We start from the raw sequence: 72,089 nt of genomic DNA on the forward strand, positions 1-72,089 counted from the left end.
GATAAACACGAGATTTCAGGAAAGAAGGAAGACAAATTATTTGTATACACAATCACAAGTTTAGAGTTACAATGCTTACAGACTGGTTGAAGCCACTGACCTTTCATTGAAGGTCTTATGTACATAACAGGGAGCATCCAAAAATATTCATGGTTTCAATCCAAATTTGAAGTCATGATCCATTCAAAATTGAGGAAGTCACATTGCAGGTATTGACTAGTTAAATTCATAATTAACACCACATGTTTATGCTGCAGACATACAAATCCACACTGAAGACCCGTTTTGAATCCATAGACTTTATAAGAGAAGGATGTAGTCGCACTGACCCATTGGTTGCTGAAACAGCATTTTAATGCCAAACGAAGGAGGTCGCCATGTTGGAAATGCTGACTCAATGAAACTTTTGTTCAACCTAGAAATAGACAAAGAGATGAAGATGAGGCAGGTCTTGAGTGTCCTGGCAACTAAACACCTACCTGTCAGTCAATCAGCCAACCTCCAAATGATGCAAACCAATGCATGACTCTTACTTGGATTATCTAAAAAAATGTAAAAGTTATAAAAAATTCACCCCCATACAGTGTATTAGCGTAAATACATGATATAACATTTATAAAGTTATGGCACATTTAAAACAACTGCATTTGGAACCTGATGCAAGTTGTAAGCACATCTACTTGGCTTTACTTTTAAAACTAGAGACAACATCAACCTATTCTGTGCAGTCTATGGTCTAAATCTAATTTACATTACATTTACATTTCCCAAGTGTCTTTGGTTAAGGGTTAGTTTGTGTAAACTTCACAGATAAGATTTTTGAAGTGGGCATGATAAGGCTTGGCATTCACTGCAAAATTATCCAATGTATTCTCATAACCAATCATATGACATTAACATGCAGCTATCTGGTTGTTTCCAGTGTTAGTTTGGTGTATTGATAAGTATTATTATTATTATTATTATTAATAATAATAATAATAATAATAATAATAATAATAATAATAATAATAATAACTTGATTTATATAGCACCTTTAAAAACAAATGTTTACAAAGTGCTTTGACAATCAAAACGGCGTTAAATAGCAGAGTGAACAATTTGACAGACAGGGAGGAGAAAATTTGATCAATGCAAAACAAAATGCAACGCAAGAGGTTAAAAGGAATACACGTCAATTAAACAGTATGGAGTGGTGTGACAATGGACCAGTAAATCATTGTTGAGAGGTTTTTCAGGGTAATAGATAAAAATAAATAAATGAATAAATAAATAAATAAAATGGAGAAGTAAATAAAAGCATTAAATGACAATAAAAGAGTTTTCAGAGTAAAGGGAGTATTAGCAGTTGTGGCTATATGGTGTGTTTGGTTTTCCAGAGTTTAGTCCCTGTAGTTGGTTTTCTAATTTGAGTTATTGAGTGCTGCAAAAAAAAGTTAAGTTTTGTAATTATTTAACATTACTGAGCCAGATAAATACAGTATTTAAAATTGAAACTAAATCTATAAGAACAAGAACCTGAAATGAAATGGCTGTGTGCTAAATGCTATAATATGGACAATAAATCGTTTTTTAAACTCACTATTCGATGACCCATTGAAACTGAAATTTTCAGATGTCAAAGCCTCTGCTTCCTCCTCTGATTCTGACTCAAACAACTCAAACATATCAATCTGCACTACACTGAGTCTCACAGACATTATGTGCAGAGACCGTGGATGTCAGTTAAGGGTGATGCGTTGTGCTCAAAGGTTCATACAAACCTGCCAGAACATGTTTGTGTCTGGGTTTTTCTTGTTACGAATGTTTATCACTCACTTTTTCATGGATGCTTCATGACATACACAACTTTGATGTCAAATGTGCATTTTAAGATTTGAAAGCAAATTGAGTCTATTTCTTCAAAGTATAGAGTTAAACATGACGCAATGTTTGAAGTAATTGAAAGTTTTCATTAATGGCACATCTGCCGGTGTGAATGACACCCTGCTTCACACTTTAGTGACACCTTTTACACCTGGGAGCTGCCTCCGTGCTTTGTTCAAGGGCGCCTCGATGGCGTTGATGTTGTTCATTTTCTCCACTTGGTCGCTGTGAGCTGAGGCAGGTAGTAAATCTCCAGTACTGTGGCAGATATATTCTTTTAACTCTCATTTTTGGGCTTCTTCCAAGGAGAGGCCTAATGATTTGTTTGGAGATGCTGACTAAAAGGTTGGTTCGGGCACTTCCTCCTAAATTCTTCATTTAACTGTAAGGCCTTTTTATTAACCTGCTCGTGTTATGAGGAGATAAGTTAATGAATTACTGTACAGTCGGATTAAGGATTCTGATTTCAGACAGGCCAATGATTATTTTACAGTTTAATATAAAAGAAAACACAGTGAGATAACAAACAGAGAAATGAACTGTGCTGCAATAAATGAGTGTTAAATTTTCTTTCATCATGTTTTCTGTCAGCCTGCTGAAACTGAACACTCCTCATAACTGAAATAAAATGGAAAAAGGGTTAAGTATCTTCTATTTATATTTCTCATGTGTGCAACATTAAAGGCATTTCCCATGAGCACCGTCACCCGCTGTGGTAGAGATATGGCTCTTGCTAAAGTATGCATTTGTGGTTGAATACAGATCATCTTTTTAACACTTTGTTCAAGACAGGTTTTATCAGGATGCAGAGTGAGGAGGTAATGGATCGATTTGTAGCTACGTTAAATTATTAACCGTAATTTAATGGCAACTAAACTTTAAAAACTCAGATTTATCGCTGTTAGTTAGCTTACAAAAGCAGACCTGCGCCTTTTTACAACTTCAAATAGTCATCTTGGATTGAGTGTTTCCCTTCTTTAGAGCTATAGGTCTTAACAAATAAAAAGAAAGACAAAGGAAGAAAGAAAAACTTTTGGAAATACAAATCTGAGAAATGTCTCTATTTCCTTTTCATTGAATGACTTTAAAAAAAAACGTGAGAAAGGCCCACAAGAAGCCTGATTACTACACAAGGGCTGCCACAGAGTAATCAACTTATGACAAACAATAAACACTGCACAGCGGCTGTGGCCCACTGACGGTCTATCAATCAGAAGGTTGGCGGTTCGATCCCAGCTCTTGCAGTCACATGCCGAAGTGGCCTTGAGCAAGACACTGAACACCAAATTGCTCCCGCTGTTGTTCAGCGGTGTGTTCATGTGTACGTATGAGATCAGCTAATACTGATGGACGTTGTCAGCCTCTTCCATCAGTGAGTGAATGGGTATGAATGGGTGAATGCGACAAGCAAAGTGTAAAAGTGCTTTGAGTAGTCAGACAGACTAGAAAGCGCTCTATAAGTCCATCCATTTACCACAGACAGTGCAACTTAGCAACAACAACACATTGTTAGAATAATGCTTGTATTTTGTCGACCTGAGAGACGTTGGAGCACAGGCTTCTTAGATGGTCATGGTCCGTTAGCATCAATAACCCAACTAACATCATATAATTGATCTGATATTTGCCTGAAATATTATCACCAACAACACAACAACACATGGCTGAGGGCTTCAGTTTAGTGAATAAATTAGTTGATATGACGTCGCGCAGGTAGCACCCAGTTGTTGTCGATAAGGGAGGCCAGGCTGCTTCAATGTGCATGACTCTAAATGGTGGTTGACTCACTTTTGGACACAGGAGGAACTGCAGGTTTACTTCATTTTGGACAGTACCACTTGATTTTCTCAGGCTGAGTAGAGTTCCCCTTTAAAAGAAGACTAAACTATCTGGAGTGTCTCTTCAAGTTTTCCTGTAAAACTGTAAAATAACTTGTAAAGCTGCCTTTTTGTTTCTGTGCCCTGCTGAGGTTTTACTGTAGAGCACTTTTTGGAGATAGTTTATGTTTAATAGAAGTGGTAAAAGTATACTTCTGCTGCTGTGACAGCTACAACTGCCAGAATTATATATCCAGATACTTTTGCTTACTTTTTGCAACTCTAATAGTTCAGTATCTGTTAAGAATTTATCCTGATATTAACAAAGGATATTAAACTATATTAAAAATAAAAGTTATACGGGCCACCTACAAATTAAGTTAGTTAAATGAAATAACTACCAAATTAATCTACATTTAATTGCATGCATTGATCCTATAGTATATATTTTAATTGTTGTAGTATCTTAATTTTGGAAGCCTAACCAGGGACAGGGGTTAAAAATTAGCCATGGCTGGACACCTGTATAGCATCTATTCTACACACTTTATGAAGCAAAGTTGCATGTATTTGTCCCTACCACATAAACATGTAAATAATAAATAATCAAATTGAAAAGTAATAATCTTACCTTTGCATATCAGTCTCATTTAGTCTTTTCCTCTTATCATGATTATTTATGTCATCATTATTATTTTAACATGTGCTTTACCACTAAGAAATTACTAATAGGCTACTACCTTGTTAGAAGTAGCTATGCTGATTGTTATAAAAAAAACCAGATAAATGTACTCGAATAAATAACAATATAAAACATTAAAACAACAATAAACACTTAACAATAAAAACTGCTTAACCATCCTTTTATGTTGTGGGTCAAATTGACCATTTTAAAGTCTATTTTAGGCAATATATGCCTTCCAAACCAGCTAAATACAGCATAAAAATCTAGGCAGCATGTGACAGGAGAGGTGTCGTGTTAATTTATCAACATCACTTCATAGAAAATAAAACATTGAAAATAAAATAAACAAAAATCTATCTCATGTAAAACTATTGTATTTATATTAAGGGCTTTCCAATGTACATTAAAAAAAGTTTTAATATGAATTTTAATGAAAAACGAATGGGTTATCCTTATTGAACCATTATCTGTGAGAATTAAAGAAAACCAGAAGGACCTAATCTTGATTTAAATGGTTAGAAATGGAGTTAAGAATTAGATGAAAAATGTGTATTGGGATTTTTTGGGGTTCTGACACTTTTGGATAATTGAGTATGCTCCGGGTCAAATTGGCCCAGGAATATTATTGTTGTTCAAGAGAAACGAACATAACAGGAGGGTTAAGAAGAGTACAAACTGAATAGCCAAGTTGAAAAATGATATTATTATTATTATTATTAATATTATTGTAATTATTGTAATAATAATAATAATAATAAGAAGAAGAAGAAGAAGAAGAAGAAGAAGAAGAAGAAGAAGAAGAAAAAGAATAATAATAATAAGTATTACTATTATTATTATTATTACTATTATTATTATTGTTGTTATTATTATTATTATTATTATTATTATTATTATTATTATTATTATTATTACTGTTGTTATTATTATTATTATTATTTTTTTTTTTATTGTTATTTGTATTGTTATTGTTATTATAATTATCCTAATTATTATTATTGTTAAAGGTAGTGTTTGTGCGTGTGGAAGAGCAGCAGAGTGGAGGCTTGTTCCTTTAAGGGTGGTGTCACTGGCGGGCAGGCGGGCGGAGTAGGAGGAGTGTGGCTGTCTCCGCTCACTTCTCCACAGCGAGGGGACTCTGAGAATAAACAATTCCCTCAGACTGCACGCTACACACCTCTGCTCGCGTACAGTCGCAGCACAATAAAAGACGAGGCATTTTTTTGGACTAAAAATTGAGATTTTGAAAGCCTGCCTCGCCTTCCCTGCGTCCTGCTGAGAGTGTCAGGAAGACAGATGAGACCGTTTTCAGTGGATTTGCCTCCTCCTGTCGAATAATAACGATGCGCCTCTCCGGCTGACTGTGGGGTGGACAACGCAGGTAGGGGCTCCAGATAAACGCACTGTCATATCAAGGGGGTTATTATTACCACTGGGGGTGAAAATTACACTCACAGGTTGCGATGTCGAGGATTGTTGTAGATGATAGCGTGTTTTTTTCGAGGATAGGAAGGGCTGTTTGTGTGTCGAAAGGCGAACAGAGGCGCATATGGATATAGCGCTGAAAACGCTGCATAAAGAAGTGAATAGACCTGGCTGTGCGCGGTGCTGTACGCTTCTGTTACAGCCTACAAGGCGTTAAGTAATAACGGCCACTGTCTGTATTCACAGACTATTATACGACTGGTAAATTGGGCCCTGGATTATTGAGGTATTCTGGTGTCAAAATCAGCTGAAATGATTTCTAGCTTTGTATGAACCGAGCGCAGCGAAATCTAATGTAACCGGAGTGTAATTTAGGCTACTGTCACATCCCCACCGTGTAAAAACTGAATGAATAATGACACCATATGGGCTAATTCAATAAGAACACACACTGTAGAGATGTCTATGTCACTGTGTTGTAATGTAACATTAGCACTATTAATCTAGCTCATCACATTGGGTCAAAACAGTAGACAGACTCCTATTTATAAGCCGTTTTAGCACCACCAATGGGAAACACTTCACTGTTACACTGTTCTGTACATTACTACTGGATAAGTCTGGCTCCTTTGAAAGACCTTTAGGGGTTTTTGAATGGAGCTAAGGCATTGAGAGTGACCTAATAGCATGGTTATATCTTCAGGTTGAGTCATAAATAAGGGTTTTGAGGCTAACTGATGTGAAATATTCCTCTCCCTCATGCCACTGTGAGCTTATTATATCTGTAGTTTCTTGTTGCATTGTAATAATGTCCAAAAGAGCCTTACATTTTTACATTTTCAGTGTTACTAGTTTCAAACATGATAGGGAAACATAGAAGCAGCTGCACTCACCCCTGAGCATGTACAGATAATACAGTGAAGATTATAGGAGAAAATATTGTCACATCATTAAAGGTGTAACATTTAGGCTTTTACCGCACTACTAAAAATACATTATCTATCCTTATTTTGTGCTGTTTATTTCAAGCACTTTCTAAAACGATATCTCGCTGTCTGTCACCATTTCAAGCTTTCTGTGTGGATTCCAGTTCAGTCTGCAATGTGTCGGGGTTGGTCAGTTGCAGCCTGTCACATCACTGTGTCATCATGTCAGATATGTTTTGATAGAGTTCAAAGACCTGGATGTTTTTCAGCGACTGCCAGTGAGGCTTTTCAAGCGGCCTTTGTGAAGGTGCTCCTTCCCCTGAAATGTCCTATTGCTTCACTGGACTTTGTTCCGGTGAGGAGGCAAAAGGTCAGGGGGCTGAAGTTTGCTTTGAGTTACAGGAAAGAGGGCAGAGTACATCTTCAGTTCAGGTTCTAAAAGGGCACTTTACAAAGCTGCCCTGCTGCAACCTGTTTGGGTTTCATAATCGGAGGATTAGACAAAAAGTGTGTGTCGAGTTAATGTGCTACCTTTCACTGAATCTCTGTAACTTAGACTAAAAAGTAATGTGGGGGAAAGTCAAACTTTTCTAAAGCCTGCTAAATACTGTCTGTGTCTGGGGGTCTGCCTTTTAGCCTTTCTTTTGTTGAGCGTTTAAGCTGCTTAATTATTTGACCTGAACTTACACAAGATGTTCAAGGTAGTTCAGCTTGTCCTCTTTTGCCAGAGATAACTAAAAACCTGCACATTTATAGCTCAACTTTTAAAGTTGCAAAAGCACTTTTGTTTGAGTGATCTGGGCAGTGTTAGGACGTTGTAACTCAGAGATCCTCTGTGCAGGATGGGGCTTGATTTGACTAGGACATCTGCTATTGTCCGGGGAGCTGCTGTTGAGTGATGTGCAGTAGCCTGCAACAGAACCAGAGGACATTCAAATGGCCATATGCAAATGATGTCGAGCCTGCTCAACAGTCACAAGACTGGACTCTGCACTCTACCCTCTGATCCACTGGCTCCTTCTGATGACAGCAAGTCTTATCTGGCATCAAAACACCCCGGCTGCTGCATGAAGGTGGATTGTTTTGACGTGTGGTGGTGACTGTGCTCACGCAGGTGTAGCCCCTACACATTTAGGTGTTTTATTTATGATTTTCTTATGAGTGAATCATACAGCTTGGTACTTCTTGCTGCATTTAATAATCCCTTTCATCATTGATCAGTCTGCTGGTTATTTTCATGATTAATCACTTTACCCTTAAGTCTACTAAATGCCAAAAAATTGTGAAAAGTTCATCACAATTTGTCAAAGTGCAAGCTGACATCTTCAATTTTTGTTGAATGATGAACAGTCTAGAGAACAACATTTCCTCATTGACTGGTATAAATGACATAGAAAAGCAGCAAACTCCTACATTTAACATTGTTAAATCAGCAAAATGTTTGGCCTTTCTGCTAAAAAAAAATATCTGAAAAGATTGAGGGATAACCAAAAAAAAAAAAAAGCAATTTATATTGCCTCTCTCGATTAAACAGTGAAGCTATGCTTCTCAGTGACTCCTTTCTCATAACATCTGTCATAAAGAACAAAGAAAAGAGGCAAATCTTCATATTTAAGAAGATGCTGTCACCTTTTTTTGGCATTTCTACTTGAAAAATAGCAGAATGAGTTGCAGGATTACCAAAACAGTCTGAAATTAATTTTCTCTTATTCGATTAATTGGTAAATCAGTGTAGCTTTACTTCTTAGTGTCTTTATTTTCTCATAAACTACAGTCATAATAACAGAGAAAGTAGTTTTCTCTTTTAAGAAGCTGCAGCTAAAAATGGACCGGTGTTTGGCTTGAAAAACGATAGTTGGTGGTTGATTGTGTCTTGATCGATTAATTGATCATGCGTTTCAGCTCTACTTCTTTTTGACTATCTTTTCTCAAAAGATCGCATCGTTAATGATGAAGAAAGGAAGCAAATACTCAAGTTAAAAAGGTGTGGACAACAAGATATGTTGCATTCTTGCTTTATAAACAACTGAATCTATTAATCCATTATGAAAGTAGTTGGAGATTTAGTCATGTGTGGTTCAAATAGACGATTATTCGAATAAGCTTCCAAGCTTTACTTCTTAGTGACTTTCCACTCTCCTTTAAAGAGTTTGATGTAACAGTGTATTTTTATACAGGGTGGTGCCACAGATAAAGGAGTACCTGCCCAGGCACTTATTCCCACTAACAGCCTCTCTAACTACCACCACTGTGCCAACTCAAACCCCTGTGTTTGTAAATCTGTCAGTCACAAAGCATGACACACAGGACAGACAAAACTGAGGGCGTCATCCTGCTTTTTGATCGCCGAGATAGGCTGCGAAAACAAACTAATGTGCAATCTAGCAGAACAAGTGTCATGCATTTACTGCAGAGTTTTTGATTTATTATAGACCTGGGAGCTGCCCAGCACTTGTGTTGTTGGCCACCGAACATTGTTCAAGGGCACTTTGACAGTAGATGTAGAGGAATAGAAGTGCATTTCTCATCTACTTACTGGCCCGCACTCTCAGCCCACAGAGGATTCAAACCAGAGACCTTTTGGCCACAAGCTCATTTCTCTAATTGTTTGGGCTCTATAATATCTGTGTGGAGCATGCATTAAGCCAAATCACTTTATTGTACTCTTTACTGTTTGTTTATTCAGTGAACACTCTGCATTTATGATAATACTCAAGACTACAGCTGTTCTAGGGGAGAGATTTACACGGCAACAATGATGCTGTAAATTTCAGGGTCAGACTAAAACATTAATCTCAAATTACAAGATACACATGAAAACACATGACAAGACAGGTCGATGTTGTAATTAACTAAAGTGATAGAAGTAGAGACTGAAAGTAAGATGACTACTTTGGACATTACTAGTGTTGATTTAAGAGGAGAAATTCAGATATCACAGTCGTTGTTGTGATTTTTGAATTTGCATTAAAATCTGATATTTTGGTTTTAAGCAGATTTTACTATCGTGTTTGTACGCAGAGGTACCCAGAAGACTTTCCCTGAACAGTTGCAGACAGTGCTGAGACATTCAAAATCACCCATATGCATTTTTTTCTGGATAATGATACTAGATTTTCATCTATGGCCAAAAAATGTCTGATAACATTATTGTGACATTTCTGGAAAACTGATCTTTTTTTGGGTGAGGATGGAATACCTTGCTTTCATCTGTTGTATTATCCGACATGATTTTCGCTGCAGTAAAAGCCACACACCGCAGTAGAGGCTTGCTGGCTAGCTGGTTATTGAGTCTTCTTCATCTACTGCTGCTTCTTCACCTCCCCTCCGTTTTGGTAGCAACTAGCACACAGAACCTCTACCGGCCCCACCAGTTGGATACAGGGTTTTGTCATATGCTTATTTTAAGCACAATATCAATATTTCATTTTGTTAAAAAGATGGTTACCATCAATACCTGTATACTGTGACAGCCCTGTAAGCCTCTAGGCCCATATCTGCCCTTGTATATTTTGGTCAGGCTCTAGTTTAGAGAGATCAGTTTCAGTATCTCACCATTCAAGAGGATGTTGGCACTCCTTGTGACTCCTTTCTGTGCCGCCTCCTCTTCCTCCTCCATACCTCTTATATCTCAATGGATTTTGCACACACGCATCCACAACTATTACACACACTACAGTTTCCTATGCACAAGTCATGAGCCAGATTGTAGAGATTTGGCATAGAGAATGTCTTGAAATGGAAGTAACAAAGACGAGGCTGAAATGTCAAAGCTTGAGTGATTAAAGTGTAAACATACACGGATGGATTTAGTGACTGAGGCCAACAGAACTGAATCAAAAGTGCATACAATACAGACATTAATACTACAAGTGGGGGTCTGCTGGAGGCTGATCCTAAATGAGTTAGGCAGGAACATTAAGAGGCATGTTGAAACATGCTGTTTCCTGATTATATGGCGTTTTGGTACACTTTCTCTGTAACAACAATACCCACAGAAAAAAAACTGCTTTAGATAACAAGGCAGAAAAACTCCTCAAGTGAAATTTCAGTCTGAAATAAGATGATTGTGTGGGCAGTTTGAGAGTATTCCCACTGTGAGCTGCTGAGAGGATACGGTTTAGAAAGGGCTCTCAGTTATAGCAGCACTATCTCATTCAGAGACAATCACTCCGGCTCCTGTTGGTGCTTCTGTCATGAACAGAAGGCAACCAAAGTCAATGGGACTCATTTTGATGACAAGGCAGGAACTGCTAAATGCGTCTTTACAGCCATCGCTCCTGCATGCAGGCTGGAATGACGAAACGCAAGAGAGAGAAAGATGGACGCATCCTCTGCAACCCCTGAGAGCTATACTAGCAGGATCTCATCTGTTGAATGACTCCCGCTCCCACCCCCTCTCTCCTCCACCCCCACCTCCAACTCTCCACCCCTTCTGCCTTCACACTTCACCTTGGCCTTGGTGCAATGACAGGCCCCTCAATTATCTCCGCCGATTGATCGCTGCTGATTGCAATTACCGTGAATTATTTAGACTTTGCAGAAATTGCTCAGTAAAGCAGAGGCAGAGCCAAAGACAAAAGATACTGCAGGTCAAATAAATTACACGTTATAACCCGCATGAAGCATCAGCTCGCTTTGAAAACAACAGCTGCGGAAGCCTAACTGTGCCGATCAATGAGGCAGAGCAGGGAAACAGCATCAAGAGTACCTTGTACTGTGGTAACAGAGCCACCAGCTCAACACCAAACCTGCACCGTCCCTCTCCTCTGATACGTTAAGTAAAGGCCGAGGAGATGGAGCGTGGGGCAGCAGAGCCTCCTGGGTGATGTGAGAGGAGCTGACTCTTTTCCTGGCCGGGCTGGTGTGGTCACAGCAGAGGAGCGGAGTGGAACTGACTCCCTCCCTCCCTCACTCCCTCTCTCTCTCTCTCTGCCTCTCTTGCTCCTGTAGCAGAGCTGCTGCTGCCCCCGGGCTGTGGAGGTGCAGTAGGAAGGTCTCTCTACCATTGTGGTGAGCGTGCTGCCAGGATGCTGCAGTCAGACGAGGGGAAGGTCTCTGCTTTGCCACAAGCAGGCCAATGTCACAGGCGTGACTGAGTGGGCGGGCTGTGAGGGGAATGAGGGCAGACGCTCAGAGATAAAAGGAATACCCAGTGTGTGTGTGTGCATGCGATAGAGAGCCTTGTTTTCATACAGAGGAATACAAAGGATTAAAATTGTTATGATGCCAATACCAAGACTGGAAATGCCTCTGAAACCGCCAAAAAAGGCCGGATGGCATACCAACAAGAACACCAGTCCATGCAGTGATTTTTACAAAAATCTTTTTGATTTATTAGTACAGTCAACTAGTCCCACCTGAAATCAAATCTTCTGCAACAGCAGTGTAGTGCTAACAGACAATTTAAGGGTAGTTAGAACGACACTAAAGAAGCTTCAGGTGGGCTCCAGCAGGTCCACAGGGGCTGCGAGTTGAGCTGCCACTTACATTAATAGCATATTTTGTATTATTCCTCTTCTCCTAAAACAGACTGACCTGGTTATTAAGACTACTAAAGAAATATACAGAACCCCTGGTCAGCGGCCCATGTTGAAAATAGAACCGTTACAGAAGTGCAAAAAAAAATGCAGTTCCTTGATTGTCCACTTGAGGCTGGCTCAAGCCCAGTAATTCCCATAAGGTCGCATTTTAAAATGAGCAGCTTTATATCTTAAATGAACACTTTAAAAGCCTGTTTCAAAAATGGTTTTGGTTGCCTTATCTCTTTTTTTTATGTAAATTTGCGGCTGAGCTGACAGACAGTTGGGGTGCATTGTAGCTGTTTTACAGAAAGCTTGCACCACCTCCTTGCCTGCATGTGAATTCATCGAAAGATTGGGTGAAGATAACCTTTCTTGGGCTTCATTACGCCTCTTTAGAAACCAGTGGGTGGCGTTCCTGAGTCTACCTCCATGTTTCATCATGTTTCATACAGTCACATTTTGATCAGGCTTTGAGGGCTGCAAACTGAGCTGCCACTGACTTTGATCAGCCTCTTTCTCTCTAAACTTCTAGGCACCTGATGACTAAAATTCTTTATCAGGTTTAGAGTTAAAGTTATAACGATGAATAAAGTAATTTCACATTAAAATCAGTGTCTCCCTGACACTCTTGGATGGGTCGCAGTGTTGTGAAAAACACGTCTTCTTTATAAAGACTTGTCATTGAGATTTAATTAATGATTTATTGTTGTTGCGACTGAGCGTTATCCAGAAAGGAAAGGAAATTTCTCTCATTTCTGTCAATGAATGATCCGTTTTAGGTATGGCTTAATTATAAAATATCACCACCCCGCTACAGCATAAGTAGTTTACTGCCTTGTTTTTGTATCAGAATTGCCAGTTCAGTAAGTTCAGGCATCAGAAAGTAAAAAAATGATAAGGAAAGATCTCTACAAAGGGTAATAAGATGGTGAGCACTGGTTGGCTTGAGCGGCGAATGTCTTCCTCTTATAGTCCAAGGATGTGTTTAAGTAAGTCAGGGATAATATCGTAGGTGACTTGAAGGATCATGGCTAGCATGGATTCACACAAGTCTGCGTCGGGCTTCACTCAAACAGCTTCTGACAGGCATCAGACGAGGCTGCTGCACCTTGTGTACTAAATGCTATTAGTGTTGCCTCTGCATGTATTATTGCATATGTCCCTGACACGGTCTAAGAGGCCTAAGGGTTGGAGGCTAGAACAAAGGGTCACAAAGTCCAGAGACTAAGGTCGGCTGTTATTCAACTGTGTCTTATTTTAACCAGGTTATGTGGCAGCAGTGCAGGGGGAGAAGCTGGGGCTAAGTGAAAATGCCACTCATTCCTGAAGAGTCCCTGGCCTCGTCAAGGTTAGTGGCTTGTCTTTGTAAGTTGAGGGATTGATGCATGAGCCTGTCTGGCGCTGAATTCAAAGTCCAAAGCTGTCACAGGCGGCAGCCCCCCCCCCCCCCCCCCCCCCCCCCCCCCCTTCCCCCCTTCCCTCTTCTCCTCCCTCCCTCTCTCCCTCCCTCTCTTTGCAGGCTATCACAGGGCCCGTCCTTCCCAACTTCTTAGCAGCCCGTCCTTTTGGGAACCTTGAGCAGCCCAGGCAAGGACACAGCGTCTGGTGCAGTAAGCCTGTGCAGAGGGGGAGGCTTTACGTAACGCTCTGCTTTAAACATGGGTGTATGACTTCCCTGACACGGAGCAGTGCAGTGCAGAGCTGCACGGCTCGCAGCACATGTCCCCGCACCCCCCACCCCTCCCGAGTACAAGGAGGGGGCAGAAAGATCCCTGCAACTTAATTATATCTTTCTCTTTTAAAAGCTTTCGTTTGAAATTAAATTTTCTCAGGCAATTAACTAAAGAGGAGTTTTCAGAATTTATGAATGAATGATGGATATATTGCACAGGATGACAAGGGGAGGGAGGGATAGAGGAAGAGAGGGGGTTGCACGCAGTATAGGCTGCAAGATCGCGTCTCGGAGATTTATTTCCATTGCAAAACAGGTGAAGTTCAGGGAAAATCAGGCATCATTAAACTTTGTACCTTGAGGGCTGCTCTTTTCTGCCAGCAGTGCTTTAACACTGTTGTATTCATAGTACACCAATCTCCTGTCAATATTTGGGTTCTTTTCAGTGTAACCCTGTGAGCGCTCTCGTTCTTCACCATTCTTAGCTTGACAGAAAGTGTGAAAAAATCCAGAGTAGGGGTTTCCCCACCCCCACATTCAATCAGACGGATATCTTATAGAAGTTTCTGAATGATGTTACATGCCGAACGCCCCAAATCCGCTTTTGGCTTGAACTGTAATTGTGTAACTTTTTGGCTTCTAGTGATGAGCTGAATTGTTGCTGGGCAACAAGGGACCTGTGCGGGTGGCCGTGGAGAGTCTGAGCTATGTGAGTTCAGATGGATCTGCAGCATTGCCCTGTAGCAGAAGAATGTCACTAAATACCTCTAGAAAAACCTTGTTTTTTAAGCAGATTATTCAGAACTGGATCATTTTTCATTCATCTAAAATAGTATTCAGTAAGTTATGTGTCTTGCATAAAGAGCAGTCTTACATTACAGCTTCCCCTCTCTCCATTCTTTATTTCTCCATGAATGCATCACTCATTGCACCATCTTCTAAAAGAACCTGGTTAAATGAGCGGCACATCTCTAAATGAAATAATGAAAGCACTCTCACACCACAAAGCAAGAGGCCGAAGACATTTGGCATAACCTCAGCCCCCTCTTTCACACAAAGTGATCTCTTGAATTCCTGAAACATGCTGTCCTTTTGTGAACCTTCAGCCCACTTTTACATCCATTAGTGAGGTGGCGTTATTCAGCGTGTCCTCACTCGAGCTGGGTAAACAGACTGAGAGGCCGCTGTGGTTCAGAAGTATACAGCTTTCTCATAACAGTGTTATAGAAGGTGCACGGTGGTAGAGAGGCCATTTGAGAGAAGATGGAGAGCGCAGGGCTGATGACTTGAGGCAGCTGTATGACCTATTACTTTAGGAAAATGGACTGGTGACCAGAAGATTGCTGGCTCATACTCTGCTCACTCTCTGCCCTTGAGCAAAGGCAATTAACCTGGATTCCTCCAGTAAATATCCAGCTGCAGAAACAGAAAGAGATGTGCAAGAGTGATAATCGTGTAAGTGACTTTGAATAAAAGTGTCCACTAAGCAGGACGATTAATACAGCTAATAGAATCATAGCTTGTGTTTTCAAGTTATCAAGGACTGCTGAACATTCAGAGTGCTTGCCCTCCTCCCCCTCATCTGTTCTTCATTCTCTTATCCATTCGGGGTGGGAATAACCTGAAAACAGTGTTATGAAAATACTGTTTCACAATCACAATGCTTAAGTCTCAATGTGATGTTATATTGTCTTAATATTTCAGTTATGATTCACTTTATGCACTACACCATGCAGTCTTATCACAATACTTGAGTCAGGACATGATATAATCACCATACTTCAATCACAGCAGGACACAATCACTATACTAAAGCCAGATTAAGAGTATTGCAATGCTTTAGTCAGGATGTGGTATTATCCCAATGCTTCATTTACAATATGATGTCATCATAAAACTTACAAAAGTTATCACACGTTGGCTATTGAAAATATGTTGGTGTGGAATCAAGTGCTGGAATCAGAAAGCAAGCTATTTTCAGTAGTTTGTAAGTACAGGTGATGCAAGGAGGAGCAAAACAACACCCCATTAAATCTACCTACTTAATTGTGCATCTCGAAAACCGCATCATATTGCGATGTGATTTGGCAGTATTTTGACCCAGAGGATGGAGATAAAGTTAAGCTCTGATTGGCTCAGGTAACACAGACACTAACCTGCAAGGCTGGTGGTCTGCTAGCATTTTCTACACTTTACCCACAGACTCTGTGATAAGGTGTGTAGCGACAAAGTATATTTTTGTAATGTAAACATTGAGATGTACTTGGTATTTTGAATATATCTATGTTTTGAATAAGTGCCTTTTTATAGCTAATTATGATTTAAATTATCTCCCTTTTTTATTCAACCACCTATTGGCATTGCAGTGATTAGCTCTACAGATCCCACCTCCCCCTATTCTCATGATAAACAGCGCACACACACTCATAGACTCTTCTCTGTAGCATTAAGACTACAGTGTGACCTTGACCTGATTGCTGGGGGCTTTTTAAGTAACTCTCCAGAAGGAGATCAAATCATGTGACACCCTTCACCCAGCCTCACCCCCTATCCTCTCTCCTGACCTTGTATGTCGACGAGGAGACACTCACCACGGGCATGCAATGCAGCTGCAGGGGCTGTCATTCAGTCGGGTATTCACTCTAAGGTCACTATGGGTCAAGGTTGGGTCAGAAAGCGGATTGTGTCTCCAACGATCCCTGCCCCCGCTCTGAATTTTAGGAATGACTCGCCACGAGTTTGAGTGTGGTGACTAACTGAGCAGGTTTAGTCATCCTCTCATTTCTTAATCACTGATACCAGCATATGTCAGGGAAAGGTTGTTTCATGTCCACAGTGATTCATGTCCAGAGAGAGCTGGCTGCTTGGATGTGTGTTGTTGAAGTTGCCTTCACTCACTCCCTACAGCTGCCTCGCTGTTTAAACCACACTGGCTCACTGTCTGGCTGCAGAGAACACCACTGTCTCTGCTTCAGAGTATTTTTATGTAAGTACATTGGCATTTCTACCCTGTGGAGGTTTAACATATGGCTGGGTTAATCCACATTTGAACCTATTGTAAAAGCATGCAATACACACCCCACCGGAGTGCCAGTCTTTTTACTTCCAAATCAGTCTCTTGTCTGAACATTGTGTCTAAAGATGCAGAATTGAACTCTCAGAGGGGGGCACTGTTTCCCTCAGGTGATTTTAGGCTAGGTGAAGCCTGTTGTTACCACATGCTTTGATATGGTGTGTTTTGTTGAGTATAATGTTACAATTTAATTTAGCAGACACATTTTTTTACCAAAGCTATGAACTTCAGAGAGTGAATACAAGATAAAGAAAGATCTAGACAGTGGGAAACAACATGAGTGTGTCACAACACTGCTTCAAGTTTAGTTGGACATGTGTTGACATGCAGAGCCAGAGGCAATGCGCAAGGTGAAAAGAAGCAGGTTTCACTTATTTTTTTAATTGTTGAGATAAATATAATTTATTTTATATGACCACCAAAGCATCAGCGACAACTTAGTCATTATTATCACCAATGCCATCACCCTCAACAACATCTTCAGCACCAAACCTGAGTGTTCAAACAGCCGGGTCAGAAGATTTAGCTCATGGAGACTGACTTCAGAGCTTCATTTGGATTTTGGTGGTGTGTCTAATGCATCCTTCTCAGGTGTCATAGCTTATTGTGATGCCATTTATTTGTGTGCAGAGTTTAAGTTAAATGTTGTATAAGTCAATAAGGTGCAGGTGACCTAAATCTAAAATCATACAAATATCTTGTTTAGCACATCTTGCTAGGTAAACACACAAAACATATTTATCCTAAACAATAATTTAAATGCTTTAGATCCCTAGAGCCTTTGAGTTATGTAAGTGATGCATTAGCTAATATAATTTCCTTGTAGATAACTGAATAATGTAAGAAATTATCTCTGTTGGCTCACAGTGGAAGGTCTCATTTGGTGAAAGTCACACGCTTGGACAGAAGAAAACTTTATGTCTTTGGCAACTCAGGTGGTTTCAGTTAGTTGGCAAAAGGGTCGGGACTAGAATTACATCATAGCATTTTAATCCAAAACTCAAATGTAATAATTCAAAATGATACAGCTCGGTGTTGCATAAAAATATAATGGAATGAAAAGGAATTCAGCACAAGTAAAGGAGGCAGTCAGCTGCAACTACCGTAAATTCAACATTATGATAAAGATGAAATTATTATTTGTTGAGGTAGCCAGGCTTCAGTGTTACACCTCATATTGAAGGCATCCTGTCTGCTCACCGGGTCTGCAACAACTTATTTCTAGCATTGTTTTTCACAGAAATGTACCGTGTCTGTTCTCTCAGTGGAGCCAAGTGTCATTAATTCTCAAATGCTGTCCTTCTCATCTCACTGTGGTTTTATTAGAAAACATGCTTTATTCCTCAGATTTAATAAAACTCACTGATTGTGTGCTTGAAATAGGAAGGCACTGTATCAAGCTGTTGCCATTGCAGAGGTGACACAGGCTTTGGGAAGGGAGGGTGATGATGATCCAGAAGAGCATTGTGCGTTGTCTTTTTCTAAAGCATTAGTTATTTCAAGTTTTTTACACTATTTAGTTCAGGAGCATGCTTATTTTTCCATCCCACGAATTTGTCTCACATTTTTATTTAGTAGTTGTTGTTCGGCCTTTCCTTTTAATCAGAGATCTTCCCAGTAGGACTCAGACTTCATAACCTCACTTGATGAGCACAGCAGTGTCTTTTTAACACAACTTACATAAAGGTGATCACCTGCAAGGATTTGACATTTATAATCAGTCATCAATCTCTACCTGACTGGATGCACCTTAAGCTCACACTGGCAAAGGAGCCTGGAGGGACCTGTATCATTTGAATGATGATTATCAGACGGAGCCCATCAAATATACGTCCTACGGTTAGGAGACAGAGGTATCTTAAGGCTGGAAAGTAGTTACACTTATGTGCATGCCGATGTGGAAAGATCCAGCAGAGCACCAAGTGTGAGCAACAGTCAGGAGTTTCAGCCTGCATGCGTTTCTATTTTCAAGTCATTTCATTGATACTTCTTAACTTGGTCATTTAAAGCCGTTTTATGTAACTGGATAAAAGATTTGAGTCTGTAGATGTCTCACAGCAAAGAGAGATACAGGCTCATCTAAGGCTGCAGCTCAGCTCACAGGCTTCTGAATCCCTGTGTGGAGAAACACTCTTTTGATTTAATCAGTATTCTGTTGATTCAATTACAAGTTCATGTTGTTTGTTTTAGTCATGTATTAATTGGCTCTTGATTTCACCCTTACAAAGCTCTTGTTAGCAGCAGCTCAGCTCGCAGCCCCTCGTGACATCTTGTGCCCACTTAATAGCTTCGCGGAAACACTGACTTTAAACAGAAAACGACTTTATTGTGTGTTTTACCTCATTCAAATACTGTGTTGTTTTTATGTATGGGGCAGGAGAACTCTGCTGGTAACATTTGTTTTTATTCAAACTTGAGCTAAAGCCCTAAGCCGTAGCTCAGCTCGCCACCCAACCTGATATCCTTTCAGAAAAACACTGACGTTGAGCATGAAACTGCTTTATTCAGAGTCTTAACTGGTGTTATGTATCTTAACACAGTGGTTCTCAAAGTGGGGTCCTGGGACCCCTGGGGTCTGCGAACCATAGCGTGGGGTCCGTGAAATAGTTAGAATACATTTCTAATAAACTATACAATTGTGCTGTGTCATTACAAAACAGCATATACACCATTATTATGGTACCATTTAGTGGCTTGAAGGGATATGTGAGTCTTGCTACTGTTAATTTTCTGAAAGCGTTTAAGATCAATTACTTGAAAAGTACAAATGCTGTCATGTTGAGTCCACAAGGAATGAAATGACCCTCTGTTTTAAAGTATACAAGTGGTATTTATTTGATTCAAATTGAAGTGTTATCTGTTTATCACTATGGTACAGGTCTGAAGTATTTACATTGATACGTTTTACAATACAAATAGTTCCAAGGGCATCTAAGGGTGCAAACAGTTGTATGCCTATGCTTAATCTGTGTTACAATTATGAAGGGGTCCTTGGACAATTTTCTCACCTGTAAGGAGTCCCTGGCTTCTAAAAGTTTGAGAACCCCTGTCTTAACATATAGATAAAACAAGAATGCAGGTGCAGAAATGTGTATTAGACCACTTTATTGCATGCTCAAACACAGATTTTTAAGATTAACTAATGAACCTTCAGGCTTCCATTTGTTAAACTTGCAGCATTACCAAATTACACAAAGTGAAAAACATGAATAATGACAAATGAAGAAGAATTATAATAATCTCATTTTTGTTGCGTCGCCCAGCTGTAGTGCCTCCTGTTGTATAACCCTGCTATGTCCAAAGAGCACAACACATGTGTCACTAACTCATGTGTCATTTTGAGTTGAGCCCTGCTTGGGTTATAAAGGGTAATGGAAGTTACAGTAAGGCTTGTATAACATGTGAGATCCTGTTTTTGCACGCACACACACACACACACACACACACACACACACACACACACACACACACACACACACACACACACACACACACACACACACACACACACACCTGGGGTTAGCACAGAGGAACTGTGTGCTTGTGTAACTGTGTTTACACGTCTGAGGCTGGTGCTGGCACAAGAGCCAGACGAATGTGGTTTATCCAGGGCCTCTTTCTCTCTAAGCCACCTTCGCTTCTATTCAGCGTTGACCTTGGTGCTTGTGAGGAGGCAGGGCCTGACCTACATCCACCCTTTTAACTGGAGCTGGAACCTCCACCAGCCCCCACCGAATAAAGAGACCTGACACCGTATTCTGCTTCCTCCAACGGCCATTTTCTCTCTGTCTCTGGTCACATTTGCTGCACTTTACTGATAAAAAAGTAAGATAGGGCCGAGCAGCGTGTCTGGCAGCAGAGGAAAGTGGAGCAGCGGCCTTCATGACTCGTCTCTGAGGCACCAACATGTCTGTGTGCACTGGGTCACCATTAGCACGCAGAGGCTTAGCACCGGGCTGGTGAGAGTTTAGCGGCAGGTCAACCCTCCTCTGGTTTTTAAAGTGAAGTGTCAAACTGTGGCTGATGCAAATGAGCATGCACGCAAACACATGTTGTCCCTAGCATCTGGTGGGACTAATGTTCTTGTGGACTAACTGTGTGACACTGGGGCGCTAACATAAGGCACGCTAATGTCCGCAGAGCTATGTGACAGGAGGTTTGTGTAGCCACAGTTTTCAAAGTCATACTGTGGTTTCCAGTTTGAAATAAATATCGACAATTAGCTTACTGCTGCTCCTGGGCACAACTTTATCATCACAACAGTAGTCTTGTTTTTCAAGTTTGTTTTAGTGGAGACCGGGGTTAGTTGTCAGAGTGGTTATTAGAGCTAACCAAGGGGGCACTTTTGATTTCATTGGCATTAAATATTGCTTCTGATGTAGTTAACGCTTATCTCTACCCTAACATCATGTGTTAGACATTTTATGTGATAGGAGTAGCTTTATAGTAAGGAAATAGTGTTGATTACATTTAAGTCAAGTCAAGTCAAGTCAACTTTATTTATATTGTACATTATAGCTGGCCAAAGTGCTGTACAATCTTAAAAAACACAATCAATAAAAACAAATAGTAATTAAAAAAGAACCAATATTAAAAACACAACAGATAACACAAGAAAAACCCACAATAAATAAAAACAAAAATAAAATGTAGGATGTCTCGCTCAATAGGTATTATAAGCCAGTGCGAAGAGGTGCGTTTTAAGTAGAGATTTAAAATTCTCAAGTGTCTGAGCATGCCTTATATCAGGAGGCAGACTGTTCCACAGTGTGGGAGCAGCCACCGCAAAGTCTTGGTCACCTCAAGTTTTTAGCCTCGTTCTCAGAACATCTAAAACCACCTGGTGCGTTGGCCTGAGTGCTCTGGCCGGAGCATGTTGGTGCAAACACTCTGACAGATAAGGAGGTGCCAGCCCATGTAAGCTTTTAAAAACCAACAACAAAGTCTTAAACTGGATCCTGAAGAGTAGCCAGTACAGGCGTTATGTGATCAAGTCGTCTCTTTTGTACCTGCTATAGGCGACGAAGAGACGACTGATCAATACCAACATACAAAATTATTAGCTTTAGACATGTAGCTATGGGGCTACTTTCATGTCATTGTTCCAATAATAATATATACACAATCAGGCTTATCACCTTGCTACCATTTAAAGATGCAAACAAGTTGACACTAAGAATTGATGTAAAGATGATTTCAAGGATTTAAGAATGATTTACTTATGCCGCTGAAAAAATAGTTGGTATTCTTATCAGACTACTTAGGAATCAAATTAACCTGAGTGAGGTCCTGGTCCAGTGCAGTCTGCACTTCAGACTTTGGTCCACGCTTACACCAAAGAAAAAAAGTACAGAAGAAAAGTACAAAAGAGGACATTGTTGAAGTCGTTTTGTTCAGTTCAGTGAGGGTCTTTAAAGGTAAAAGGTTTTTCAAAAGGTAATAATTAAATGTCACTCTCACTCCTACAAATATAGCCCTCGAACAGAAGCTAAACAAAGGTTGCTACGCGACACCGAGGCAGGAAGCTGTGAGTGATGAGTGATGATTTGCCGCCGCATTAATATTTAAATTAGCAGTCAAAGGTGTGCGTTGATGAGGTATTCACACTGTCTTCTAACACTGATACACAGGGCGTTGCAGAGCACACTATCTGTTTTATAAATGAATGAAACTGTTGTCAGAGAGAGCCGTGGTTAATGTATGGAGGGATTACTAAAGCAATGCATGAGTGAACGCAGCTTAATGAGGGAAGGTTTGCATGAGAGCAGCGCCGTGCGTGATCTTAGATATATCATGAGCTGTCCTAAACCACACTCAGGCATTCGAGGGGGCCAATGTCATGCTACCAGGCATTAGGGGCAGCTCCCGGCTCAGCAAGCCTCGTAATATCCCCCCCAAGCCAAGACAGGCTCATCATTTTTTCAGGCTGGATGACATGCAATACCTTCACGGGTGTTAAATGACTGCGAAAAGGAGTGTGTATGTCTGTGTTTAAATAAGGCAGAGGGTCCCATTTAGCATTCTGAGAAAGACATGAGATAATGGGCACCTAGAAGGGGAGATGTTGAAATTAGGGGGAGGGGTGCAGTGGTGGGGCCTTGGAGATGGTTTCGCTTTGGGAGAGGTGGAAATTACGGCACTTTATAGAGAGCTAGATTGTTTGGCTCTGCTCATTTGGATGTTGTCTAAGCTCTATATTTCAAGAAACAGAAGACTTTGGCAAAGTTTTTATTTTGGAGCAATTTAAACTTTATTTTTTAACCATTTCAAGCGTCCATCTCTCTGTGTCCCATGTTGTTATACTGTTTTCATTGTTTCAAATGTACAAAAACTAGAAACATGAACAAACATGAAATGCAAAAGGAGTAAGTCTTAGTGAATAACAGCTCACCCATGTGTTTGTGCACCGTTATTCTACCAAAGTTAGTTGATTATGATGTGATGACGCCAAATAAGGAGGACTTACCTAAGTTTTTGGTTTGAGTAAATCTGCTGCTGTGCCATTTCGTATTTGGCAAGGCCCACTAAGAGCCGGCTTATTCAGCTCCTAAACAGTTGGAGCGATACCTTGAAGCTAGTTTAGCCAGGCAACTTAAGCTGCTTCAATTTCACATTTGCCATGTGTCATTCACACAATCACCTGACAAATGTATCCTCACAAAGCTGAAGGATCTCCAGTCTCTGCCTGTGCTTCCCTGCACCAGTGCTGCACTCATACTTTAAGCCCCAGCATCCACCTTCAAGCCTCGACTAAAGGGGTTTAAGATATTATCTCATCACTCCTCAATTTCTGCATGTCTGCAATCTGGAGTGATGAGATTCTGAGCCAAGGCACCAAACACAAACAATGATCTGCTGCTGCAACAAAGTTTGAAGCCATTCAATGCGAGTCAACTGAACTTTTAGTATTTTAAAATTTCACTTTAGAATTTTAGAAGGAAGTCAAATTAAGCAACATTTCAACCCATCAGTGCTAGTTATGAATATACATTTTTAAAACAGACAAACCCTCATAATTTTCAGAGTACGATATCTGTCTCACATATCTGTATTTATTGATGACATATTTCTTCATACTGATATATGTTGAGAATATGTCAATAATAACATCAATATGTCAACTCTTAAATAATTGAGTTGATAAATAATCATACAACCCCTAATTATACTACCTTTTATTCAATTGAGTCTTGTGACTTGAATACAAAAAATGCACTGTGACTCATTTCATATTTAATAAACTTTACTGTTTATTATTTATTAGTTAACTCTTTATAGAAAAGAAAACAAGTGGGCTGTAAGAAGGGAGTGGGCTCCTCTCGTTCACTTCCAGTCATCTCTTTCTTAACCAACACATCACTCTACCTCAGGAGCCATTGTTACATAAAGGCGTAGGAGGATTTTTTTTTTTACAAAACATACAGCAGGTCATCAGATAAGAGTCGCCTCTGTTCAAAAGGCCACAGGAATGCATCGCTGAAGCATAGAGACTCATCAGAGAGAAGTCTCTGAGTCTGTCTTTTTTAACTTCTTCCCTTCCTTTGTTTCTCTCTCTCTCTCTCTCTCTCTCTCTCTCTCTCTCTCTCTCTCTCTCTCTCTCTCTCTCTCTCTCTCTCTCTCTCTGTCTCACTGTCTCCCTCGATCATGCTCTGCAGAACTCCTCGCACGATCTTAGGGAGGGGAGAGAGAAGAAGAAAAAAAAAAAGAGGAAGAAAAGTGGGTCAGGGCGACCTATTTTTTTTCCCACAGTTCACGGAGGCAGAGGGTGGCGGTGTTATCGTCAGTTAGACGAGGAGCAGGGCCTGATGGGGAGGCAGGGCCTTGTCGCGAGAGGCAGCCACTCAGAACTGGGTCAGCGGCAGAGGCTACGTCTTGTAAACGGCTTGTCATACTGGGGAGAAAAGCTGCAAATGAACCATAGATTATACGCCCCAAGCTGAGCACTGAGGTCTCTCCTCTCTCTCCCCACACACACACACACACACACACGCACACACACCAAAAAAACACACAGGCACATATAAGCCTTACAGTAGCTAACACAGGAGTCTGTTAAGCACTGCCACCTCCTATACATTCCTCTCCTCCCCCCTCAGTCTTCAGTAATATCGTTTGATTACTGCAGTCAGACCTTTAAGTGAAGGATCTTTTCACATTTCTCTTCCTCTGACACACGGGTTTGCTGTTTTCTAAATATAGGCCGCTTTCTCCCAGATTTGCTCGACTCTATTCAGGTCAGGTTATTTACTGTACCAAGTTCAACTGTGGTTTAGAAATGAGCAATACAGATGCTTATTCAGCTGCAATGACCTCTTTGCATATCATCCGTGCCAAAGACAGACATATGAGGAGATAATTTGCCTGCATGAGCCCCCCTGGGATATATTTATTCTGACCAAAAAACAGCTTTCACTTAAACCTATTGCTGTTTTTTACATCATCCTGTTTAAATCGATCTGAAATACAAACGATAACAGCTAGAGCCTTCATTCTCGGTGCAAACAAAGACAGAGTCCCGTTTTTCCAACATCTTATTGAATGATTGTTTACGATCCTCTTTAGGTTACGTCATGTGCTGCAAAAAGTGGTGTACAAAACACATGATGGCCGTAAAATGGTCCCTGTGAGATTACCATTACATAATCCTGTTTAAATTATTCTGAGACAAAAACGTGTAACAGCAGGAGCCTTCATTTTACATGAAACTGAGAGCTCTGAGTCTTCTCTTTTAACATCAGGTTGTGCGCTCCATTTGTGACAACATTTTTATTAATATGTGAATTTAAAAAAGATGGCATACAACCAAGTTACAGTTGTAAAATAGCATCAGGACATAAGTGTTTAGATGATCCTGTTTAAATTAATCTGAAATAAAAGTATAATAGATCCCACTTTTATTTTAGCATAACAAAGTTAAGGCTCGGTTCACTTATGAAGCTGTTGTGTTACATTATATGTAGTTTAATTTGTTGCTTATAGGGGAATAATTTAAAATGCTGATCAGAAACGTGGACAGATTAAAGCTCCTGTGAGGAGTTCTATTCTTGGTATAAAACAGACTGAAATAAATACCTATGCCTCTGTACAACCTATAAAAGCAAACCTGACCATCAGCAGTAACACTGATTATTTCTGTAGATTTATTTTTAATGCCTGTAAGTGCTGCAACGGGGTAGGTGTCAGTTGAGGTTATGTACAGCATGCTACCATAACCCCCTTTTTTTTTTAATGTCCGAGTCAAAGATTCCCAGTCAGTGATATCTTTGACTATTAAAGGCAACAGGATAAGATATATTTGTCTGTAAAGACAGCCTACACCTGTAAAGACAAGATCAGCAAAGAAATAAAAACTACCACTTGTATTTTTTTTTTATTCTGTTAGTCCCATAGACTGTATAAAATATGGACGTAGTATCCGTGACATCACCTATCTGTTTCTGAAGAGCAGTTTTGAGACCAATCATCGACAGTAGCCATATTGCTTCTGTGGAGCCAGTGTGACGTAAAGAGGCGGAGTTAGAGCCTCCTAGCCAACAGCTACAGTGTTCCCACAGGCAGCTGTGCCTCTCATTGGAAGACTCATAATCTCAATATCTTCAAAATTGCCGCATTAGAAAAAAAATCACCCCCCCCATCCCTCACAGGGTGAGCTGATCGAGTAATGAGCTATCCTGACTACACTCGTCTTTAGTACCAGGCTGTAAACATGTTTATTTCTGCTGTAAAGATCGGCCTTTTCCCATTCATGTGTACGTGACTTCCGGTACTTCTGGAGCCAGCCTCAAGTGGATTCTCGATGAACTGTAATACAAATTAGAATAATTACAGGTGAGGAAGACCCTAACGTTAAGTGGAGATTGACACAAAATATTAATTTAATGATTTTTTTTTTTTTTTTTTAATTATTCATTTCTACTCATTAAATAAATAGTTTCTCCAATTCCACTGAAAGTGATGTGTCCACAGCACCACATTCTAATAAGACACCTTGCGGGATTAATTATAATTAAACTGAAAATTTCAGTTCAGGGTCAAGTTGAAACATTAGCCTGCTTATTTTTTGTAATTGACATTAAACTTAACAATTACATTGAAGGTAAAGTTAGACAAGGTGAATGTGACTTTTGCAGGAATATATGCTGACATTTCTGTCCTCATTCATCTCTCCTTCCTCTCAGAGCTTTGCAGTTGACACAAATATCACAACTTCTAACATTGTTGCTATAACCACTAATGCTTCTGGTTTACTTTGTGGTAATGGGCATGTCAGCTCTGTTATCATTGCGTGAATTACAGGACATGATGTTGCTCCACTTTTCCCTCTCAGAGATTATTTCCCCAGTCTTAAGACCAGCCTGAGATGACACTAACATTTTTACCACACTGTCAACAGGCAGAGGGGAAATGTAGTTTCCACAGATTGTTTAATATGACTTGCGTGATCAGGTCGTCCCTGGTGTTGTTGTTAGGAATTTAACACTGTTGTTGACCATTCAGAATTCCTGTTTTTACAATCAGGGTTGTTTTGGATTGGTACGTTTTGCCATTTTTAAGCAAAACCTTGTAGAATAAAAATCTGAATTTTGTTTATTTGTGTTTGTAGCACCATTTTGATATTTTGGCTATCTAAATTTCTTTAAATGGGACAGGTATTAGGAATATGAAACATTAAAAAACACCTGAAGAAATGTCACTGCCTTAAAAACTGTCACTGTTTGTATGGACAGACATGTTCCAGGTGTTAAAAGGGTTATCTCATTTTGGTAATCTTTCAAAGCAAATTTTATATCCCTGCAGTGCAGCTATCTCACACTGATGTTATTTTACTACAAGATTTATTAGTGGCTCATTTTGCTCATTTTTATTTTGCAAATTACCCCCTCAGCTGCAGGGAAGAAAATCATCCACAGACAGCACTTATATGTTTTGATATTGATTTCAAATGTGTCTGAGCCACGGCTGGTTGTCTCACATCCTTTGTGTCTCGAACAGACAAAGCGGGATAAACACTGGGTTTGATCTCCTCCTCACAAATAATCACTGTGGCTGTTGTATTGAGCTCAGACTGGAGAACTGGGGCTTATTCCTGCATCGGCCTCTGCTTATAGAGCAATGCAATTTTCAGGCAGTTGAGCTCACTCATATTTCACTATGTGGAACAAATCTGCCTGTAATGAATCTCCCAGGACACTGTGGTGCCTCCACAACCCAGTCTGATTTTTGGCTTCTCTGCAGGGGGGGGCTATAGAGGGGGCTTTTAATATTTCAGCACAGCAGAGTTTTCTTTTTGATGGGAGGGATTTCACAGCAAAGAAACACAAAGTTCATTAGAGTTTCTGTCTTTTTTTATCTTTGGATTCCCTATCTCAGTCCAGACTCATTTTAATCATATTGGTCCCGCTCTGTATAAAAAAAACAGCCCTATTAGCTGAGGTGTCACACTAACAAACATAACATAATATCCCGAGGTGGGGCTAAACATGGCGGGGGATCGGATTAGCAGTGAGACTCCGGTGAGTACACACACCCGGCTCTCCTCCTCGGTGTCACAGCTCCCGAGTCCTCCTTGCCTCTGCCGGGCAGCGGACCTGTCTCACGTTATTCTTAGCCGCAGAACTTCATGTCTCTGTGCGAAAGCCCCTTAACGCTAATTGAGGAGGCTGCTCATAGCTCATGTCGTTCAACAGCAGCCTCTGAGGGGCGTGTGTATGCATGTCACCGTCTGTCTTGCTACGTGTGTGTTTGTGTGAAGGTGAGACCTGCTGAGCAGTAAAAACCAGTCAGAACCAGTACTCAGCCTCTCCAGCCTGGGTTGTGTTGTTGTTGTTTTGTTTTTTTTCTGATAGGGAGTCACAGCGCCTTTAGCAGATGGTTTCCAGCAGGCCTGTCTATGACATGTGATAACATTACAGTTCTGAAAGGTCAGGCATGAAGGGAACCAGTAGGAGGGCTGGTCCAGTCTCAGAGAGCCCGAAGCTGCACTACAACCCCCTACACACACACACACACACACACACACACACACACACATAAACACACACTATCATGCAGTGTGTGAGTGCACCTTATGTTCATAAGAGTCGCTTTATGGCTTCTCAAACAGGCAGAATTGAACCCTTTGACTCTAACAGGGCAATGTAAATATTTACTGTATTACTTGATCCTTGGTGGCCGGAGTCACAGTCACACTGAGGGTGCCGCAATATTTACATGCTTCTAAAAGACTTCTTTGTGCTTAAACAGTGCACAACTTTAATGCTGCATACACATGGATTCAGGCCTGCAGCAGACAGCAAACGGACAACATCCTTTTTCCAATAATGTGTTGTCTTACAATACTTTTTAAGAGCTTTTTAACAAGACACTAACATGCTGTTACCAAGATGTGAGGGCACTCAGTATTAATTAGATTGCTTATTATATTTTATTTTATATTTGATACACATACAGTATTTGATACACATACATACACACATTTATAGGGAGGGACATCCTTGCCCCAGGGGTAAAAACAACAGATGCACTCCCCTGAAAACTTTTCACATCTCTTCTTCAGAGGCAGCTTTGGCGGCTTTTTGCACTGGACTGATTGCGACACGAAGCTGCCACTACATTGCCATAATGTAGTGCAATATGTTGTTGCAGTTAAGCCAGGCAGATTCTCCAAGCGTTGTCCTTGGAAAACCACGTTCCAGCCATGTTATGAAAACCGTGTTATGCAAACAATCGTCAATGCTGACGGATGACGGGGGCAGTATATGAACGTTAGGCTGAGACTCACTGACTCACTTTAATATGTAGGAAAAACCTGAGTATGGTGGGCGTCTGGGGAATTAAACAGCAAACAATTTTTCAAATATTCACGCGTTCATTTCGGACCACTTTCCATTTATACTCAGTTACAAACAATGTTTTTTTTAACAAATAATCACATTTTTAAAACCTGAGTGAGAAATTACTACAAAAGTTAAGTGTTGTCACTTTAAATAAGAGTATTTTAAATTTTAAATACTATTTACAGACCCAACAATAGCACACACTTGCAACATTTAGCATGGAAACAATTCCTCCTTACAGGCAGAAACCACGCTGAAGACCAGACTCATAGGCGGACAGCTGTCTGGCCAGGTTGAGAAGAAAAATATCTTAGGAGTATTTATATAAGATTAATTCCCTCCAAACAATATGTCATTCATTCATTTCCAACATTGGTGGGGAAAGAACTATTCTTTCATCCATTTTCTATACCGCTTTTACCATCTGGGGTTGCAGGGAGCTGGAGCTGATCCCAGCTCTCTTTGGGTGAGAAGCGAATACACCCTGTAGTGGTCACCAGTCTATCACAGGACCGAAAACATCGAGACAAACAACCAGTCACGCTCACACTTATACCTACAAGCTATCCAGTCATCAATTAATCTAATGAGCAAGAGGAGCAAGCTGGAGTCCCTGCAGGGAACCCACACATGCACGGGAAGAACATGCAAACTCCACACAGAAAGTTCCCTGTCTCCAGCTGGGGATTCAAACAAGGAGCCTTCTGACTGAAACCACTGCACCAATGTGAACTTGTTTCTTTTGTTTATGTTAAAGAGTTGCTGTGTTGTTATCTTGAATTATTAGCTTCTTGTCGTATAGGCTGCTCACGTTATCTCTCTGTGTGAGAAAACAACTGAACATCTTGTTGAAAAATGTGTTGCTGCTAACACCTTGAAAGGCCGAACTGTGTATTGTTTGCACGCCTTAAATAATGTACTGTCCTCTCTTGTCCACTTAACTGACGACCTGTTGGCTGTCTACTGTCTGGCTGACTCCATGTGAATGCAGCATAATGTAAGAGCAGAGTTGGACAGCGCAAAGCCAGACTTTGGACTTTGGACCATGATATTTTCTTTGTAAGATCAGAGGTCTTTATTTGGACCCAGCAGGTCAACATCAACCTGTCAAAACACTCACTGTAAGCTGCCACCCTCTGTCTAAGTCCGAGGACCTTGATCGTCCGGTAAGCTGGCGTTCATCCTTGGAACAGAGGCCGGGATATTTGTTTTGAAGCTACAGGTCACTGTGTGCCAGCAGCTCAGGGAGGAGGGGGGGAAGGGGAGGCTGGAATTACCTTGTGCGTAAACAACACCTCTGGAGTGGACGGTCATGTCATCACACAGGTGTATTCCATAAAGTAGCCCCCCCCGAAAAGCCCCTCCTGACATGGCACGGGGCTTGTGCATGAAGAAGGAGGAGGAGTATGGTTAAAAATAAACCCGTGCAGGCTGGTCAGACATTTTGAAATTCTGTTTCTATCTCCGTCTGATAGAGAGGTTAAAGATACAGCATCCTGATAAATCTCTTCCCACCAGGGGGAACAGATAAGGAGTGGCGTAGATTGAATAAAAGAGCCGAGGAGAAAGGGGGAGGATAGGTTGGAGGAGTGGGGGGTGCAGTAGGAGGAGGAGGAGGGCTGAGATGTCTATCAGGCTGCATGAAGGTTTTTTTTTTTTGTCTTGCAGATCCAGTTCAAGGGCGCCCGCAGGCGAGGCAGCTCTCACTCTTGCCGTGCCAACGCTGCTGCTCAAGGTCATATGAGCCAGCCCTGTGACATTAAAGAGGAACAGGAAAGGGGAACATAGAGGTGGGGGGGGGGGGGGGGGGCCCCAACAACCACACACACACACAAACGCACACACACACACGGACAGAATTGAGCTGTAAGGGAAAAAGTAGCCTTTAACTCCTTGAATCCTCCCTGTGACTTTCTGCACCGCTGTCTGGCTTGGCTGGATATTTTGTTGGGGCGAGAGCTTTTTAAGGGCAGTAATGAGAGTGTCTTATTCTCTCTGCACAGAGCCAAGAGATGCTCGGCTAACTGCTTTGTAGTTGCCAGACACACATACAAAGATTTTGTGTGTGTGTGTGTGTGTGTGTGTATGTGAGAGTGTGTGTGTGCGAGAGGGAGAGAAAGAGAGAGAGAGGGGGGGAAGATAGAAGAGAGAAGAGTCAGAGTGATAAACCTCCGGGGAGGGAGGTAGAGAAGAGAAAAAACGGTCTTAAAGTTATTTAAAGGGACAGTGAACCAATGGCAGTTACTTCCACTTGTTCTTCAGTTGACGGTTGAGAGTAAAGTGTGTTTTTAGCACGAGTGGATTTCTCCTTTTCTGATCACTCCAGAGAGAGCACACACACACACACACACACACACACACACACACACACACACACACACACACACACACACATACACACACACACACACACGCACACACATGCTGCTGTACATGCAGACTGAAGAGCATCAGCAGGTGGTTTGAAATGGAGAGAAACATAGAACGCTGTGTGGTCAGAGATCAAGCTGATTCATCTTTATTACGTCTTACTTCTTCACACTGATAAGCAGTGACAGCTACTTGTCTGTAACAAGATCAAAAATATTTTGCATGCATATACCATAGACTGTATCAAACATGGAGATGGTCTCAGTGACGTCACCAAATGGTTTCTAGGTGGCGCTCTGAAGCTCAAAGATGGCGGTCACCATTGGAATTGCTGACTCCATTAAACAGTCCGCATATCTAGAAACCAGCTCAGAGTCAGGCAGGTAAGGTAAGTAAGGCAGGCCAAATTAATTTTGTTTGCTGGTTTCAACATGGACACCTGTCAGTCAAATCAGCCACACCCATAAGTAAGCTTGATTATGCATAATAGAGATTCAGTAAACATTTTTACTTCTGTTGTGAAATAGGACTCTGACAGGGTTTCATTGACTTTCGGTGGTTTTTGGTTTTCCTTTTGCGCTAAATAAAAACACCTTTGAAGAAAAAGTGAAGCAGACTTGTTAAAACAGGCCTTTTACACAGAGTACCTGTATAATTTGGACAAAGCAGAAGACACAAATGTGAAAATGTAGATTTGAGGATTGAACGAGGGAATTCTTTCTTTCTTTCTTTCTTTCTTTCTTTTCTTTTTTCATTTTGATGTGTGCCTATTTTTATACAGTTATAAAATATCAGTACTTTATGTTGTTTTTAACTTCCTGTTTTAACCATTTACTTTGCAGGAAGTCAAAATGCATTAGAACCAGCATAAGAGCTAATTAAAACAATAAAAATTTAACAGCGTTACTCAAACTTTCAAGACTCCTCTAGGAATAAAATAGCATACATGTAAAGGAATATCATATCAAAGAGTATTACGTGTCTTTTTGTATGAAACAGGCTTTTAGGTTTGTCCAGAACAAGGTGCTGCAGAGGCAGTGTGCAAACCTTGACCTTGTGAATGCAGAACTGCATTCAAAGTGCAAGGATGATAATTCAAATATATACTAAGTTCGTTTTGCATACAGTCAAATGCAGTGACTTATTGTGATACTAAAGTCAAACGCTTCAAAGTGACTCTACTAGGAAAGAGTCTGTCCCACAGGGGAGGGGGGTTATCTTAGTAATGATTTCCATAAAAAAAAAAAACATGTTGCAAGAATTCACTCTCACAGCAACGTGAAAAATCCAGCCCTCTATTTCTATCTCTCTATCTCTCTCCCACTCTCTTCTTTGTCAGTGACCTCTCTGGCCTCTTCACCTCTGCCAGGATGTCTGCACTAAGAATATCCAGCTGAGACGGCAGCAGGAGGTGTTTGCCTTTCGGGCCTTCTGCCAGAAAGTTGTGCCATAACTTTACCCGTGAGGTCGTCCCCGCTGAACCCAAGTTACATCGTGAGGAACAGTAGAAATGACAGAGACGCCGCTCTTGCTTTTGCTAGTCAGTGTACCATCAAATGAGTTTGAAAGTTATTTGAGGTTTTCAACTGTTTGTTTTTGTTTTGATGTCACAGGAACCAAAGTTAATTCATGGCTAAGTTTTCTCCAGGTATACTGAGAGCATGGATCATAAGGTATAGTTGTTACAATATCGTTTGTCTGACTTGCTTGTCCACCTTTTGTTTACATTGTAGTCATGTGTCCATTGGTCAGTCAGGTATCGGCTTGCAGTGCCTGTTATACTCAGAACAATGTCTACAACAGCTCACAGAGCTTCAGATCTGAGGTGCATTTAAGGCCTTGGAGTGGTTCACCTTTTTACCTCCTGAATCGCAGTTCAAGTCCCTGTTTTTGGCAGCGCCCTGTCTGCTGTAGTGATTTGTCATTAAGGGAAACACCGAATCCCCACCAGCTCCAGTTCAGTCGCTAAGCTACAACCTCTGACCTCCCGTCTTAGAGTATATTACTGCCCTCGCTTACATGGTTTTACAATCCTGGTATGAGAAAAACCTTCTTCTCATGATTTTATATCAACATACAATGAGTTGAGAAAGATGGACAAGGTGAAAGTAATTAGTAGTAAAGATAAGGTTTTATTATTTAGAACAGAACTAATAGTCCCCTATCATCTAAATTTTCTCGTAGATGTAAAAGTACAAGCAGACGTACAAGTCCACAAAGTCAGTCAGGCCACTAATGGAGCTGCTTCAGGCTATGCATCAATATGACATCACAGATTACAATCTGTGGACTTTGGGAGCACTTTAGGTACTTTCAGAGCTGGAAGAGCAGAGCCAGAACTGGCCGACAAAACACTGAGTCATTATAATAACAATCAGAGAGATGGGTGGAGCTGCTCAGTGATACAGACGAACAGAAATGACTCAAGTATTCTCACAGGGACCTGAAGTGTGTGTGCAGGATGTGATGGGGATTTTACTGTGACCTGAATGAACTGTACTCCTCTTGTCTCATGTGCTGTCAGAAGCATCTTTTAGATGCACTCCTGAAATTTTCAAGAGGGTTTTCCAAACAAAAGATGATCACTATGACGACACTTTTTGTAATTGTATCAATGCTATGTGTAAACAAACAGATGTGCAAACCTCTTCACTGTTCTCATCTGGACAAATCATTCTCCTTCTTTAATCTAGGATGGTTTTGGTTATCCTGTTATATGACACTCTCTCAGTTTTGTGCCCTTCACATTATAACATCATCACCAACATCCACTCTAATATATCCTGCTACTTCTACATTGGTTCCCCCTGACCTGCAGAATGTCCCTGTGGGCTGGCATGGAAAGTTAGGGTGGACGTTCATCTGTTTGCATTCATTTAATCCGGCTCACCTTGTAAATTTCAGTTAGTTTGAATTAATGTGAAGACTATGTGACAGAGAAATTGAAGTTATATCTAGATTTTTTCACAGAAATAACTTTGTTCATCAGTCATGACAAATTCCTGATCATTTTTGCTTTAAAATATGTATTATTTAAAAACATTAAAACCATGATGATATAATACTTGTTACACTTAACCAAACTGTGCAGTCATCATTCCCTTTGTATTTTCACAGTCCGGCACAGACCTGGCATTATTATGTCTGTGACATTTATACTGAAGGTGAGACGTCACAGGGGCGTAAATATTGAGCCTTCAACTGGCCGGGATAAGAGCCATAAAAAACTATCAATGACAGCTGATTTGCACTTTTAAAAATGCGTTAATTATTGCACTTTGTATTTTTATTGCAACATTGACATATTGTGCAACAAACATAAGTACTTTTTAGCATGTGGAGACCAGTATGTGTTGGCCTATGTGCAAACCTACACAAGCTATTTCTGTATGACACTATTTTGGCATATTTAACCTTTATCAAAATGTTGCAGCTGATGCGTGGTCCATTTTTTAGTTATTTTAGAAGTTTCATTATGCTGCTACACTCACACTCTTCTTTCTCTTTCTGTATATCTAAATGTCACTACTAGTAAACAGAGTTTAACAAGTTATTTAAAAACTGCCACCACTTACATATCAAACGTTGTTTGTTTGATAAAGTTGATAATAATTGACTCATTATTCTGCAGGAAAAGTAATGCTTTAAATCCTTCTTACTTTTCAATTAAGCTTTAATCCTCCACACCCACACCTCGAATCTTTATTAATAGACAGGTATACAAATAGAAAACAAGACTCTGTGGTTAAATGACAGACTATGTTTGTAGGGATTTACTTAATAATAACGGCTAGCTTAGCCTCAGTGACACAGCAATTCCTAATGGTAGCCAGCGGTTCACACGCCCTTAAATTTCCATCCAAAATGTGGTTATTTCTAAATGTAGGCAAAGCCATGGCTTGCAAACACAACATGTGAATAAGACATCTTTGGCATTTCTCCTCTTTCTGCTGAGGCCAAGGCAATCCCTCCTTCACCTAGCATATTCTGCAGAGGCTAAAATTGATATTAACCCACTCTGACTCTTTGTAAGAAGGCAAACAAGAGGGAAAAACGTCAAAGTGGGAGAGTGTTACAGGGATTAGTAACTGTACTGTAATTACTGAATCTCTAATTGTAATCCCTGAACTTGTTGCTAAAAGAAGTCATCAAATTATCGTAGCATCTGCATGCTTTACCGCTTGACTCTGCCAATAAACTGTAAATTGTTTCACTCTTTGTCGCAGAATACTGATGGAAAACAAGTGTTTCTACCTTGGAAAAAGTCACTCTCACTGATGAATAACAAATTGACATTCAAATTGCAGTAGAGAAAGTCTTTCTGTCGAGAGATGCTCAGGGGATTTCACTGTTTATCCCCTTTGCATGCTGTAGCTGTCTTAATGTAACAGGTCATTTTCCCTCTGCCTGGATTGTCCTCCATTACAGTTTATACCTGTGCATGATGACAGACTAACAGGGAGGACCGGCTCACCCAGGACACCTGTACCCGAGCGTAAACCTTCCCTAGAGGAACATATGTATCCTGCCAGTATGACATGTCGCCTAAGTCTGTATGAACTGTACTTTCTACTCAGACAGGATTTACCGGATAAGTGTCCCTCGCACTTGTGACGCAATCCGTTTGAACCCTAACCACTCAAAGCTGGATTTGAAGCTCCACTGAACCCTGGTGAACTTTGACACCTTAAGTGGAATGCTGGAAGAAAACATTGGGGAAAGATTTTTTCTCTCCTACACCAGGGCCCCTTCTGAGGGCGTTCGATCCCACCTGTTTATCACCCAGCTGGCATAGTACCACTTTTACTGCTTCTTTTGATTAAACGAAAAAGCATTTAGACTAAACAATCAATAGGTACAGGCTTCAGTCCTGAATTGCTGGAGCATAAATCTTCCCGGTGCCTGGCGTGGAGTCGTCTCTGTATCATTTTTGCTGATTAGTTTTCCCATTACTCAAAACAGATGTGTTCGCTGGTGATGAATGATCCAATTATGGGATATTTGTCACCCATTTGATATCTGCTGCTAGTCTGCGACTGTAAAGTATTTCAATGTGGAGCTTCCCCCGGTCCACAGTCCACTTTGGCTGATGTGACCTGTCCTTTAGATCTGTTTCACTGGCCAATTGGCCATTAGACAGAGCTGCCCTGTGGTGTTTTTCTGGCCCTGTATACAACAAACCATTCTCCCTGATCATCTCATCAATCTTTTGTTTATAGATGAGACAGCTTCTTAACAGAAAACTTGATTTTGAGGTAAGATTAGCTGCCCTGGCTCTGAGTTTGATTAAAAGCCTTTGAAAATGAGGCTTGAAGTAGTGTAAATGTATAAATTACATCAAAGTTTAGTGTATCATTTAGCATCTACAAAAATAGATTCACAACTATCAGAAAATGTAATTGAAAACAGTCCAGTTTTCTGCAGAGGCCACTATTTGAAAACTCATAGGGCGTGGCAGTTCACATTTTACCCTCGCACAGATTGCATCGCCGCATTAACTGCTGAGCTATAAGTCAGAACCAGAGGAAAAGGAAGAGGCTGGTCACCTTAACAATAGTCATTCAGTAAGTTACAGAATGGAGAGTGAATTAGCATTTATCATTGAAATGGAACTAGCCAGGATAGCTCTGTAGTGTTAGTCACTGCATTATTATCACTTGTCTTAACTCTCCATGCTGATGTAGAACACCCAGTGTCTTCATGGCCTGAGCTAAACTCCTGCAACCAAAATAAACAACTGGTAACAACAATCAACAGCAACTGTTTGTTCTGTCAACGGAAAAACTGGGTGCTAACACCTGCCGCGTGACTTTTCCCGCGATTCACTTCCCATTTTCAACTTTGATGACAACATTTCAACTGTGGATGAAACTACTTAAAATGCTTTTTAGATGCTTTTTAGAGGACACTCCATTGAATAAGACCAGGTCTTCTGTGGATCAGTGTTTCCAGTGGCTTTAAATACTGTGTCCTCAAAAGTCTGCACACCCTGCTGACATGCCTTGGATAGTAATCATACATGTCTAAACTGTAGTTGACCCCCACAATTGCTCTACAAACACACACACACCCACACACACACCAAAACAATACACAAACACTCACAGCTGAAAGGATTCATGTACACCCCCCACACCCCCTCTGTCTGTGGACAGTAGGCTGATTCTGCAGCCCTCCTCCCTCCCTCCCTCCCTCCCTCCCTCCCTCCCTCCCTTCCTCTCCCTCTCTTTCTCTCTCCTGCTCTGCTGTGCTGAGCTGTATGTGTGTGTGAGCAGTGTGTGTGTGTGTGTGTGTGTGTGTGTGTGTGTGTGTGTGTGTGTGACAGCTGCCTAATTGGGCATTCTCCCCTCGTCGGAGCGCCTGCCTCTCCTCTCTCTCCTCACTCTCCTCCAGCCCGGGCCGGGGCTGCTGACGAATGGCAGCGGATTACAGATGAGGACACGGTGACCCGCCTGACCTTGCTGCACAGCCGCGGGGGAGGGAGAGGGGAGGGGGGAGACAACAGAGCGCTAGGGGTGGGGCGGACGGGGTGCTAGGACTGCAGAGGGGTGGAGTGGGCGTAGGTGGAGGAGGGTTGGGGGGCAAGCAGCGTCAGGTCAGTGGAGGATGAGGTCGAACGAAGGTGGGCAAGATATTAGGATGTGTGCGTGGGGAGAGGGTGTTTGCCAGGTGGCCAGGCGGGCATGCGGGCAGGCGGGTGGACAGACGAATGACAGGAGTGTCACATGACAGCAACACCCCTCCCTCCTCCACCCGTGTCAGTATGTCAAGGGCATGAGCCCCCGCTGGCAACCGCCACTGCGGCATTTTCCCCCTACTTTTATTTATATATTTATATCCTCTCTTCTCCTCCTCTAGCTCTTCTTCTCCTCCTTTTTTATGTGTTTTATGTGTCCGTCAGACGAGCAGCTCCTATATGACTGCTGGCGTGCCTCCACACACCCCCGGGCCCCTGCGATGTGGTCGGTCAAAAGGAGGCGGCGGGTTCTTGAGCGTGGTGAATTTTAATTTCTGTGCGCACTGTAGATATTTCCATGCCCCCGCCCCCAACCCCCCCCCCAACCACCACCCCAGCCCCCCTCCCACCTTCCTGCTGCGTGTGTGAGACTGCCAAGGTGAGGTTGTGTCCTCTTGTTAAGAGCGATTAATGGCACTCGTTATGTACATAATGAAATATCCCTGCTGATGCATAGGGTGGCGTTGTCTCTCTCTCCTCTTCTGTCACACTCACACACACACACACACACACACACACACACACACACACACATACACACACACACACACACACACACACACACACACACACACACACACACACACACACACATATCGCCTGTGTACTGTATGTGTGTAACATCGAGGACGCTTTGTTACAGCCTCCAGGCAACTCTGGTATGTGTTTGATATGGTGTAGAGACCCCCCCCTCCTGTGTAAGCCATCTCTCCAAATGAAATACGAATGGGAATTAAGGCCCTGTCAATTCACAGTCGAGTTTGTTCCTCTTTTTCGCTTTAGATGCGCACAACACTGCGGCTCCCTGCGTGACATGTGTTCTGAGAGATAGAGATGGGTGGCTCACCACTGTTTTGACTAGTGGAGTAAATTTAGATCTAATCTCCTTCTGTGTGTTCTTTTATAGCCCGAGAATGTTCACCTAACATCAGCTTTTAAGTTGACCTTGTTGTGTTGTTTGCTCGTCTGAGAGCTTGTGTGTGTGTGTACATGTGTGTTTCTAGGACGAGACGCTGCAGGCTTCCCTATAGGTTTTTATTTTGACCTCATGTGTGCGTGTGTGTGTATGAGCGCTTACACCATTCAGTGCCTGAGTCAAGCTGTGCAAGCTCTTTTAATCCCACGCCCCGGTGCACGTAGGCTTGATTAGTGGCAGCAGTTATCTGTGCAGAAGACAGCCCGCCCTCCTTTAGCATTTGGTCAGGTCTGGGGCATGGGGGGGGGAGAGGGGGTGTCAAGTCATGAGAAAGGTGAACGAGGAAGGAGAAAGGCAGAGTGGGAGGTGGAGGAGAAGGGGTGGAGAGAATGAGGAGATGAGGGGAGGGCTGAAGCCTGATTAGTATTCTAAAGGAGCGCTCCTGCCAGTAGAGCAAATTGATTACTGCACTTTACCTGTATCAGCCTCCACAGCTAAGGATGACAAGGTATGGGAGCATGATGTGTGTCTGCGCTCACCTCCCAAACACAGCACAATACCTGTGTTAGCATTTGGCTCAGGGTGGATTCTTTCCCTGAACTTTTTTACTACATTTACCTTTGAATAGTTTCCTCTGTCCTCTTGATCTCCTTCATTACAGAGAAATAATAGGCCGACTGCAGTTGGGTGCTGGCCTTGTCTATCTCTCTCTGTCTGGTTTAATAGTCAATGGCAGACTAAAGGAAGACAGACTCATTTCCTGCAAGCTTTGGCCCTGTGCTTGTCTGCATCCTGGCTGACAGTTTGTTTCTTCTACAGTAAGGGCAGCCAGGTAAATTCAAAGCAACAAAAACACAGCTGATTTGTTTTTCTGCTCATTCATACTTTCCATCAACACAGTGTAAATTCAAAACAAGGCTCAATCCTGCTTCCTTTCATTCCAGCTACTCAGTCAGATACTGATTACACCTGGGCTTTCAGGTGAAGGCAATTAATTGCAATTAACCCCTGCTTGGGTAGAAAAGCAGCTGCAGTTTGAGTGATGACAACCAGAACTGACAACCACTGAGTTCACATCCTCTGTTCATCTACCTTTCTGCTTTACTGACTGAACCATAAATGCATAAACGAAGACTAAATTAATATGTTTAGCTGCGGAATAAGTCTTAACTGTGAAATTTAAATGTAAAACCAATTACTCTGGTCATTTCAGCTTGTCAGTTGCATGTCATGTGCTGGTTTGTCAATTAACTAGTGTCCACTGTGTAGATATTTTAATTGTTTGCTTGTTGCCTGAACTGAATGATGGACCCTGCATTAACCAACATAATATGACCATAGAGATTTTATCAAACCTTAACCACCTATTATAAAGGATCAAAATACAAAGAGCTTAAAAGATATTAAAGACTGATACATACACAAACTCAGCATTTAGTTCTTACATAGAAGATGTACTGATGTATCAGTGGAACATCAGTATTGGTCGTTATGTTTCCTCTTGACAGACATCAGCCCATCAGAATTAAAATCAGGTGCCAAATAGGTTTTATACATCAGAGGGATTTATCTTAGTGTTTTGGTGCAAAACAATGAACACAGAAATAAAACAGAAAAACAACAATTAAGCTAATCATAAATAGAATACAAATTTGTTTAAACAGTACAAAACTTTATATACAGAACATCTACAAAATACTATATGCAGAAGACGCAATGGAGCAAATAATGGACCATGCACTGATATGTGGTGTGTCGCATTCATTTTATTGTGGCAGGCAAGTATACGTATAACTGCTGATTCAGAGAAGAGGGCTTTATTGGGCAGAACAAGTCACCTGTTTAACAAACTCTGATTTGTTTTCATGGTGAAACATGAAAGAAAAGTCGGCAGTGTGGAAGTAGTACTCTGTCTCCGAGAAGGATCAGCAGCATTCAATTTGTAAGACATGTTTCAGTGGCAGTCTCACAAGCTCCTTTAAAAAACAGACACAAATAATTACAACACTTAAAGCATCTGTATTGGAATCGTCCGTCTGTCAGCTGAATTGTTATTTTGACCATTGTTATCAGTATCAGCCCTAATTTCCATTGTTGTTGAATTTCGATTTCTAAAGAAGGCCATGACCACTTAGTTTGCTTTTGTAGCTCATGAAGAGACAGCAATAATAAGTTGTTGTAACAAGTGATCTGAACTCTTTAGTATATGTCTAACCTTTTTTCACTTTCAAATGCCCCTCCAAGCAAAGCACTTCTGGAGTACACAAAGGAAGGTTTGCATGCATAAAAAATACTGTACAAACATGGTGTATAAGTCTTTTTTGTAAATCCATTAATACCAACAAACAACAGCTCACAGGGTTTCACATCTTCTATTGTAGCGCTCATGTACGTTAGCATGCTGTATTGAGAAAAAGTAGCACACACCATTGAGTTTTAGCTCTAAAGACTTGGTGTTGAGGGGAGGCTTAAGTATAAAGAGAAAGTAAAGCTAAACAAAGTGTGTTTGGCTCCAATGTCTATAAGATATGGATTTATCTCTGGCTTGATTGAAGATCATGAGGGTTTTGGCACACATCAAGAAAAGGGTTTCTTTGCTGAAAGAACGAGTGTGTTGGAATTTTCGCAGATAGATACAACATCCTGCTGCCCTTTACCCCGATAGAAAACTGTTATCTCTGTATGCTTATTTATAAAATTTTAAATCCTACAGTTGGATTCCATTCCTTTACTTGTTAACACACTGCAAACAGAGCTGATTCAGGATATGTTATTGAACAGAGACCAACTTTTGACATACTGATAAATATATTGTTTTCTGTCTCACAGCTTTGTTTTCATTAGCGACGCTTGCTGTTCTTACCTCATTTCTATGTAACTGGACCACTACTCTCACTTTCATTAAAAACAGCTTTGGGTTGAATGCATGGCTGTAGATCTGTCTTTTTTGTTGCTTTCGATACCATATATTGTAGATAGATGCAGATTGTTTCGTTTTAAGCATGTGGTATTGAAAAGTATCAGTGTTGAAAACTTTTGACAAGCTTCGTTAGCACTTATTATTGTGTTCTAATATCTCAATCACATCTCTGAATTCAGATCACCACAAGCTTGATATTTGTACTTTTTTCAAGTCCAATTTAAAACTAAAACAAATGATACCATGGTGTCTTTTTAGAGATTAAATCCCCTGGGAGCTCCCCCTTGTAAAGCTACAAAGATTGTAGTGAGGCTGATCTTAAAGAAGTTTTTCACATTTTTGTCTAAAAGGCACATTTTTGTAGTTCTTGTAACTTGTGGATACTGGACAGTGAAGTAGTCAGCAGTACAGCTGACTCGTACTCTAAGTGATAAGTGGTGAGATGTTCCAAAGAGAAGTAGTGTGTATTAAAAAGTTTACAATGGATGTTAAGCTTTATGTTTCTAAAAAGCCAAAGCAGATGGAAATGTTTCAAGAGCCCGTTTGGAGTCATATAACAGTTTATCGCTCATCTTTTTTTTTTATTATCAGGAAATACCTGTGTCTGAAGTTAACTGAGTTTGCTGAGTGATTAAGTCATCTTTAGACAAGTTTGTTTTCATGCTTTAACCAGAAATCCACAGTAACTTCTTAACATATGTTTAACATGGACCTGTCATTTCCATTTGCAATTTTTCACATGCTCATATAAAAAGGTAGTGTATGTGTTTATCAACATATAAATTACACCTTGTTCATTTTGACCACATTGCACATTTAAAGCCATCTTTAACATGATTATTGTTTTTTTTTCTAATTTAATTTTTGGAATTTATGTTGATCATGCAGCAGCAACATATTTGCCCACAGGGCAGTGACAGAAATAATCATATTGTTATCCTCAGTACAAATGACCAGGGTTATCCAGGCTTAATAATTGGTTAAATTTTGCTCTGAGTGAAATCATATGAGGCTTGTAACATTAACTTGAATAGCTGAGGCTGCGTGTGTTAAGCTTAAACTTGGGTCCTCTCCAGGTTGTGTAACAGCAGGGTGCAGGGTGGTACAAGGTCCTTTGGGGTGACAGAATGGCGAATGTTGTTGCTTGTATAATCAGTGCTATCCAAAACCTTTGTTTTGTTGGTTAGTGCAGTTAGCAGCAGTCACTCTGTGTTTTTCAAAGATTTGTATTAAAAGGAGATTAATAACAGGAGGATACACTTTCTACGTTATCGTGTGTACTTCCTGTTTCTTGTGCCATATGCAACTTCTTCCCATGTTTCCCCCTAAAAACAGTTTGCAGTGGCAGTCAGATTATTCCACTTAAGCTGAATGGACATTTTTCTGAATTAAATTGTTTTCCCACTTACTGCTTTGGTTAGGGCAGCTAATAGTTCAATCAAGGGATGTTCTAAAGTGACTAATTTGCTTGTCATTTAAACAGAAATTTTAATTCGGACAAACTTACAAGTCAAAAGGCAACAAAGAGTGAAAACGTCAAAACGGAGGACAATTTATGTAACAAAGCTTGACACAGATGTCCAGGGAGTTTGATGAATGTGGCTAATATTATCAGAGCTAGCAGCGGTCATCCCTACATGTTAACATCCACATTCTTGTGTTTGTTACACATCATTCCAGTCAAGTAAACCGCATACATATTGTTAAAAGCAAGTATATCTCTGGCCTTACATGAGACACAAACAGAGGTCTCCTGTACTGAGAAAAAGCTTCCTGGCAGAAAGCCCTAAAGAAATCCTTTGTGGTAATAAGTACCAGTTAACTACAGTAGAGCAGTACAAGCCAATCAAATCAGAGTAAGTCGGGGTTAGGTTACAAACTTATAGAACAAAATATATAACATGTATGTTCACTTCTCACATGACAGCCAATAGACAAGTAAGTAAACATGGTTTTGTTTAACAACCTTGGTTTTCATTTAGGTTCTGAGACTCTCAGGACTATCTAGAGCGAGACTGTTTTGTTGCACTGCAAGCACTGGGTCGGGGCACCAGGGCCAGGTGTAGGACTAATCTCATTGAAGTCTCCTGTTTATTGGCATGTACTCGGCTCTGTCTTGCCAACTGGATTTGTGCTGCTTGGGAGATTTTCCTGGAGAAGGTTACACATAATTGTTTTACGCTTTATTGGGTTAAATGTACCTTTAATTTATTTAACATATACCTGTAATTTTACTTTAAAATTAAGAAATGAAAACTGTATTTTTCAGATACCAATGGAATGTCCCTTTACAAACCACTGTACCCTTTAATATCATTCCCCAACCTCACTCAGAGCATTAGGATGATTTAAAAACTCGAAAGTAGGTCAATGGGAGCATTACGAAAGACAGAACGATAGGAGAGATACGTTCTCTTCTTTATTTCACTAAGATCTCTGTCACACACCGTATCACTCCAAAACCATCCTCAAATCACTAACTGTTAGAAGAAAAACAGCAGTACTTTGTTAACCCAATAAAGGCAGACATCTTGCTGACTCATGGCAATCTCCTTCTCAGGGCTGATGCCAGGCATATTATGGAAATGATTCATTAGAGGATGATGTTTTTTAGCTGGTTTTATCCAGCTCTCAGGGCAGCCTGACGGTGGGACATTTGATCTCAATTGCAAAGTGGCCCATTTCCCTCAGACATCACCACTGCAGTCTGTTTCAAGAGCCTTGTTGTGCCTGTTGGCGTGCTGGCCATGGGGCAATCAGCTGTTCCTATTTCCAGCTCCAGTGTTTACAAATGGAAAATGTGTGTTGTTGCGGGAGGGAAATGAGCACCATTTTGGACAGATGATGTGAGCAGAAGATTACCCCGGAGCCCCATAGAAATGAATCAGGTATAGATTGATGACAGCCACGGCTCATTAAGAGAGGAATGTGTGTGTGTTTAATTGATGCAGTAATTTTCAGGCACTCAGGAAATGGCCCATGGGTGGGTCTTCCAAATGGCACACAAATATTTACTATGGACACAAACATTTTGAAGGATATCTATGCCGGCCTGGGCACCTAAGGTCCGGGTCTGTAATACAGTGGTATCATCATTGCACTGGCTAGTTTGGCTGGGTCCTCCACCAGTCAGCTGGGCTCTGAACCGCTTAGATGACTCATCAGTGTGCATGAATTCCTCTCTGCTCTCTTTCAACCCCGAGAACTCTTTGTACTGATGAGTGCAGATGAAGTTAAAATCTGCCCACACACTCCTCATCTGAGGCCAGATGCAGGCCAAGAACTTTAGCACTCTGCTCCCATTTTGTCCAAGTCTGAAACGTTGGTATTCAGTCATCACACACTCTTCCTCACATACAAGGGCCTGTAGCATTTTCCCCAATGGATCCCCTGTGCTACTTTACACAAGAGGTCGGATTTTTAGCATCACATTTCCTTTATGCAGGGTGCATCCACTGGTTTCTGTGTGTGCACATGGAGACATGTGTGCTATGCATGACTTTTTTGGTCAATGCATCCTAAGAAGTGGGTCAGAGTGCCCTAGTTCTCATTTTGTGGGCATGCATGTGCCTGTGTATTGCATTTCAATGTTATTTTGTCCTGATTGACTTATCTGCAAAAACATCTTCTTGCTCTAGCTCTCCTGCTGTTTGGTAGCTTGTTTCTCTCTTGTTTACCTCTCTCAAGGTGAACCAGAGCTTTTAATTCAACTTTAGTGCACTCGTTCACTTGTGGAAGGCTACAAACAACTGCATTTGGTCAGGTAGCTTATGTTTTGTCTTATTTAATCATGTCAGACCATATTGAATTTACAAATAGCGGTCACGCCGCATGTGTAAGTGAGCTACCCTGTTGAGTATGTGCAGCAGGGCTGGGCTGCAGATTACATGATATAATAGTGTTTAGGCATCGCCTCTCCTTTTAAATTCCTTTAACCTTGACTCCCCTTAAATGCAGGGAGAACACATCTGCCAGGCTGGTGTCAGACATTAGTAACACACACCGCTCGGGCAGCATTGTCACTTTTTATTAACGCCCAGAGCTTTGCATGGACACCAGCTGTTGCATCAAGTGGAAAAGCCTTGGCGGCATGAATGACCTTGACTTTAACTGCCGCTCCTTTGGCTCTCCCCCCTTTAATTCTTTTGTTTGGTCTCATACATTTTAAATGGCTTAAATGGATTACCATTCCTGACAATGAAGGTCATTAAAGAACTCACTTTTTTAAAGATGGAAAAAAAAGCCTATGTAACCAGCAAGTGTGTTCATGCATGTGTGTTAGTGGGTGGTGGGAGGGGAGTGAGTGAAGGTCACTTTTTGAGATCTTATCCGTGACTTCAGCATCGGCACATTCTGGTAATTTCACGTATCTTAGAAAGCCGCTGAGATTGCAGTGACCTTTAATGTTCCTGGTGTCTTTTTAAGTACAAGAGAAGTGAAACAAAAAGAGAGAGAAATACAGATAAAGAGCCGACCAGCCAGTGGTTGATGAAGCTCCCTGCCCTCCCTCTCACATGTACGTGGCCGACTGTAGGGGTAAAAATCACTTTAGAATGGTGCCTGCTCTGTCATTGGCTGACATTGTCAAGGATAATGGATAATCACCACAGAAACCGTAGAGCAGCTCATTGGAGCCGTGGTGTCCCGCCGTGGGGGAGGGGGGTGGAGGTCACGCTTTTTGGGTGCCACCACCAATGAGATGACATGTTAACAGATGTGTAAGGTCATTTTATATGTATACACCAGGGGAGATAATGTAATAGTAATGCACACATCACACATTGAGAGAGAGGAAAGGAGGAGGGCTGTGTGCTATAGGGGGCTCCGTTCAGATGACAGCTTTTCCTATATTAAGGTCATTTATTTAGCAGAGCTCTGTCAGGGAGGAAAACATATTTTCTCTTGCCCTTGCTGTAGCAGTGCTTTTTGACACTGCCTCTGTCATTACATGTCTCTCAAGAGCCTGAAGGTCCTTACTTTTTTCAAAAGAGTACTTAATGTGAGATAGTGAATGCAGTACCTCTGTTGTATGTACACTAATATAGTGCTGTGTCATCGTGTCCCTGTGCAGCCTTGTCTGCTCTGTATTGAAGTTTCTGTGGGCAAAAACAGAGACAAGGTCAACTGTAATTCCAAAGGTTCACTGCCAGCAGAAAAGAGATTAACAGAATTTCCCATGCTGAATGCGAGTCAGTGTTTCTGTTTATTTTTATTATCTCACTAACTGAGGGGGGAGCTGTATCACATGACACGTTAGTAACTTTTTCAGCCTGTGTTGAAGATAAACATGTGTATGTGTTTACTGTGCTGATCAAACGAGGTGTTACAGGGCATTCTATTATAATTGCTTTAAGCTCACTGGAGTGGAAATAGCCCTAATCCTGAGCATCTAAGATTAGCATGACAGCAGACGTCAGATGGCCCAGTATGACCAGGTTGGCTTTTATTGTTGTCAGATTTAGGTCACCAGCTTAGAAATGGCCTTCAAGTGTAATTGACGCTGATGGGCCAATCTCAAATAAATTCTAATATTCAACTCAATGTTGCACAGTCTGAAGTGCCTCATCAATCTGCGCCCCTCAGGTTGTTAAATATCAGTCCCAATTGTTTTCCTACCAGTACCTAGACTTGATTATGCACTGATAACTTAAATCTAGCCTCTAATCCCAGCTCATTGTCCAAGGGGGGTTGAAAGTGCCACCTTGTTGCCCTTACTGTCATGACAACCTGTGGACCTTGGCCGCAGGGATGGATTTCTGCCCGATTAAAGGCCTGCTGCCTTGTTGTTTTTGGCCCTGGCTACAGTTTTCTGTGAAGTATTTAGACTGGTGGCTGTGTGGGTTGCGTTGGCCTTTCGTCATAATCAAGGGCTGCTGTCCTGTTGTGTGACCTACTATGTCGGTCCACTCAGCGGACACCAAAGGTGAGGACGGCTTTGGGAAAGGACACGGACAGCAGCTGAGGGGAGGTGGAAACTCTGTATTAATTAACCTTTATGGGATGCGGCCAGGACTGTCGGAGGTGTCCTGTATCCACGGAAACCACGCTGACAGGGTTCAGAGCAGAGGTCTTCCAGGGCAGAGCTACTCACACTGTCATAGCAACTGGCACAATGCTCACCCCAGTGTCACCAGTTCAGCCCTCCTGACAGTGGTGTGCTGTGACAGGTGCACCTGATCCTTAAGCCACCCCCACCTCTTGATACACGCACACAGGAAAAAAAAATACACACGCACACACACACACGCATACACACTTAAAAGTCAAGTACACCTTGTCCCTTACCAGTATCCTTCCTTTGATTCTCCTTGCTTTTGTACTGCTCCTGTAAACATGGCTCATATCACATCAAGTCAGATCACATTTTGATCTTTTCATGATTTAAAAAATCAAATCTTGCCTGAAATGAACTTAGATTGGTGTTGGGATTTGAAGCTGGTCAGGTGCAATTTCATAACTGAGTGGTCACCAGAAAAGATTTTACCTTCTGTGTGAAATAATGCAAACATCTTTGTCTCAGTGCAGATATCTGTGCTAGTGCTTTAATGCTTAAATGCTAACTTGTGTGCATGTGGGTGGCTCCTGCTTCATGAAGACCGAGGGTTGCATCGTGTGAGACACTGCTCAAGTGCATAAGGACCAGGAGGTGTGTGTGTGTGTGTGTGGGGGGGGGGGTAATCCACTGAAATGACAAGCTGCACAAGAAATTATTCACAGCTCTCACAAGGCCCTTCACTTTTGAAAGACATCGCTGTGAGGGGCTTACAGCTCACGACCTGAATGTTTTCAAGGTAGTGGGCTTGAATTTTCAATTTGGATCCAATCAGGCCTAATCTACATTTGTCGTCTGTTCAGTGGCTGTGAGGGGAGAGTGCAGAGAGGAGAAGGAGCCGTGTGCAGTCAATCTGAAATGTTGCTAAGTAACAGAGATGGCAGACGAGGTGGAGAAATGAATGTGATATAGTGCTCTGCAAATTCCTGCTTCTCACACAGTTTCTTCTTTTTCTCTTCTTTCTCCCCACCTTACCATCCCCCTCTCCCTCCCTCCCTCCCTCCCCCCCTCCCCCCCTCCCTCCTCCATCCCTCTCACTACCATAGGTCCCCCATGTGAGATCTGGGAAGCTGAAAGGCGCCACTGACAGAAGCACAGCCAGGCCTCAGGACGGACATCCCAAAACATCCACAGCCACGGAATGTGTCAACATCTTTGTGGTGAAATCCTGCTGACTCCTCGCTTGCTACTCACATAAGCCTGGATCTGGGCCTTCTGGGATCCTACAGTGTTTAAAGGCATACAACAATGCCTGGGAGGCCCACCTGCCCCAGTTTGCCTCCAACCATGCTTGCTGTTACACCACAGCGCTGACTGTACCCACTGCATAGGGGGATCACATCCGGCCAGTGCATCCGTCATTTCCCTGCAGGCTAAATCTGTGGAATTGCCTGCCCTATTTTTGGTATTTAGGAAGTACATGCCACTGTCAAACAGATGACCTAGTGGACATTTGTTTCCCAGTACCAGTGCTGAACCATACGAGGGGATCCTAGTATTGAACATGACTCATGGGGAGGAGCCTGGCCCTGAGACACATAAGGATTCAGCTGTTCTAACTTATCTGGAAGGTTTACTGATGCATCCAGTGGTAGCCGGGCCTGGGGCCACGGCAAGCGGGAGGTCTGAGGCTGCCCACAGCAACCAGGAGCAGGGGGATAAAGTAGGTGGACCCTTCCAACTGCCCAGCCATGGCCCCACAGCTCCCAAGACTGGGACCAATGGGCCAACTCTAGGTACTTCCCAGCACCTGAAGAAGGCCCGCCTGCTGCGCTCTGGAGCCTGGAATGAGCCAGGTAACCAGCAGAAGAGTTCCCCCTCAGTGGAGCTGAATGGCCAAGGGGGTGGCCTGCAAAATGGAGCACTAGAGGGATCTCCTCATGCTGGGGAGAGCACCCTGTTGGCTTCCCTGCTGCAGTCATTCAGCTCAAGGCTTCAGAGTGTGGCAATGTCTCAGCACTCCAATAAATCGCCCAATGAGTGTTCCTCTCCACCCAAGGCACCACCTGCAGACAAAGAGCCTCTTCCTGTGTACGAGACAGCTTCAAGCCGTCTAAAGGGCCTAATGAGGAAAAACAAAATTCAGAATCACAGCAACACACCTTACAGTCGCAGGGGGCACAGTCAGGACAGACCACCAGAATCACCTCGGTCAGCACACAGTGCCACCCCTCCCTCTGCTCCTTCAGCTGCTGAATCAGTTTCCTGTGCAGAGCGTCTGAAAGCAGTGGCTAACATGGTGAAAATCCGTTCTAGTCCAGCACCTTCACCCAAGCCCAGTGTGGCTTGCAGTCAACTGGCTCTGCTGCTGTCTAGTGAAGCCCATCTCCAACAGTACTCTCGAGAGCATGCGCTCAAAGCCCAGCTCTCTGGAAGATCTGCCAGTGAGAGACTAGCTGCCATGGCAAGCCAGCAGTTTGGCCCAGACACAAGGCCACCTAGCGTGGGAGCAACTCCACCTAGAGCCACAGAGACACTGAGCTCCCTAACAACCCAAAATGGAATGACAACAACTTCTACAACAACAACAACACTCCCTCGAACAACTCTTTCTGGTCCACAGAGCCCCTCTTTGCTGCGTGGACACAGCCAAAGTTCCCCATCCACACCCCCACATGCCCCAAACAACACTCATAGCCAACCACTAAGGGAGAAGCGAGGCTTTGACTCACGTCCAACTCGCCCCCCCCAGACATGCAGCAGTTTGTTGCTACTGCTACTTAATAACCATAACAACCAAAAGCAGCTGACAAAGAACGGGCACCTGGAAGACAGCTGTGGGATTCTACCACCAAGCGGCTCCTCTTCTGTCACATCGGACAGTGAATGCTCCACCCAGGAGAGGAGCCTGACAAAGGACAGCAGTGATGCAGAGAGTTCCTACTCAAGTTGCTCTCCCATTGACCTTTCCATTCGGAGCCGGGCAAATACACAAGAGACAGGGCCCAAAACTTCCTCTTCTTCCTTCTCCTCGTACTCCTCTTCCGCCTCCACCCTCTCCTCTTCAACCACAGTGTATTCCTTCACACCAGTTGCATTCTCTCCTCAAGCTTCTGCTCAACCCCCACCAACAACCTTTTCACCATCCTCTACTATTGTCTCCTCTGTTTCCACTGCTATTTCTTCATCTTCCTCCTCCTCTATTTCTACATCTTCTCTGGATAAACTAACTGAATCTTTACTAAACAAGTGGAAACCAGAGCCATCAGGATCAAAGGTGTCCAAGAACAAAGAGCCTGAAATGAGCCCTGAAGCAAAATCCCACCCAAAGCTCACGCTCATGCAGCTGCTTCTTGAGCGCAGAAATAATGAGATAGTCAATAAAAACACAGCTAACCAGGATTCGCCACTTGACATAAGTATGGCCGCCATGTCTCGAGGCCAGCCAAAGGGACTGGTGCCCTGGGAGGAGACCAGGACAAAAAGCCCTATAGAAAGACCTGTTGCCCCAGCCCAGCCTCTCTACCCACTCAGTCGGGACCCAAGTGGTGCATTATCCCCGTACTCCTACCCCTCCCCACATGTCCAGTCTAGCCCACTGGATTTGTGTAAGTCTAAGACATGCCCTTCTGAAAAGTCTTCAGAGCCTGCCTTCAGTGCCAGTAAGCTATTACAGAATCTGGCTCAGTGTGGCCCTGCTTCCTCCTCCCCACCCATCCCCCCCAGCGGGCTGAGCCAGGAGCAAGATGGCAGCAGGCCCCTTGCTCTATTGGAAAGGCTCAATGCTCCAATCCCCAGGACCACCACCACCACTCCACTCTCAGATGGACCCTCAGGTAGTGGCACACCTTTAAGTCACAAGGAAGCCTCTCCTCCTTCATCACAGATAGAGAACCTTCTAGAAAGGCGCACTGTTTTGCAACTCCTTCTCGGAACAGGCTCAGCTGCTTCCACAGTGAGCCGCAAAGAAAGGCCCAGTGGTTGTGGTAGAAGGAGTGTAGAGATGGCTGGAGGAAGCTATGATAAAATCCCTGGTGCTGTCTGTGACAGCTCCAATGGGCCCCCTTTGGATGTCAAGGTCAAAACGGAGATCATGGAGGAGGTGGGGCCGTCTTCAGCCATTTTTGAGGAGTCAAGTGGCAGAAAGAGACCTAGCAGTTATGAGATGAGCAGTCCCCTGTCTGATACTCAACAGGACTTTAAAACAGAACCACGGCCTACAGAGGTCATAGCAAAATATGGACTCCTCAGCCAGTTGCTTAAACAACAGACTGCTACCTATTATACCAGTGCTGCTATGAAGGCTGAGGTACAGCCTAGACAGGTTAAGGAGGAACAGAGGGAGTATCCGAGCCCCAGTCCTAAGAAGAGACGCATCTGCACTGATCGGACTGATTGTTTGAATAATACCAGCTCTATAAGAGTAAAAGACAGTGGTGACAAAAACTTTTTTGCCCCTCCACCTGTTCAGGACGAGCCTGTACAGCAGAGGAGTCCAAAGGAAGAAGTGGCTCCACCCAGGAGCCCACCAAGTGAGGCCCTAACCAGAGAGAGCCGGGGTTTCAATGTGCTCAAACAGCTGCTGCTCTCAGATAACTGCCTGAAGGAGCTGTCCCAGCAGCCTCGGGGGACACCCAGTCCTTCTGTCTTGCAGGCTAATGGCAAGGCCAATGGCAGCATTCTCAGTCAGCCTTCACATAATCACAGCTTCCTCCACCTTCCCAGCTGGCACCCTCATGGCTCCCTCAACTCAGGGCTTCCGAGTAATCTTAGACCACTGCCCACACCCCCTCAAGGTGACAGCCATGTACGAACCCCCTGGAGCCACAACCCTGCTCCATGGCCAGTGACTCAAAAGCGGGACCCCCCTACTCTTGTCAAACAGGAGCCTGAGAGCCCTGTGCGATGGAGTAGTCATGAGAATGAGGAGGAGGAGGACGAGGAGGAGGGTTGTGACTCAAACCTGGACTCTCCACGGCTCTCACGTTCTAACCCGATCTTATATTACATGTTGCAGAAGGGCAGCATTCAGCTGAGGAAGGAGGTGAGGGATCAGGCGGAGGGAACCCAGTCTGTGGTCAGAGTTAAAGAAGAGCCAATCAGTGACATGCATGCTTATGAACACAGTCTGAGCTCTACCCCACAATCACCAACCCATAATGACAAGCACAGCCAAGAGAGCCAGGGGCTGAGCCAATCATCTGAATAGAAGTTGTATCAACTGAAAAAAAAACTGAGTGGAATCCAAAATCATTGACTCTTTTATTCCTTTTTTTAATGACTTGCCAAATTGATTTGATGATACAAAAAATAAAGTACAAAACAATGTTTTTTTAAAAGTGGAATAGAGCAAGTTCAAATTGAAATGCATACTTCAAATGCATTATGCATTGGTTTAGCAGTTTTTAAAAGTGAGGTCATGGAGTGGTTAAAAACAGGTCTGTCTAATTGATTCAACGAAAACTACACAACGGACAAAAATTGACTTTTCCCTGTCATCTTGCATAATATATATTTCATTTTGTGATCAATGAAGTCCTCCTTTACAATTTGATCTTGTTTTACACTTCTTATTTATATCTGAATCGTACACATATCACTATTCCATGTCCTCTTTGTTGCTCACCATAAAACATTTAGAATGAACATTTCCGGCAACATTTATTATTAATGACTCCAAAAATGTTAGTGCTCAGTTCAGTGAGACATTTATTTATTTTCTCCATCAGAACATTGCAGACAGAAAACTCCCCATCAATTTTAGATAAGATTCCAAATAAAGTCATTCTAGGGCAGACACAGCAGTCTATTACAACAACTTACATGATAAATTTATTCAAAGGAGGACCTTGAAAATAATGTTCACACTGCAATAGCTTCAGTGAGGATCCAACATGATGAATGCTTTGTCTAGCTTTTTCCTCAAGATTCATGTTGTGGTATAATAACCAACGGAGTGAGAATATATCAATGGAGATTTGAATGGTCACACCTCATTGGGTTATGCTTTTTATTTAAATTGAACCTTTGAGGGCAGTATTCGACAATGCAAATTCTGGGTGACATGTTTGCAAGCTCTGCAGGTTTCAGCAGATGGGTCAACACAGCATGTGTGGGCGCTTACAGTTGAGCAACTGTATGTAAACAGGTTTCTAGAGCAACAGTTAAAAAGGCCACAGTGTCTGAGTGACTTATCTCACCATCCTGGGTAAACCGACACAACTTTGCTTCATACAAACACAAAGTGAGTTGAAAGCACACAGCTTTGTTTTTACATTTCATTCAATGAGCAGCCAGAGTTTGCACTGTCAAAGCTGAGTCCTCACTATCCTTTTCATAATAATTTAATGGCATGTTTAAAAAAAGAATGTCAGTATTGTTATCTGTTGAGAATTTGACGGTTTGTGATTTATTTTTTCATAATTTCTTAACTGTTGTGGTTTTTCAGACATCTTTTGTTTCCGTGGCAGTCTCTAAACCCATAAAATGTCAAAAGAATTGCATGATAAGAGAATACCACAGGTACATCTTTGTTTTCAAAGCAGCTGGATAAGTGTACCTGACCCCAATAATCAGCAAGACATTTCGGTGTCTTGAGGGATACCTGCTATCTAGCTCCTTATTTTGATTGTACTGTATTTTTTCAGTTAATTTCACACACAACGCTTTATCCATTTAGTCTTGTGATCTTTTTAATACATATACCCATGAAATATGTCTCTGCGATTATTAATACATTTTCACAATGGTTAAATATATTTGTGTAAATAGTACTTTCAGTATGAAAGATGACTATTTTGTAATGTTTAAGAAAAGATATTACCCTAGTTTTTAATGCCCTGATATGTAAATATGAATTATATGCGTACAAGTGTACATACAAAGGCAGAGGATGCTATGCCCATCTTTTTTTGGTTGGTTTGTTCTTTGCATGTGTCTCTATGTGGTAAATGATAATCTATCCTGCGCTGTGTTGTGTAATAATGTCTGACTCTCCTCACTGCTGCCTGTTGCATGCAGACGCATGGGAACTACCTGTGTATCCCTACTGGTGATGGGGGAAAATGTCAAGTCTTAAAATAGGTCTTTTTTATCACAGAGAGAGGTTCGTTTAGAAACTGAACAGTCCCTAAATAACCACAGACTGTTAAGCAAGTTGATTAAAATGTGTGGAAAATAAACGTGCATTGAATATTTTTGTGATTTTCTTTTCTGTTACTGGTTAACAAAGCTCTGTGGAAGAGCTTGGGGCTATAGTGGGGGATTGACGTACAATCATAGATCTGCATTGTGCATCTAAGAAATACATTTGTAGCAGCAAATATAAAAAAGGTGTTTCATTTTTTTCATGTGAAGACCTGGAACATTATTTCATTTTTTATGTTTTCATTTTTGGTGTTCATTTGCACTGATATCTCAGAAATAAAGTACTAAAATGCATGACCTAGTATGAATGTGTTCCTCTCTTTCTAGTTCACCATTAAGAAGTGTGTTTCTCATATGCAAAAAAATGAGGATGTGTGTAAGTTTATGGGGTATTATACGAGGTTATCTGAGGGAAGCTCTTGGACCAGTGTTTCGGGAATAAAGCAACATAACACTTTCTGGTCTCGAAATCATTGAAATAAACTTCCCATCAGATATAATTGGGGATGGGCATCAAAACCTGGTTCTAGCAGTACCCTCATTTTTCAAAACCCAAAACTCATTGACATCTGAACTTTTTGATTATGTGATAGTCTCCTGGGTCCTATGATGTAACATTACATCTCAAGTCTAGTCCCCTCAATTAAATCAAATCACTGGTGGACAAACATATAAAAGTTGTCTTGTAAAGTTTTTTAGGAAAACAGTTCATTGCGAGTGGGTCAACCAAGCAGCAACCTCTGGTCTCAAAATATGAAGCCCATGTGGAAGTGTTATAAACTGCAATTCATCAAGCATCCGCTTGAGGCTGGCTGCAGAAACACCGGAAACCACACACACAGCCATCCAAAAAAGACGATCTTTGCAGCAATAATAAACATGTTTACAGCCTGGTTAAAAAAAAGCGGCGTGGGTCTACATAGCTACCTTCTCTATCGGCACACACACTGACAGGCAGGAACACTTTAGCTGTTGGCTAGGAGGCTCACAGCCTGCCTCTTTACCTCCGACTAGTTTGGTTGAGTTAAGCATTTCCAATATGGCTCCTAGACGATTGGCTTGAAAACAGCGCTCAGGAACAGATGGGTGACGTCACGGATACTACATCCATTATTTATACAGTCTGTGGGGTCAACACAACCAAAGTGGTCAAACACTATTCAGCGTTGTGCAGCTTGACTGTGGCTAGGGGTGGCATGAACTCCCTTAAAATCTGATTGGCCACATCAGGTGCAAGCCCAAAATCCTAAACTATGATTGGCTATTTGCCTGGTCAGAGGTGGGACTCATGATAAAATCACCCTTTCAGACTCTGTTGTAACAGCATGGATGTATTTTGTAGAATTTAAAAGTGGACACATTTTCTTTAGTCGGTTAAAAAGATGATAAATACTTCTCACATCTATCTCAGGGGGCAGGTGTATAGGAATGCACTGGAAAAATACATTTATTGACAATGTTTTGGAACTAAAATTTTGCCAGTAAATGCATTTTTGACAGGCAGTGTGCATGAGTTCACTTGTAATTTCGTTTGAAATACTTTAAATTGAGGCTTTAGATAAATATTGCCTTTCTGAGTCCTTAAAGAATAGATTTAAGAGGACAACTGCAATATCCTTTAGTGTTTAGTAGATAAAAGTTGAGGAGATAGGAAGGGTGAATAAGATTATCATGTGTGCATACATTTCATGTCACCCTTGCACGAGTCTGTGATAAAAACTTTACGTGCCACGTAAGGTTACGTTATGATGCGTTCAAAGTTGGGTCAGAAAAATGACAATTAGGTGATAGTAAATGAAACGTTATACCGATCCGAGTAAAATTTTATGTGGAAGGAGTTCCTGATAGTTGACTTCACAAGGACACAGGTTGTCGAAAAGGCACAAAAATGATATCATTATCAATGAAATATGAATTATCCCCATCTCTGGATAAAACATGAGGTCATCTGTTGGAAACATTTTCAGGTGCTACTGTAAAAATATTTTGTGAATCTAAATAATCTTGAAATAGTAAAATGACACTACTCGCAACAATATGTTATATTTTTAAGTATAATCAAAATGGTATAGCAAAATTATAGTGCATGGTTTTATTTTCCATGTACACAAAAATATTTAAACCTTAAAAACACACCTTTATATCAGGTATGTACGACGGCGTATTAGAGCCACTATGGAAAAAAAAATGTAAATTTTCAAGAAAAAAACTTTAAAAATTTAAAGTTTTTAAAGACATAAATCTTTGAAAAATCAAATTCAAGCAGCCCTTTGCCCATTTCACTGCATCATGGACCTACTTGACCCATCCAGACTTTGAAAAGACATTACAGGTGCGTGCAGGCATTTCTCGGCACACCTGTAATGTCTTTTCAAAGTCCGGATGCTTATAATAATGTGATGATTCTGGGCTAGAATCAGTAGTATCTCCTTATTGCTGAGTCCAAGTAGGAATTACAATTTTATGATTCTGTCAAGTAGGTCCATGATGCAGTGAAATGGGCAAAGGCCTGCTTGAGTTTGATTTCCAAAATCCTGAAAATTTCAAGTTTGATTTATCATAGATTTGCGACATTATAAACTCAAAATTTTTAAGTTTTTTTTCTCGAAAATCTACTTGTTTTTTTTTTCATAGTGGCCCTAATATGCCGTCGTAGGTATGCCACAGCAAAAATTAATTCCTTTAATTATTTTGAGAAGCATATTTTCTGATGATTTATTTTCATATGGAGCCTGGTTTTAATTTATGTAACTGGTTATTTTTACAGACCATATTAACTTCAACCATTGAGCAAATATTGTCACCAAACATCCTAGTTTCTCACAAAACAGATTATTACTATTTTTAGAGAAAGAGGAAATCAAAGCCAACCTGCACTTTGTGTAATTAAAGTCTGTTTTATTAAAGTAGAGCAGGAGGATGTCCTGTATTTGCCCCAAAACTTCTGCTTCTGAGCTGGCTGCTGTTCTCTGCAGTGCTGAGTCGTAACAAAGGCAGGAAAGACACTGAAGGAGGGAGGACACGTGGAGGTCACCAGATGTACACTGAATGCCCAAGGATGTGCCTCCCAAAGCTGAGCATATATCTTTTATTTAGAGCCCAAAACAGACCTCATTGTACAGTCAACACAAACCCTGAATTCACGCATCCAGTCTGTAAAGTTGTCCGTTTAGTGATAATTCTCCTGACTTGAGAAAAACAGCCCGTAGCGTGAGACTTCCAAAAGGTGAAGATGAGTTCAAGCTAAACTTCTCTCGCTCTGGGTTTGAATATGAAGTCCAGCAACGAACAGACGGCTTTTTGTCTGCAGTGCACTTTTGAAATCGCAGTGCAGTTCCTCAGCCTTGACTTCCCTTTTATTTAATACTCCCCATGACTGAGCGCACTCTCTTTAAACTCCTGCTAACCTTTCCCCTCGCTGAACTTCTCCATTTCAAGATTCTTATCAAGGCTGAACCGCCAGTAACCTCTTGATTTCCTGCGATTGCTGAAGCAGCGGCAAACATAAAGGGGGGAGTCAGAAGTTTAAGCTGAGGTCAAGGTGTAAAACTTGACAATCGGCTGTTTGTCTGTGGCTTCTCTCTTTGATTTCCTGACCTCAGCATGAAGCCAAAAGGATGTGAGTGCTGCCTGCACACCAGGCCACCAGTGACTCGACTAAAAGGGGCCAAGGACTCGGAAGTGCCACAGCAGCCCCTTTCATAGTTATGAGGCCTCCAGAAACTATTTCCTGGCTTTACAGATGCTTATTCTCTGACAAACAACTTAATGACTACACTTAACATGCTCAGGCGAGGGTTTATCTGCTTGGGAACACATTAACTCTTTCTGCTCTTGAGTCTAGATCTGAGGGCTGATGGGATACTTTTTTGTTTGGTGTTTTGTTTATTCACATGGAGGCCATACACAGCCAACACTTGTCACCAGCTGTCAGGCTGATCGCTGTGATGAATATGCTCACAGATGTTTGATCACCTTCTCCTCATCTGTGTTTGAACTATGAGCACAAGGCTTGACCTCAAATGTTATGTAAACACACACACACACACACACACACACACACACACACACACACACACACACACACACACACACACACACACACACACACACACACACAGTGTAATTAACATTTTAACAGTTTGGTGTGTGATAAAGGCAGAAAATGTTAAACAAATGCCAAATATCAAACTTTATTGAAAGAAACCATTAAATCATTCTGTTCTTTTCCTTAACTAAGTCAATCAGACGTTATCTGGATATAACTTTTTTTTCATACATTCAATAATACAACACAAAGGGCTTCACACCATTATACCTGCCCAAATGTAAGCAGTGTTTTTGAACAAAAATCACTTAATCTGACGCCTACCCTCTTGCAACAGTTTCAGGAACCAATATTTACAAGATAAAAACAACTGAGCTTTGAACTGATGATCATGTCAGCATTTTTATGTCATAAACAGACATTAGTATTGACTTAAGTCTGAGTCATAACCTGTTAAAAACTCCTTACAGATGCTTTAAAGACAACCTGAGCTTTAAGCATTTTCTCTAAGAAAGCACAGATAGAGTGATACATATGAATAATGTAAGCAGGATGAGTCTTATATTTCTAAACCCATACATAGATATGGAGGGGACAAAATCAGCAAAGAGATAAGTGCTATCTCTTTGTCCACAGGGGGCGACACTGTCAACACAAAACAAAAAAAAATCCTCACAGGAGCTTTAATTAGAACGACAAACAATGATACAAAATGAAATGAAATAAATTAAAGTCAGTTAAAACCGGGGTTAAATATAGATAGATAGATAGATAGATAGATAGATAGATAGATAGATAGATAGATAGATAGATAGATAGATAGATAGATAGATAGATAGATAGATAGATAGATAGATAGATAGATAGATAGATAGATAGACTATATTTAACTCTAAGGTTTAATGCAGAAACAGATCAATAAAAAGCCATACTCAAGGGTTTAATGTTATTATGTTACTTTCATAAAACTAAAGCTTGTCTAAAGATAAAATATTGAAAACAACAACAATGCATGAGAGCAGTGTTAAAGTCAGCCAACAGTAAAGAGGCTAAAGCAAACACCTGGGGAAACTCCCGCTCTGAAAGAAGGAGGTCACATCGGTTTATTTTCACAACCTTACACCGTTTTTTTTTTCCCCTGGTGGGTTCTTTGCTTTTGAAGATGTACCTCTTTGTGAAGTCTGTTCCTTAACCCCCGGGGGTCATGACCTTTTTGCCATCCCCTCCTTGCCCTGACCTGGCTGATCCTGTTTCCCGGGACAGGATCAACTGTTGGCCTGCAGCTGTGCCACCCCCCTCCTCCTCCTCCTCCTCCTCCTCCTCCTCCTCCCCCTCCTCTTCTTCTCCTCACATACAAACACAAACCACACACACCACCAGCATCCCCCTCTCCCCTGCATCATGTTCAGACCATTCTTCAAACGTTTTGTGTAAATATGACAAGTGGCAGCATGGCTTCAGTCTTTTCTTTCTTTTCATGGCTGACAGCCTCTTGACCCCCACTGCTTCCTGTGGCCTCCTGCTCCACATACATAAAGCTCTAATTAGTCATGAAATACTAATAAGCTTCTGCAGAAAGAGGAAACAATAAGTCGAAGGGGAAAGACTACTGACTTCCTTTGTGATCACATTGTTTAGAAGTAAGAAGAAATGACAGTAATTTACAAGAATGTAAATTGTTTTACCCATAACTTAGAAATTGTTTAACTATGATTTGCTTGATTCAAAGAGCAAAGGAAGTGAGGGTGCTTAAATCAGACATAAACACCCCTCATACAACAGTATCAAGTAAGGTTATCCCAGAATATTGGAACTTTTTATTATTTTTTTCTTTTCACTGTCAACAACCTTTAAATACTTTATCATAGTTCCTGTAAAGTGACATGACTTGTTGCATGTTAGGGTTCCCTCTGCTCATAAGCCCACTGAGGTGCTTTGAAAGACTATGACTCGTGACTGCTCTTTGTTATTATAAACTAAAACTAAGTTGTCAAAGTATCTCTTACTGAATACAACTTATCTCATTAAGTGATCATCTCTCTCTGCAGTTTTGCGCTTGACATCAGATGTTTTGTTGCTGTTGCATCAAGACGTACGTAGGTGTCAAAGTGTGTTGTTTGTTGATATGTATTAGTTCTAAAGTCAGTCAATCCCTAACCTAATCCCTGACTTATAATTGAATTAGTGCAAAAACTCAAACACGGTGGGGCACGAGTATGACATGATTATGTAGACGGACGTCCACTCAGCACCAACAACCATGGCTGCCGTGCAGTCTTCTTGTTTTAACCTTATGCATTGCAAAAACTTAAATCTTAGCCAGTGTATTCATTCAGGTTCCAGACAAAATAGCTCACTTTGCATAAAACAAGGCACTTCTTCTTTTTTTTTAATAACTTTATTTCTAAAATGTTACACCAATGTGACATACAACAAGGTAATCCCCTTGTACACAGCAGTTACAGTAGACCACCTTAACAGAACAAAACAAAAGGAACAACAAAAGGAACAAGACAGATTAATCAAGCATACAGATAGACGGATTTAAAGTTTTGTACTGACAATTACACACACAAAAAAATCCATACATTTTTATCATACTCCACCCTTTCTATTGTTCATCCCCACATGCAGTACCTCAACTGGGGTGCATAGCATGAGATAAGTTAATGGGAAAGGAATAAAAAATAACAAAAATAGAAAATAATAATCAAAAATCAACAAACAAAAAACAAACAAACAGACACATAGGTAGAACAAACAATCTCCCCACAGAAGTATTTATATATGTAGTAAAGTTGGCAGTGAAGAATTAATTAATCACTATATTGGGATAGCGATTCTTTAAAACAATACACTTCTACTTGATAAGTGTGGGGGAAAATGTATTTCTAGTTATTACATGCCAAAAATGTTCATTTCAAAGTTTTTGCAGTGTGATAAGCCTGGCTGTATAAGACGTAACACCTTAGTTTATCCAACACAGATACAATTTATCTGCATTAAAAAAATCTGTATCAAAGTTGTCAATATTTCTATTCTATGTTTTTCTTTGATTAATGACATCCCAACAAAAATGGCACAGGGTAATCTCTGTCATAAATGTTGTATCTTAGTAGTTGCAGTCTTGAAAACACAGGCCAGTCAATCAATATCAATCAAATTCAGTCTTTCTTTTCAGCACCACTGACTTGCACTTTCCCTACAGGATATTTATCTGTTATAAAACACAAAACCATAAAAACTGATGTGTCATCCGAAAGCAATTTTTCTTCAGACAGCAGCTTGTGACCATAAATGAGGTCCTGGTCTTCATATAAGCAAGATAAGCCTCTGTGTTTTGTGCAGTCAGGGGAAATTACAGCCACACCTCGAGATTTCAGGAGCAGATCCTCATATTTAATATCAAACACAGACTCCGACGTCCATCAAAGATGTTAATAAGTGATACGGAAGCTATGAATATTGTGTAACGGAACGGGATCACTGCAGGATTAGAGTCCCAGTGAACACACATCAGTGTATTCTGCTGAAAAGGCTTGTGTCAGAAACAATACATATACATCTAATTATAAACAACACTGATTGCGTCCTTTCTCTCCGCTGTCTTTTCCCCAGAGTGCACCATGAGCATTGATTTTATGACAGTGTAAAGAATGAAGCAGTTAAACCCTGCTGTGGCTGAATGTAGGACATCCTGACAAGATCTCTGTTTGTGACGATTTACGCCATTTTCCTGCCTTCTCATTCTTATCATGGCGGAAATTTACGAACGACACTGGCTATCCCACTTGGTAGCCTAATAAATTTAATTCCTAAAGCCAAGTTAATTCACCTGTCCTTTTTTTGTCCAAATACAAATATTTTACCAAAGAGTTGAATGAAAAGAAAGAAACATTCCACAATTCCACATGCAGTCTGTGCTTGGTTGTTGTGGAGTTATATTTTTGAAGAGGCACACGCCAGGCTACTTGCATGGGCTTCTGCATATGTACAGGGCTACAGTGTATGCAACAGCGCAGATAAGATGCATGTTTAAATCAGGCTTAATGTACTGCAGTTTTAATATTTACATACAAATGAACTTTGCTTATAGTTTTGCTGAAATCTAGTCATAAACCAAATACTGAAGAAATAAAAAAATATGACCAGGTGATGGTGCTGAATGAGAAGTCAGAGGAGCAGCATGTTTTTACAGTTCAATAACTCAATAATATGAATACTAATTCAAACAGTTGATGATGCAATAATTATTCAGGATACCATACGACAGCTTTTTCATCTCACCTGAACCTTTTCGTGATTTTGTATGCCCCTCCTTTTCACTCACATATTAAACACTGACTGTTTACACTGCAAAACATTGAATACATGCAGAGTAACATCGCGTTCCCCTTCATATCTTATATTTTAACACCTCTATAAATAATGAATTATGCTGTCTGACTGTGTTTATCACTCCTCAGACTATTTTTGACATGTATTTATGTAACTAAATCCCTGCTGAATGCCAGATGCAGCATTATTTTTCTTCTGTCTGACTCCACACTGAGTGGAACATCAGAGCACAAACTCAAACAGAGTTAAATTTGGCATGCTTAGTCCTAAATGGCCCTTAGCCCCCGCAGCACAAAGTTCACAGCCCAAGCTGGTCTAAGCCAGAGCGGTTGACACTGAACTGCCCTTTCTCGTTCTACCGGGGATTTTCAGAAATGTTTACTTGGGAAGTTCATGACCCCGCAGATCAACGACAGCCTCATCACTTGTGATGAAACACACAGGAAATTAGTGGTTCATACATTTCCTGACGATGTGATTTTTGACATGAAAGCTATAACTCAGTGAGGTGACTGTGAACGCTGCTTTCCCTGGGTCTGAACCGAGGCTAAGTTAAGGTCAGAGTCAGGTCAAGAGTGGAATTAATCAGCTCTGAAAACATCATTGAGCACAGAGGGGATTTGCAGCTATCTTTAGGGATCAAAATAACCTTTGAATAACTTCTGTGAAAGACTTAACGAGACAATGCTTCCACTTCTAAAGAGATATGAGGACGCAGAAGAAATTCATAGACCGGAGATTGACATTGCTAGCTCTCCCTGGCCAGTTTGTAAAACATTTACCCTTGTGCTTATCTGACATGGCAAATATCATCCATGTTCTTTCAGTGTCAGCCAAGATCCCTCCAGCTGACAGACTGAACAGTGGACCACAGGGACTCTCTCTCTCATCATGAATATTGCATTCAGTCTGTTTACATGCCTGCGCACAGCTGCCAATATGAAAACTTTGTAACATAGCAGTTATGATCAGGACTTCCTAAAACATAGTATGTTATTCATATTCAGGTTTGCAGCATGCCGGTTCAACCTAATGCTAACACACAAATAAGTCAAAATGGTCACAAGTTTGGCAGAGGTGCCAAAAGTATACAGTCTTAAGTTAAGTAGAAGTGCAGGTAACTCTGTGAAAAGAGACTCTGGAAGCTTGAAGATAAAGTGCAAAGACTCTGAAATCTACTCACACTATTTGCAATTAAGAGATCCCTCTGATGGACTTTTCATCAACTATTTTCACACATCATATCTGAAATGTATAAAATGAAATAACTTGCCCCATCCATATAGGCATATTGTATTGTATCTTACTGTATTGTATCTTACCGTATTGTATTGTATCCGACCGTATCCGACCGTATAGTATCCTATCGTCAGGGCCGGCCCGTGGCATAGGCAGTATAGGCAAATACTAGGGGCACCGGCCATCCATAGGGGGTGCGCTAAATGAGTGTGGAAGAAAATTTAAAGATAAAAGGAAAAACAATATTGTTTTATCTAATTTAATTTTTGATTAAATTGCGGAATGATGTCAGTAAAAAGCTTGTGATTCACTTTTGGTTTTAAAAATAATGGTACGCAAAGCAGTTAAGAAGTCTTTAAGTGTTTATGATTAACCTGTTTTTGTTTTGTTGTTGTTTTCCTTACACTTTGGAAGCTGTTAGCTTAATTAGATAGAAAATGTAGGCTAGGCTTAAATAAGCATTTTGCTTCTGCCTTTTCAGTCATCACTTAATACGTTACTGTTGCTTTGTTTAAAGTGTCTGCACTGTGAAAATTATTGTGTTATATAACGACTGAATAAATTCTACTACTATTACATTATGCATTTTGAAATTGTATAATTATTTTCCTGCTAAATATCAGTGTTGTAACCATTTCATTATTATTATTATTATTTTATTTTTATTTTTTTACCTTTATTTTACCAGGAATAGTCCCATTGAGATACAAAGTCTCTTTTAAAGGTCATTTTTATTATTTTAAAACAAAGGAAACCTGTAAAACATAAAGCTGGATGTCATTTATCTTTCAGTGTATATATGATATGACTGTTGGAGTTGGTTGCAATACAAGGGGCACCAGTTAAAATATTGCCTAGGGCACCAAGTTGGTTAGGGCCGGATCTGCCTATCGTATTGTATCGCATTGTATAGTATCATATCTTATCGTACCGTATCGTATTGTATCGTATCGTATCGCATCGTATCGTATTGTATCGTATATTAACTTATCTCAACTTACCGTATTGCATCACATTGCACATTGTGTCATGTTGTTTCATATCGTACCAGATTGTAAATACATAGTTTCACAATACTTTACCAAGAATAAAGTCTTGATTAGATAAAAACTTAGATAAAACAATCTAACTATTGGAAGCTTTCTTCCAGTGTTCTAAAAACTGTATATACTATCTCAGGCCATGGACATACAGAGTCTCATGGTCCCATTTGATTTCTGATTGATGCAGTATTGGATTTTGAAACTGCCCCATGTCTAACCTTTAAGAGGCGTCATAATATTTCCTTTCCCACTATATGTCATTTGAGTTATGTTTAATTGGATAACCATAAATAAGATTTACTAATTAAGCAGTGGTATTCCTTCTGCCTTTAAAATTGGTAAAATATAATGAGAGCAGAAGATAATGGGTGTCAGCATGCTTCAAGAGGCCGGACTGAGCCTGCACCAAGTGGAGATCCTTACAGTTATATCAGATTTCATAGGGACTGTGCCAGCTAATTTGGGCTTAAAGCCATTATATGAGAGACTACACTCATAAAAATTATCACAACTCAATTTCTTACAGCCACTAACACAATGTTCTGTTCTGGAGCTGGGAGATGATAATGGATGATGCTTTGTCAGCCAGATTCAAAGACGTGTAATGGCTGCAAGCCTTTAATTAATAAGAAAAAAAAATACTTTGGTCACAATAATGCCACAGTATCCATCTGCAGGACTGGAGCCTGGCTGGTCTCTGAAACCCCTATATTGAAAAACAGCAGAGTAAAAATTGACATTTGCACACACAGACTCCAGGGGGCGGCATAGAAGAGAGGACCCCGGATGCATTTTAAGATTATGTTTCAAAAATATTGTTGTGACATAATGTGTAAACAGAGTTTCTGTATGGAGTCAACTCATTCTGGGCTGCTTCGAAAGGGTCTCTTTACCAGGCACATTGAGCACTATATTATTTAACATATACTAATAACTGAAAAACAAAGCACAAATATTTTCATCCATTTATTTTCTAAACATGCTTATTCTTTTTCATGATGATGGTGAATGCCAATCCGGAGCATTTTGAGAGTAATAAATTTGCCCAAACTTGCTCTTTGTGACTCTAAAATCTAAGTCAAAAACGAAGAAAATAATCAGTCGCTCTCTTGTGCATTCAATTGATTGTTTTCACCTCTGCACTTGTATTTTAACTTTTTAAACAAGGGGTAACAGGGTATGACACAGACCCTCTGTCAGAGGGCGCATGGCACACTCACAGTTTGACTTTATTAAGGGTCATACTCACAGGCTGCTGAGGGCAGGCGCTGTCCTCTCTAACAGCTACGTACCTGACCTCCTGGGATAGGCTGCTAAAGAGCTGCAACTTATCACTGTTCCATATTTGCTGGGTAACTGTATCTTCAAACTGTGATATATATAATATATATATTTTTATACCAGTTAGATCTTGTCCTCCTCCATTACTGTGATTTGACATACTTCTGCATTTAGGATAAGATAGCTGTATTACCTCTGAAGTAGTCAAAAGTAATAGTTCTGAAAATGAAATAGCATCAAATATACATAAATTATAAAAATATTGGGTACACATGTTTCTTAACATAAACTAGATAATATTTTAAAAAAGTATCCTACATGCTAATTAGCCCTATATCCTGAAACTGAAATGTTAATTATTAATACAAATAATAAGCTGTCACTTGATATTGAAAAATATTATTGCACATGATAGTGAACACACTAAAATCTATAGCGAACGGTTATGTTGTACATAATAATGACCATAATATATATATAAACACTACAATGTGCTATTGCATATGACTTAAAGAATAATGTAATCTAATTTAAAAAGCTTGAAAATGGATGAGTTAAACATCTTGAGGGCTGCAGTTAGTAAAAAAAACACCTTTGTCATTGTGCTAAGTGGTGATCTACAGCTAAAGCTGTGACAAACTTTGAATGGCCTCTGTGTTTAAAATGTGACATACTAACAAAGCTGCCTTACCTTTCATAAAGTGTTGTGGTTAAATACAAACCAGAGCTATCATAGTAAACATTGTTTTTTATCCTGTGTGTAGGCTGCAGGCTCAGTAGGTGTTTTGGGGGCACCAACTCATCAAGGACACTAACAGCTACACATCTACTGAAGATACATTGGAAAACATTACAAATAATTCCATTCATACCTCATGATTAAACCGAATTAAAACATACAGTACAAGTCGACTTCTCAATTTTCAACCATTTTTACAGTTTTATCTGATTATTAATCAGTTGTTTCAGTCAGTTTGTAAGCATTAATTGTCGTCAGCCTCATATATAAAGAATGCACTGCCTATATCTTCCAGGCGGAACGACCAAAATGGATATCATCTTCAAATAAATAAGTAAAGAAAACAACATCTAATTGCTAACTGTATGTTAGCTGTGGCTCAGCAGTACAGTCTGCCCCCTCTCATGTGGGAGGTTGGTCATGAAATGTTCATGTTCAAACTGTGCTTTTGTGATGAAACTGTTACAACTACTTTTTATTGTGAGTGATTTATATAATTACACACAAGTAAAGCAGTGATGTGCTTTTATTTGTACTTGTGTTTATTCTGAATCAGACTGGGAGCAGGTTTTGGGGGAGTTTACGTGTCATAGTGTGAGTGAAGCTATTATCATACAGCCTCAGGCTCACTTTCAGGATGTGTTTTGATCTTTGACAAACAAGCCTGAACTCTTTATATCTACCTGTCAGACAGGTGTCTACTGTTTGACTTTACCAATTGATTCATCCTCTTGTTTTTCGATTGGCTTGCCGACAGCTGCACAGATTCTCTGCCTTATAGCTCTGCCTCTCCTGCAGGTCAGCGGTGAGGTGAGTCTGCTCGGTCTGGAGAACAGGCTGTTTTAAGAGGTGCTGTGGGTGTGTATGGTAACCTTCACTCTCTCTGCTGGTCAATATTTCAGTGCATAGAAGTATCAAATATTGATTAAGGTGCAGAGCTGAAAATTGGAAACAGACTATGATTTATAATGCTACTTGATGTATCAAGTGGAATCATTTTCATGATTCATTTCCTTTTGCATGTCCCTGCTGAGTCGTCTCCTACACTATAAACTCATGCTGCAAAGGAGGATGCTGCCACCCGATGGACAAATGATGAATGACAACAAGCCAATCAGCTGATGTTTGTACTCAATAAAGGATAATGTCAGTGTGGCAAAAAGCATGCATTGATATCTACTTTCTATATGTGTGTGCAAATAAAAACAAATGTCTCTCAGTCTTTCTGTTATTTTTTAACATTGCTCCTGATATGAAACAACAAAATTAAGTCACATCCTGATAAGATATTCCTTCCCCATGTCATATTGTCCTAAATCCTTTTTCATAACACCACAGAGTCCTGATTATACCCATTAATATTTATATGCACTAGTTAGATGACACAGTTCATGTTAACAAAGCATGTCGACTGCCTCAGTTATAACTCTTACAACAATGCTATTCCTGAACATCTAAAGGATGACCCAGTTCTCTGAGAGAGAGAGAGAGAGAGAGAGAGAGAGAGAGAGAGAGAGAGAGGGGGAGGGAGGGAGGGAGGGAGGACTCTTCTCTTCCAACTTGCACTGAATTAATCACAGCTGACACATTTCAATGCCCACTGTTTGGATGTTTCTGTTTTTTGATCTGTCTAAATATGTAGGCCGGATTATAGGAACCAAAATAAGGCTATAAGACGATGTTATTTACCCCACCTTACACAACTAAAAGAGTAATCAGACACAGTGTTGGTTTTGATTTCAGTCACTGTAAAGCTGTCAGAGGTCAGTAGTTTATGCTGTTGTCTAACAGCAAGACAAATCCTGGCTGGAGATTTTTGGTGAGGAGTTTTTATGTGCATGTCCCCCGTGCATGAGTGTGTTCTCTTTGAATACTCCAGCTTCCTCCCACAGTCCAAAAAATACTGGTTAGGTTAATTAATGATGATTAATAAATTGCTTGTGGGTGTGAGTGTGTTTGGTTGACTGTCTATGTCAGTGTTCTCCAAGTTGGGGTCCTGACCTCGATTAAGGTCAAGAGACTATTTCTGGAGGTTGCCAGATGGTTGTGGATATAAAAAATGAAATATTAATTGACTGGGTTATGGTTTTGACATTACATTGCCTGTGCCAGTCACATAAGTTGTGTCAATTCTGTTTCAGACTAGGGGCATGTTAGCTGTGTGACAGCTGCAGGTGATGGCTCTTGCTTGCACAGTCATGGCATTCACACACAGGCTGTGCACTGGAGCGTGGGATTGGAGCCACGAACACCAACAATTTTCCTCTTGGGGGTCCTGTGTCACAGTTCAAGGGAAGAAGAGCCAAGTGCATGATTCAACAGGCAGATAAGTCAATAAGTCTTTATTTCCAAAGAGTTCAAAAATACAGAGTTGCAGGGGGTGAGGTTGAAGCAGAGTCCAAGTGATTCAGGCTGGATCAAAATATCCAAATCACTTCTAAATGAAAAGACGAGGGAGCTGCAGCTACACACAAACATAGTCTGGCAGAGGTCTCATGAAAGTGGCATGATTAAGTGTGGAGGAGCTAATCAGGTTGTGGAGAGCAAGTGAGTGAGGAGGAGAGGGCAGGTGAGGTGATTGTAAAGGCAGACAAGTAGGAGTGAGCAGGTCTGAAAAGACAGGAGAGCATTGTAATAAATGAAAAAGATGAGCGTATAAATTATTAAAGAAAATAATGAAAAATACACATAAAAAAAACCATGACATCCTGACTCAAAAAGGTTGAGAACCACAAATTAGAGGTGTTAGTCCTGAGTGTGCAACGCCTCAATGACAGCTGGGACAGGCTCCTGCCCGAGACACACTGGGAAACAGGGAGATTAAAAACATTTGACAATGTCATGATTCAAAATTAACCTAAAAACATATTAGAAATGACAATATATGTAGAAAGGATTTGTGAGAAATAAAAAGAAAAATAATGCATGTTATGGCTTCCCCTTTCCTGTGGAAAAAAAATATGAAAATGATCCATGTTAAAGGATGACTAAGTGATATTTTCAGATACCTTTTTTTTTGGAAAGTCTGACATCTAGTTCAATTTATGTCAACCTTTTCTTTCTTTCTTTCTTTCTTTCTTTCTTTCTTTCTTTCTTTCTTTCTTTCTTTCTTTCTTTCTTTCTTTCTTTCTTTCTTTCTTTCTTTCTTAAAAAGACATAACTGCTCTGGAATAAAGTGAGCGCAAGCTTAATTTGATGTCAAAGAGGTCCATTGTGTTTGGTTTTTAAACTGAGACACTTTGTGAAGGTCAGCATGGTGTTGTTGAGGTAATTTCGAATGAGTTACCATCTGAAAGAATTTAGTTGCACAATGTCTAAATGAGAGTTTATGTCTGTCGTAATGCATGATGCAGAGCATCTTTAAACTGTTTTCAGTGCAGAAGTGCCAGAACAAATCTATGATCAGTGTTAATATTCAAACAAGATGGACCAGGACTTAAGTACATTTTAGATGTTTTAAAATGGCCTCCAGCACACAACAATAGATCATGTTTAT

At 41.0% G+C, this 72,089-nt stretch overlaps 1 protein-coding gene across 5 annotated transcripts; it reads left to right on the forward strand.

Annotated features, from left to right (window-relative positions):
• Window positions 1-5,436: 5,436 nt before the first annotated feature.
• On the forward strand, window positions 5,437-56,209 carry nrip1b (nuclear receptor interacting protein 1b). Of its 5 annotated transcripts, none has more exons than XM_034684289.1 (3): window positions 5,437-5,749; window positions 13,510-13,592; window positions 49,866-56,209. In XM_034684289.1, the coding sequence occupies exon 3, from the start codon at window positions 50,324-50,326 to the stop codon at window positions 53,966-53,968; it is 3,645 nt and encodes a 1,214-aa protein (XP_034540180.1). In that variant the 5' UTR covers window positions 5,437-5,749; window positions 13,510-13,592; window positions 49,866-50,323; the 3' UTR covers window positions 53,969-56,209. The 5 variants fall into 5 exon arrangements, with proteins under 5 accessions (XP_034540180.1, XP_034540179.1, XP_034540181.1 ...); XM_034684290.1 differs by lacking the exon at window positions 13,510-13,592 and adding an exon at window positions 31,494-31,615 and having other exon boundaries at window positions 5,511-5,749; XM_034684288.1 differs by lacking the exon at window positions 13,510-13,592 and having other exon boundaries at window positions 5,444-5,749.
• Window positions 56,210-72,089: the final 15,880 nt, after the last annotated feature.

Source organism: Notolabrus celidotus, chromosome 5, assembly GCF_009762535.1.
Source record: "Notolabrus celidotus isolate fNotCel1 chromosome 5, fNotCel1.pri, whole genome shotgun sequence".
In the NCBI taxonomy this organism is placed as follows: domain Eukaryota; kingdom Metazoa; phylum Chordata; class Actinopteri; order Labriformes; family Labridae; genus Notolabrus; species Notolabrus celidotus.

What these genes read in the sequence shown, in the direction of transcription:
- nrip1b (XM_034684289.1), top strand. Translation starts at nt 50,324, where the DNA reads ATGACTCATGGGGAGGAGCCTGGCCCTGAGACACATAAGGATTCAGCT.